This window comes from Lichenostomus cassidix, chromosome 2 (genome assembly GCF_008360975.1).
Source record: "Lichenostomus cassidix isolate B80296 chromosome 2, HeHo_3.0, whole genome shotgun sequence".
Lineage (NCBI taxonomy): Eukaryota > Metazoa > Chordata > Aves > Passeriformes > Meliphagidae > Lichenostomus > Lichenostomus cassidix.
Window position 1 is genome coordinate 102,232,676 of NC_139482.1, and position 72,089 is coordinate 102,304,764.

The window sequence follows — 72,089 nt, forward strand, 5'->3', positions numbered from 1 at the left end:
GCTCGGGGCCGAGCCCGCGCCGCGCTCGCCGCCGTGCGCCGCCTGCCGGGGGGAGACGGTGCCCGCGCCCCGGGCTCGCACACGCGGCGGGCGCAGGCGCGGGAACGGCTGCGGCCCGCGCGCCCCCGCCCGAGGTGGGGGAGATAGGGGGACGCGCCGCGCGTCCCCCGAAGCGGGGGAAGGGCGATGGGGGCAGGCGCGCCGCGGGCTCCGCTCCCCCCTCCTCGCCGCCCCAGCCTCCTCCTCCTCCTCCTCCGCGCTCCCCGGGCACAGGCGCGCCCTCTGCTCGCACCGCGCATGCACGCACCCCCGCCCCCCCCCGAGCGCGCGCGCGCGCGCACTGGAGTGCTCGTGCAGGAGGCGGCGGTGACGGCCGGAGAGACGCGCGCAAGGCCCCCCCCTAGACCCCCTCCCCAAATTCCCCCCCCATTCCCTCCCTCCCTCCTTCCCTTCCCTTTCCCCCGTCCCCCTCCCGCGCGGCGGCAGTGGCAGCGGCAGCCCCCCCGCGCTCCCCCGGGAAGCGCGGCTCCGCGCGCGCGGGCGGGCGGCAGGTAAGCGCGAGCCCTTTCCCCTGCCTCCCCCACCCCTCCCGCGCCGCGGCCCGGCCGCCCTTGCGCTGCGCGCGCGCGCTCTCCTTCGCACGCCCCCTCCCTCCTCCTCCTCCTCCTCTCCCTCCCTCTCCCTCCCTCCTCCTCCTCCTCTCCCTCCCTCTCCCTCCCTCCCCCGCTCGCCGCCGCCGTTGCAGCCCCGGCAGCGCGCGCTGGGTGAGATGGCGCTGCCGCGGGCGCGCCCGCCGCCAGCAGCCCCGGCGCCGCCGCGCGCCTGCCTCCCGCGGGCGAGGGGAGGGCCGGCGGGAGGGGGAGGAGGAGGAGGAGGAGGAGGAGGAGGAAGAGGACGCGTCCGGCGGCGGATGCGCACGCTGGGGCGCGCGGGTCCCGCACGGCGGTGGCCGCTGCAACAAAGGGGCGCGCGGCCGCGTCCAGGCGGCAGGAGCCGCGCGGGGAGCGTTGGAGCGGGGGAGGGATGGGAGGAGGGAAGGACGGACGGAAGGAGGGAGCGGGCGCCGTCCCCGCGCAGCCCCGTGAGGCGGCACGGCGGGAGCGCCGGGCTCGCTCCGGAGAGCGGCCGCCTGGAGCTCGCGGGCGCCCCCGACGCCGGGCCGGGAGCGCGGGCGGCGCGGCAGGGGCTGGGCTGGTCCCCGCCGGGAACCCGCCTGCGCCGCGCCCGCGGGTGCGTGGAGCGGGCGTGCGCCTCCGCGGTCACGGGCACGGCGGCCGCGAGAGCCGGCGTGGAGAGGCACCGAGCGCGTCCCGAGCAGTCACAGTCCCGGACGCGCTTCTCCGCGGCCCTGCGGGGGTAGCGGCCGTGAAAAAGTGTGTAGGAATAAATCAGAATTGCCCAGTGGAATAAGTAACCGCAGCTTTCTTATATCAGACCTTGAAACGCTCTGGGCAAGTGCTTGCCCTGATCCATTCGCATAGCACTAACTTTGTTCTTTGCCAGTCACACCCCTGGTGTACTCCGCAGCCCTGTTTTCACCCAATTACATCTATAATTAGTTACCTCTTAGTGTGGACAGAGTTGCGGGACAATTGCATATTGTTTAACAGGACGGTGCAAGTGCTGCTAGATTATTAGCAGTGACATTTTGCTGCTTGCTTAAAAAGAAAGCATTTTTTCCCATCTTGCAAAGAATTCTCAAAAGATCCCGTTGAAGTAGTTGTTTGTCCTATCATCTTCGATGCTGAACTGATACATTTTCCTGGCCAGCTGACCCAGACAGCCCAGAAATACATACCTTTTTTTTTTGTTTGTTTTTGTTTTCTTTTGTAAATTTCAAGTATTTACACACTTACTATCTGTATAGTTTAAAATTCGATTATTTAGGACTAAGAAAAGAATTTTGGCTGTCTTTTTTTAATTTGTAGCCAGGATATATAGTGGAGATACCAGACCTGCAGAGGTATTTGTAGGGAGCCAGGTATTCCCATACCATGTGAAACGCACAGTGCCACGAGTGATAGTTGCAAACCTGTCATCATACCTGTCATCTGCTTCTGTTTCATATATGGTTAAGGATAAATTAGAATTTAGAGAAGAAATTCCCAGCAGCTCTGTGCCAGGTGGCACAGGATTTTTTCCAAACCAAGTATTAAATTTCCCTCCTCTCCGCTGTGTTTCCCTCTTCTGCACAATTAGATGTCTGTTGGGATTGAATAATTTGAATTATGTGTCTTGCATTATCCTTCTGTTTCCTGGTATCTCCATAGTTTGAAAATTTGGTACACTTCTTGTACTCTTTCCCTGGTCCTGGATGCACATCTGTCCCAATCCCTGGTCTGCTGTCCTTCGGGATGCTTGGTCTGCTTGCCAGACCCTCTGCTAGGCTTGCTCAGCTCTCTGGTTCAGCAGAAGACTGATCACCTTCTTGATGGGTTGTTTTCTGCATTAACTGTGGTGATTCCTTAGGGAGATTTTTCAGACCTTTAGACTTAGTGCAAAGTTAAGTAGCAGGAAAATGGAACCAGGGAAATGCAGTAGCCAGAGGAAAGTAAACACCTGGTTTATTTGGTTGTCTGTAGTACTGCTGAAAAAATAACTGGGTATTTTAACAGTGTGTTTTATCTAACCTTAAATAATTGAAAATGCTGTGTTTTAGCACACAAATGTAAAAGAAATTTTGGAATAGATCTTATAATTTTTTGAAATGTTATTGTCTTTGTGTTTTTCAGGCTGAAGGTGGCCCATTCTAAGGCTTAATTTAATATTCATTTGCTCAGAAAACTTCCTGCATTGTTCATGGTAAGGCTTATATTTGATATTTCAAATTTAGTTCTTTGTGATGATGCATTTAGAGTATTTTTTACACATTTTTAATATTAACATTTCCTTTAGTTGTAATAATGACTTATGAATTGGATCATTCATTTACTGAGAATTGCAGTTTCACGGAGAAGGTTTTCAATTTTGTATAACTGAATCAATAAAGGTTTGAATAACTTTGTTGTTATTCAATAAAGTTGTATAACCTAGGGAAAGACCTTTATGTATTCAAAATTTCAAAGTCAGTTTCAGAATAATGTTTTTATTTTTTTCCTGGTCATTAAAAAAAAAATTGGTCATCTTTTTAGTATGTAAATGACTTTATCCATTGGGATTTTGTGATTTAGACTGCTTTATAAAAATTACAAAACTTTCCCATTAATTTACAGGAGTTTTTCATCAGTATGTCTGAAACCATTAAATACAATGACGACGATCACAAAACTGTGTTCCTGAAAACGTTGAATGAACAACGTTTGGAAGGAGAATTTTGTGACATCGCTATTGTGGTTGAAGATGTTAAGTTCAGAGCCCATAGGTGCGTGCTTGCTGCCTGCAGTACCTACTTCAAAAAGCTTTTCAAAAAACTTGAAGTTGATAGTTCATCAGTAATAGAAATAGATTTTCTACGTTCTGATATTTTTGAGGAAGTTCTCAATTACATGTATACTGCAAAGATTTCTGTTAAGAAAGAGGATGTAAACTTGATGATGTCTTCAGGCCAGATCCTCGGTATTCGGTTCCTTGACAAACTCTGCTCTCAAAAACGTGATGTATCTAGTCCTGAAGAAAACACGCAGTCCAAGAGCAAGTACTGTCTAAAAATGAATCGTTCTATGGGGGAACCCAATGATACCCAAGATGATGAGGTGGAAGAGATTGGAGATCACGATGACAGTCCATCAGATGTGACAGTGGAAGGCACTCCCCCAAGTCAGGAAGATGGTAAGTCACCAACCACTACCCTGAGAGTGCAAGAGGCAATTCTGAAAGAGTTGGGAAGTGAAGAAGTTCGAAAAGTAAACTGCTATGGCCAAGAAGTAGAACCTATGGAAACAACGGAATCTAAAGACTTAGGATCTCAGACCCCTCAGGCACTCACATTCAATGATGGCATAAGTGAAGTGAAAGATGAACAGACACCAGGCTGGACCACAGCAGCTGGGGATATGAAGTTCGAGTACTTGCTTTACGGTCACAGGGAACACATTGTATGTCAGGCTTGTGGCAAGACCTTTTCTGATGAAGCACGTTTGAGAAAACATGAAAAACTACACACTGCAGACAGACCATTTGTTTGTGAAATGTGTACAAAGGGCTTTACCACGCAAGCTCATTTGAAAGAACACTTGAAAATACACACAGGTTACAAGCCTTACAGTTGCGAGGTGTGTGGGAAGTCTTTTATTCGTGCACCAGATCTAAAAAAGCATGAAAGAGTTCACAGTAATGAGAGGCCATTTGCATGCCATATGTGTGATAAAGCTTTCAAGCACAAGTCCCACCTCAAAGACCATGAAAGAAGGCACCGAGGAGAGAAACCTTTTGTCTGCAGTTCTTGCACTAAAGCATTTGCTAAGGCATCTGACCTAAAAAGGCATGAGAACAATATGCACAGTGAAAGAAAGCAAGTTACGGCAGCCAATTCCATCCAGAGTGAAACAGAACAGTTACAGGCAGCAGCCATGGCTGCTGAAGCAGAGCAGCAACTAGAAACTATAGCCTGTAGTTAAAAACTAAACCAGGAACTTTATCAGAAATAATATAAGAAATTAAATAGAACAAAATCTATTGTTGGTATACATTTAGAATGAGAATCTTTTCAAGAAAGCATATTTTTAGAGGATTTGAATGTTACATAGGAATACATAGCATTGCTTGGTTAGGTATTTTAAAACATTTCAGAGATGGGTATTCTTAGAATGTGAAACAGTTTGGTTGTTAGCAGTATAATGCACTAATAACTGCTTTAATTTGAGAATGTGATCAAGTTCTCTATAAAACAGGGATCATCACTGGGCGATACTTTGCTTCATCCAGTATGGAATGCTGAATACAATGTAAACATGGCAATCAGCGAGAATCAGTGAGTTATGTTTGAAAATGCTGAGATCTCAAAAATCACAAACGGGGAAAGAAAAGGTTTGGTTTTCATAATTCTGAGGTGTTTTACATGTATAATTTTTTGAGAAGCAGACATTGATTCCCTAAGCTTTTTAATTCCTCCTTTTTTCACCTAATGTAGGTTGGTACAACGGAGTGTAAAGGAGGATGGTGATCAAAATGAAATTGCTTCTCATCCCATTCCCTCAGATGTCCTCTTATTTTTATAAAGGTGGCAAGTTTTAATGAAATACTTGCTTTCTTGAAAAAAAACTGCATTATTCACAGTGATTCTGACTGGCAAAGCAGAAGTGTTGTGGCATTCACCAATCCCTTCTGTGGGCAGAAAAGGCTGCCTCGTTTGGTTTTGTGTTCACTTTCATGCAGGGCCTCAGAGATGGGACTGGGCCATAAAGGAAAAAGGGTGCAGCATGGAGAAGACATGCTCTTTACTCAAACCCAGTAGAAATCAGTAAAAGCTAATACAGCCGGAGACTGTTTTTTATTATGCAGCTTTCAGTTCACCTGACCTAGCACAGTGAAGGCAGAGGAATAGCTGCACCAGCAGGTGACCAGGTGTCACTGCCAGACTCCCGAAGCTGCAGCTGTGGGTGTCACATTCCTGCCCAGAGGGCTCAGCTGGGGTTTGTGTCATGGCTGGTCATACCAGCTCATAGGTCCTGTTCAAGTTTAGAAGCTTCCACCTTCTGACACACACCTCTCGTCAAGAGGGAGACTTCAGTGAGTGAATTCTGTCATAATTGATCCTGAGTGAGTGTTTGCTATTAGTCAGTTGCTTAGTCTATATTTTTTAAGACCAGCTGGGGTACGTGCTGATAATTTAATAGTTAACTCACAAAGTCAACAAAATAAGTGGTCTTTGGATTGCAGTCTGCTACGTGTAGTCATTGACAGAAGACCCAATAACAGTGGTAATGTAATGCAAAGGTATATTGAGCCTTTATTTTAAATTTGTAAATACTACAACTGTTGTGAAAACTTTGTTTGAAGTTGGAATGGGCAAAAAACCACTCTTGGGCACATGGTTGGTAACATTGGTCACTTGCGATAGCATATCAAAGTGTTAGACCAGTTTCTGGTAAGTTACTGTGTGGTAGATCACATCTTGCTTTTCTAAATAGAAGTTAAAAATAGTGGTTTTGGAACTGTTATATGGAACTTCAATTATTGAGGGGTTTTTATTTGGTTGAGGTTTTTTTTACAGCTTCATTTTATTCATGTATTCATCAGGTTAAGCAGTTATCTTAAAATGCCAGTAATTGTTCGAATGCTGGTCTGTAAATAAAACATGACCTTGATATTTTAGAAAATGTAAACTTTGGACCTTTACCAATATATTTTTTTAAAATGTTGCTTCATTTTACATTCAGTAATATTAGTTTGTAAACAAACTATACATTTTGTACCTGTGCAACATCAGAGGATGTGTATTCATTACATTTTATTGGTTCTCTTGAGGAACATGATAAATGACCATTGTTAAAATGTTTTACTGTATATGATCATAGATATAAAGATAGTAGGTCCAAAATAGGATCTACTTTTTTTTTTCTAAATATATTGGTCTTGCTATGTTTTCTTATCTGAAATTGTGTGCACTTCTTCCTAGGTAAATTGGGGTTGATAAGACTGTACAAAACAGATCTGTTTTGATAAGAGTTCAAAAGTATAAAACGTGAAGAAAGTAAATTTTCTCAACGTTTGCTATGAAGAGTGCAAGAAGCAATGAGCTCAAATTGCAGCAGTAAACATTTTTGTTAGTAAAAAAACTTTTAAAGGACTTAATAATGAATTACTAAAACAGAATGCCTGGGGAGGTACTGCAATCTCCACTAGTGGTGACATTCAGTAATGGGTTAGACAAACAGGAATGGTTTAAATATGTTTAACTCTGCTTTGAAATTGAGGGATAAGTTAAATAGCCTCTCAAGAAGAGCCTCATTGGGATTTTTTTTGGAAAGCAATAAATTAAAATGGAGCTCACTGGGACAGCAAACTCTTGAGTGGAAAGACAGAGCTCAAGTATTACAGTTAAAGACTATTGCCTCTACAGCAAAAGAGTATTGCCGCTGACTTTTGAGCACAAGCAGTCAGTATGTGAATTTGAAATTGTTATAGAAGGCAGGCTTGCATTAGAAGACTCACAGCTGAAAGTGTGATAACATTCTGTTTCATCAGAGTAAATTCTGCAATTGTTACATCTTATAGCTGTAAAAGTTACAAGTGTGGAGGCCTGGAGGCATCCTCAGCTGTATATACATTCTTGTTAATGTGCTCTGAATTAATCTGTATATTCTGAAGGACTGTTAGCCTATATATTGTGGGGGTGTACCTGTGAAGTTCAGGTAAATCTGTCTGCATCTTATGACACTACTGCTCCCATCTCTGTCCTGTGTGTGCCAAAAGACACGGCGCACAAAAGCAGGTGTGCATCAGCTCCAAGCCACTGAGGTTTTCCAGAGTGATAAACTGTAAACTGTGAGCTGTGTTGATTGAGGAATGTGCAAATTTTTATTTTTGCTTTGACAGGGATGGCAACTATTGGAGTTTGAAACAGTGGATGAGATTCTGTCCAGTTAATGGGAATTTTGCTTTTGACTCTACTGGGGCCAGACTAGTCTAACATTCCTTAGAAGGTTTTTTTGTTTGGATTTTTGTTTAAGAGGAAAAAGAACAAAAATAACACATTTTGAACTGTGGTATCTGCTTAATTTCTCATCCTAATTGTTTTAGCCATTGGTATGCTGCTGATTATTTGGCACAACCCAGTTTGGAAACTGGAAGTTCAGGAAGAATACCTTTCAGTCCTTCATTGCCCAGCCCTTCTTTTATATACTAATCTTGTCCGTATTTCAAAAAAATAATAGAAAATGAAGCAACTCACAATTGAGTGAGTACTTGTAGTTTTGTTTTTCTGCTTTAATCTTCTACAAAGGTTTACACCTGGCAGCCAGAGTTTTAAAGGTTGTTTTGTGAAAAGAAATTACTTATGCTCACATCAGTAGCAAAGGTTGAGGTCAGCTCTTTGGTCATGTAAGCTACAGAATGCTAAATATTCCTCAAAATCTTGCCATTTAGGTAGCCAAAGTAGAGTTCTTTTGAAGATCCAGCCTCAGTTTTCTAATATAGGGATGACTTTCATAATTCCATTAAGGAAGGATATTTAAAATAAATAGAGTTGTGTGAAATACAGAATAAAATATCAGATGATATCAGAAAGTCTACCCTAAGGTTAGAGTATATTTTTAGGGGCAGATTATCTTTTATTAAGTATTTTAATAATATAGACATCCCTAGTGTTAGAGAAGAGACAAAGCATTTATGAAAGAGATTACATGTACTGCTTGCAACAGATGGCTTTTCTGAATGTAAACATTTACAGATAGGTACAGAACAGGATAATTCTGGCTGGAAGGTAAAGACAGATCTAAGGAATTTTCATCTTTTTCAGTTAGTCCTTAGATCACAGTAGTGTGCCCAGCCAGAAATGTGCACATTTCATTAAAAATTCCATTACAGCAGTTGATCTGTCATTTGTCTTCATATAGATCTAAAACAATTATAGTAACATTCTTACTTATTTCAGAACAGATGGAGGATTTCCATGAATAGATTTGTTAAATATGTGTCATAAGAGTTGAGACACCTATTCTCAGGAAGTATTTTTAAATGTAATGCAAGAAACCTGAAATAACGGAATAGCTAAAACTAGTGATTTATATGGTATTGATATGTTTTCCAATGTTTTTCTCTCCACTATCTTTCTATATTATTTTTATTTACATGCCCTGCTCATTTAGGTATTTATAGAACTCTGAAACTTGGTGAACTTAAGTGGTTCCAATAAAAACACTGAAATAACATTTTTGAATCCGGTTAATACATATTTTTGAATTTACTGGTATTTTTACTATTCAGTAGCTAAGCATCTAATTTTTTATAGGTAAACCTGAAAAATATGTGGACCATATGAATAAAGATGTACTGCATCTGACCTGTTTGGTATATGGGGCATATGGGTATATCAAAAACCATGGCCAAAGAACTTCTGGATACCTGTATCTCAGATTCGTTCCATGGTTTGGTTTTTTTTTTTTTTGGTAAGGCTATAGTTTGAGAGCACAAGTTTGTAAAGTGAATGGTACTAACAAGAAATGAGAATTCTTACTGAATTGAAATTCCAAACATATTTTCTTTTTGATAATACTGAGCCATTTTGAAGAAGTATAGAAGACAGGAACTACATGCTATATATTAGGCAAATAGGTTTTTGGCATAAATAGGTTTAAAGTTGTATCTTCAGAAGTAAAATAAATTAATAGATAATTATGCATTGAATATAGATCATCTTTATGAAACCATTAAATCATGAGAGATCTTTGTAGCTTTACCCACCAAAGCGTGAAAGTTTTTCTTATGTTTGGAAAAATGTATTTTCTGATGTAAATCCATTCTGTTAAAAACAATAGCCAAAACCACCCAAACCCTACAGTTCTTACATTTGCCTTCTGACCTTCTCCCAGTGGCCTGCCTATACACTTAAGTAATCTGTATATGTGTGAGCAACTTAGAGTATTTTTGTCTTTTAAAATGTTCTAAAGACCAAGCTTCCCTGCCTCTAAGTTTTCATTCTTTGCTAATAAAAATCCTCATTTTTTTGCAGGGAAGAGGGTACCACAAGCAGTGCTTACAGGAACAAAGCACTGTAGTGGCATTGCAAATTGTTCAGACAGGAGAATGGAGTATAGTGGAGCTCCACTAGCTCTGCTGGTGGAACTTCCACTGTGGTCAGTGGAAGAGCAGCTTCAATTTAGAGTGGATTAAGCTACTGTGGAGCTGCCTCCTGAGACAGCAGCTTTGTGTTTTGACTGCCAAAGTGAAACTGCAAATTGTTGCTGAAAGGGGAAAGGGGTAATCTTATTTTCTCCTTTCCTTTCTTGCTGTTACCTTTTACACCTGTTTCCTCCATCTTGTTTGCCTCAAATGTAGTGGCTTTTGTGGCTTTAGAATAAGCCAGTGGAGAGGTTTTATATAAGAAAGCAATGCAGTGCTCAAGTGAGATAGTTTTAAACTGACCTACCTTGTCAAACCAATTGATTAAGCTTGATCCAAAGGAAGTGGCAGGAACACATTGCTGGAGTTAGGAGAAGGAAGTGAGCATGTGAAGCAACTTGCCCGGCTTTGGCAACACATTAAATACAAGATGATGAAACACAGCTTGTTGCACAGTGTTTGTGAGAAGCAGCCAGGCAACAGAAGGGATCAGACATCATTTCTTTGCAACATCCACTGCTGGCAGACTTGTGGGATTTTGAAGAGGGAGATGTGTGTCATTTGTGCTTTTTCAGGAGAATGGAATTTGGGGGTTGACATTGTGGGGGCTCTTTTTATTTTTATTTTTTTTATTGTTTAAATTAATCCAACCCTGTTTGCCTCTTATCCAATAGTACTATGCAGCCTCGAGTGATGACAAATTGCTCAAGTTACGGAGAAAAGAGTTTTTAGTAAAAGACAATAGGTATTTAATTCACTGAAGGACAAAACTGGAATCCAAAAAGGATGAAAAAATACATTTTTTTCAACATAAATTAATCTTTGCAAGTATTAGAAGTAAACAAAATTCACTTCATAGTTATTTACATCTATTTTAGATCTGGTTTAGATCACATGCTGGGTAAAAAAAATCACTTTAGTTAATGGAAATAATATAAATCCAAAGTATAGGAATAGATTTTATATTACTTTAGGTGATGTGAGCTAGACAGATTTTACCAGAACAATTGATCTTTCTATCTTTTAAGTTTAGGGTTCTGCGGAAAAACTAAAGTTTTCAAATTACTGATTTTGATTTATTTCCATGTATAAATATGAATCCCTTTGAAGGCCTGAATATCAAAAATGTAGGTTTTCTTACATTTTGACTTGGTACGTGACAGTAATGAGTTTTAAATTTAATTCTTGAGTTGTGTAGCTGAGGCTCCAGAAGGCATTAAGAGTTGCCTTCTTTCACTGTAAAGTTTTTCCCTGGAAATGAATTCTGTTCTCTGATGTTTCTTGTGGTTTTCTACGTTTTTACAAGAATTTTTTCCCCATTTGAAGTAACTGCATTTGCATATTTTCTCTTTACAATGTGCCTTATTTTATATTACAGCTATTATTGGTTTTGATATTTTATTAATTCATCCAAATTCTCCAGTAAGACTTATAACAACCATGGCTACTATATTCTTGCTCTTAAACTATGAAATAGAACATACACCTGCATTTGGAGACATAAACTTTGTCATGGTAAGGTTTGAATCTTTAACTTTTCAGCACTGTTCAGGAAATCTTATACCCTTGAAAAGCAGCAAGATCTCTTTGACTGCTTGTATTGGAAAGAGTTGATTTTTAAAAATGAATGTATATGTGTATTCTGTTTCTGGATTTCTTTATCTTAGATCAAATAAGGGGAAAAAGTTCAACTGTCTGTTTGGGAAATAGGAAGGAGCAGCTCTACCCTTTTGTATTTCAGAGGCGTTTAAAGGTCTGAACATATCTGGGCTTGGTTGCTAGACTAACAGTTATCTACATAGAGTAACAATTAAAACTTACAGTCTTTAAAGAGCCTGACAGGTTTGCTTATGCTAGAGTTTTGCAATTCAGTCTGCACCAAAAAAACCAATCCTGAAATATATGAGAAATTCTTACTTGAAAATGTCATTGCTGCAGAGCTATGTTAGACACAAATGTTTTAATTGAACAACTACCCATTTTAAGAGTGTTAGTCAATGTTTTCACTATGAAGTATAGATTTCATTTTCCGCTGCAATAATTAACTTTTCTTTTAGCCAGTTGTGTGACTTACAGATCTCCCATTGTTCCAAGGACAGATTAAATGGAGTCAGACAGGAACCCTGATTTGATGGATGTGATAAATTCTACTAGAGTAGGGTTGTCCTATTATAGATACTTTCCAACTGGACATGGATTATGCTCTGAGAATCATGCTAACCTAATTTAAAGTTTTAATGCTCTTCTGTTTTAAATATTTTTTATCAAAGTTGACATTTTCAAACAATTTAAAATTCATATATTTATCTAATTTGTCCACGTTGTTTAATTTTTAGGTATGCATGATGAAATCCCCATTGTTTTGACTTTATAGGATGAGTTAGGAAGCTGCCTTGTGTATTTACCATTTGTATTTCATATTTCTATAATTCAGTATAATTTCCTATTCTCAGTTCTTGAACAATCTAAGTTATAACTTTGGTATTTACATTTTACATGCCTTTTTCCTTTTATTTGAGCATTAAATTAAGTATGGGGTTTAGTATTTAGGTTGTTTACATTTATCAAAATGTATAACTGATTGATTGAGGACTCTAATAGTATTTTTTTGCAAGTTTGGGGGTATCTTCATTCATTCTAAAGCTCACATTTCTTCTCCTTAGCTCATTGGCTACCTGTTTTGCAATGGGTCATAAGTTCTTAAGTTCTTTGAAAACTTGTGCAAATACCTAATTTTATGACTTGTGTGTCAAGTTACACACACCAATAAGCTGTGGCATGATCAGAGTCTTAAAACAGTTTTTATAGAAAGGAGAAAGACACATACAAAATAATTATTTTTAGTGTAACGAATATTGTGCTGATAGGAACAGAAAAAGTTTGAAGATGAGAATTTCACTTGAAGAATACTCCCAACCCATCCTATGCATTTTCAGTATGGTGCAGAATGCTATGGCCTGGTCCACGTCAGGAGGCAGTGGTTGTGTGTGAGGTTCTTTAAATCCTCTCCCTACATTTCAGAGTCTCTGCTAGGTCCAGAGTCATTAGCTAAGGACTTGACTGGACTGAATTCCTTGCTGTGTAAAAGAATTCTTGTGTGATGGAAAGACTCTAAATTTTGGACTCTGACTCATTCGTCTGTCTTGGTGAAGGGACTGACAACTGGGAGAGGTGTGGCAGGTGGGAGCAGCAATTACTTTGGCTCCACTGCTCAGTTGCATGTGTGCTACTGTTTAGGGTGGGTCATTCAATCTTTTATTTAAACCTCCTGAATTTATCTAGGTCTTTGTTTCTTGTTGATTGGCCTTTGCTTTGGGTTCAGCTTCTCTAATTTTGACTCCTATCTGTAACAGAAAGACACTAATTTACTTTTTATGGTACTGTTGGAAGATAATCACTAATGGGTGCAAGGCATTCAGATGTTGTGAGGATGGTTCTATAATCAGCTAGAAATATTTCCTAGGTGGAAGTTGGTCTTTTGGGATATCTTAACAAGCTGTGAGAAGTTCTGGGGTGGATCCATATTTGTGATACATTGAAGAACCCCAACAAACAAAACAAAAGACCACCCCAAAACTCTACAGCTATTTTTCCTACACTCTGTCTAAAATTTATTCATATTTGTAAATCTCAGCCCTGGACTACTATGTAGTTCATCAGATTAATCAGGAAAAATGAATAGACCAATGAACCAAAATACTAGTGGCCAACTTTAATGGTATTAATTTTTTCCTGTCTTGGGAAGTGTTGCATGTTCTTGCTTCTAGCATTCAAGATGTCATGTCTGGCTTCTGGAAATCTGTGGACCGCTGTTCTTCTGAAGCACTCATGGAAAGGTAAGTGGATTTTAATTTAATTTTGTTTTTCAGGAGAATGGCACTTGTGTCCATTTTTATTTTTCTTTTCTACCTTCTCTGTTTATTCTCTAAATCTGTCTGTTAGAGGTATATCAATCAGAGAGGTATTTAATGTTAGATTTTTATATCTAGGATCCTGACTATTATGATCCCTGCTGTACAGATTGCAGTTTGACATTTCAAATATTCCTCAAATGTTTAGATATTTCTTGCTGAGGCTCAGTCACAATTTACCCTCTACACAGTTTCCTTGCAGTTTCAGATATAATATATTGCACCTTGGCTAGTAAAGGCTTTTAATGTTAATGTTATGTTATCTCAATCATAAGATAGTCAGTGACTGTAATGACTTTTTGAAGACCATCATGATCATAGCCCTTTTAGCAATAGACATCAGATAGTTCAAGAAGTTTCTTAATCATATTAATTTTCCCTCCCCAAAAGCTAGATTTGATTCTTAATATGTAAGTGTGGGACGAAATAAAGAAAAAAAGGCTCAGAGATAAGTAGTTCACAAAGTTGGGAGAAGAAAATTACAAAATATAATACCAGCATTTGATATAAAATGTATGAAATCTTGATTATCTCTTCATATTAATTTTATTAGAAAATGTGTTCAGTTATATTTAGGTGATTCATTTTGAGTGATTCTTTCAGAAAAGAGTTTAAAATGTTATCTGTAAAATGTTAGCTGTACCTTCTTGTTAACAAAACATTGAAACCTCACATCATCCGGTACACATCATCAGGTAGAAAGGGCTCCTTCCTGAGTACATTTTTACTAAGCTTCTGAACCTGTGTGACCAAATAATTGTTCTCAGCTCCATTAGAATAAAGGGTTTTCTTCAGATCTAAACCCACAGAATTATGAGCAGCAACGGATGATTTAAGGTGACATCAGTCAACTTGATTTTTGTAAGTGTCTAAAAATGTTAGCTATCTGTTAAAAAAAGTGTTGAAGTTCTCACCAAAGTACTCTATAAGTAAGTCAAGACTTCTACAAAAAGATCTTTTAAGATACATACCAAAGAATTTTTATGTCCCTGATGTTATATGGAAATCAGTAATTCCTCACTTAAGCATTAAGAATTTGAATTATACACAAGGCAGGGACTGTGTAATTACTGATAAAAATAGATAGAGATGTTTTTGTAAGTGTTTTCATTCTTCCTATTTCATACAAGTTGATGGGACATCTTTAAATGTATTGTGTTTTAATGATAAAACCTTCTTTTTACAAATGTGCTTCATTCTCAAGGGATTTTTTTGTATGAGTGGACATAATTAGTGTTGTTTTCCACTTACCTGAAATGGAATGAAAAAAATTATTAGTACTCTCTTTGTTTTGGTGGTTGTACTGCATTAACTATGCATTTTTTCTTGAGGTGACAGTTCACTATAAACCTCTGTCCTGTGCAGCTATTTCGGTGATTTTTTTGGGTGCACTTGAACTTGTGACCCAATCTGAAATTTGGAAATTAATTATATGACAAAAAGAAGCTCAAAAAGCTTTTTGATAGCATTTTGTCCTCTAGCAGAAAACATTACTTGCTGGTGGCTTTTAATTTGAGCAAGAAATCTGAAAATATAGTGAAACTATAGTGAAACTGTAGAGAAACTCTAGAATAGTGAAACTCTATAACTCTAAGTATAGTGAAACTCTAGAATAAAATGTGACAAGTTTGAGTTATTTATCAGATTAAATACAGATAGCAGTTAAAGAAAGACATTCATTAACATGTTTGTTAATGAACTGTATTCTTTCATCAGAATGGTGTAGATTCTGTTACCAAGTTGCATATACCCACCTAGAATTTTACAGGTTACTTACAGACTTTCATATCACTGAATCGTATTTATTGTTTTGAAAATCTTTTAGCAAGTTCCTCCACCATCTCAAAACACAACCCCTTAGAAACATCCATATAACTTCTTTTGAGGATCTATGTAAATGAAATCCATTCAATAGTTGTTGGGGATTTTTGGTGGTTTTTTGGTTTTGGGGGTTTCTTTGGTTTTTTATTTGTTTGCTTGGTTGGTTTTTGGGGTTTTTTTGAGAAGTGGTTTAATATCTGTTTTTCATGACGGATAACTCTCCATTGAACACAGGCATCAAGCATTAGGGGCCACATAACAGATAACATCATCAAAATATCAGTGCAAGTTTCCTTACTGTCTTTCCAAATTATGGATCCATCCTGATTTTCTAAAGATTACAGGGTGTCCTTCACCTTTTTCTTCAGAATGCTGAATATTGCTGATTGCATTCTTTTCTGTATTTTATGTGGAATACTTTTACTAGAAATTCTTGTAATTGAGTTCTTAGGTACTCTGTTAGTTTTTGGATTTAAGGTGAATGAGAATAATGATAGGTGAAGAAATGTTAGAATAGAGATTTTTGAAGTCACATTCTTGAAGGGAACACCATTTCTGAGCAACCAGAGATGTGTTTATGTTCATTAATTCGGTTCATCTGAGAGAAATGAAACTGAATCCCTGAAATATAAGACAGAAAGGGAAACAAATGGCAATAAAGAAGCTGAAATTGCTAAGGAGAATGAAAAGGATATATATAAATTGGATACTAGAAATGTTAAGTGAAGATAAATCTGGAAGACATTCCCATGGAGAAATGATGTTACATGGTGTCAATAAAAAAGAAAAGAAAAAAAAACCTGTCGCCAGATGATTAGTTTGACTTTGACAGTGATGCAACTCTTTAGTTCAGGCAGAAGTATATAGGCAATATTATTTAAGGAGGTCAGTGCTTTCCTGTACCTGTAATTTAAGAATAAGGCCTTATTTTGAGACTTCACATATCCCAGGTTACTTGGAGGATTCTGTGTTTGTGAAATGCTTGACTAAAAAAAATGAAATGCGCTTGTGAGAATATCTTAGGTTATGAAACTGTGATTGGAAAATATATTGCAAATTGCAAAAATTTAAATGCAAACATTTATGCAATTTTTTTAAATGTATTTTCTCTAATTTGCGCTGATAAGGTTTTCAAAATCCCTCTTGCAAGTTAGGGTTTAAGAGGAGAGTTAGTTTTTCTAAATCTTGTCCTGTCTGGCTGTGTGTTTCTCACTTCTGTAGAAGTTCGGGGTCCGCAGGAAATCTGAGTATAGGTTCTATGAACAAAAGTAAGTTAAATCTGAAACAGAAAAGAAGGTGGTAAGTTTTAGATTGTCTTCGGCTGTTTGCCTTCATCTTCATTTTATTACCTATTCATTATTTTCTTTACTGTTTTGCCTTAATGTCATCTTTTATATGCCAAAACGTTCATAAAGTGCTCTTAAAGTGCTGCTGGTGGTGCAGTTGGGTTAATGGGCCTGTGAAATCAGAGTATAAATTCCTCAGTGTTTGAACTTTTAGAAGTGAAAATACTGTGACAAGCTACCATGTAGCTGGAGCCTATTATCAGGCTGCCAGCTTGCTGTGAAATCAGCGCACCCCAAAATGTCAGGCGGCGGGACTGTTTTCGAGAGCTAATTAGGAGCAATTAGCCAGTCTCCCTGCCGGGCAGATCGCTTTTGCCTTTCTCCCTTTTCGTCCTTCCCCCTGCTGCCAGTGAAGGGCAAGGAGTTACGGCGGTGATGGTTCCCTGGGAGAGAGAGTGTGTATGTGAGTGTGCGGTGTGTGTCCGTGCTGGCGCCCCGGCCCCCTCCCCGCCCCGCCGCATTGTGGAGGGAGGGACCGCGGCCGCCTCCGCCGCCGTGCGGGGCCGGGCGCTGTCCGTGGTGCTGATCCGGCGGGACGGCCGCTGGCCGAGGTGCTGATCCAGCGGGGCCGGGAGCTGTCCGAGGTGCTGAATCCCGCAGGGCCGAGCGCTGTCAGAGGTGCTGATCCGGCAGGGCCGGGAGCTGTCCGAGGTGCAGAGCCGTGCCGCTCGGGCGGCACCATGGTGTTCGCTCCAGGTAAGGGCAGCTGCATCCCGATCCCAGCCGGGTAGCCCAGCGGGAAGGCCCCGGCCGTGCCGGAGAGCTGCTGCGGGGAGGGGGTGATGGGTGAGCCAGAGCTGCCAGCGGGAAGAGGCAGGTAGGTTCGAAGAAGGAGGTTCAGCTTAGGATTTCTTTAGCTGTGGATCCAGAGGTTACGAGGGTCACCCTGTGGTTCTCATCAGGGACAGGAGCCTCCTATACAAGTGTGCAGGGGACTGTGCTTGTCAGTCTACACAAAAAGGGCACAAAGGGGGATGTGGCCTTGCGGTGACTGGAGAGTGAGTCCCCCTCTACATCCACACCCTTGGCTGCCAATAAGACCAACCCTGAAACTCATGGGGATACTTTACAAATTTCAATTCCTCTTTCCTCCCTACCCAAAACAAAATAAATATTTGAAAGGAAGAGAACAGAAAGTTTGTCCAGTCCAGTTTTTGCTGGAACAAAATTGAAGACTTCAGCACTTCATGTCTGATGTGAGATCTCAGTGTATGAGGGTGAAGAATCTCTAGTGCATAGTATACTTTTGTGGTTACCCATAAAAGAAACAAAACTACAGCAAATCTGTCTTGTATTTGTTACATTCTGTTTGGAAGTAGGCAGTTGGTTGTTCAGAAAGGCCTGAGAGGGATGAGAGGCCCAGTAGCTCCAGGACATAAATGTAAATCATGCATAATATATTCTGTAGTGAAATGATTTGAAAATAAATTTGTTAAAGATGTATAACACTCAGTAAAATAGTGGGTCAATAGAAAAGGGAAAGTAAATGCTGCAGCTTGACAATGAATAACTATTAATACCATTGTTTTGCAAAGCTATTGGAAGTTTTGTCTTCCTTGAAATTCTATATCCAATCTCTGAAAGGTTAAGACTCCAAAGCTTTACACTTTCATTAAAAAAAAATCTTGGGACTAACTTTGCTAACCAATACCATGTAATTTTTTTTAAGTAGTATTTCTTTTCAACAATCTTGTTAATATTTTCTATTTAACTGCTTGGTTGTTCTCTAATTTGATACATTCACTTACATTGTGTTCTGAAATTGGAACCAAGTTATTTATCTGAATAGAACCAGCCACTGCTCCTTGTAATACACTTCTCATTATTAGTGGCTCTTTTCTGAACTTTTGTCTGTCAGACTGTCACCATTAACTGCACAAGTTTTTGAAATGCTCTGTGGGACTGGAATACAGCAGGAAGAGATCACCTCTAAAATAATGAAAACATGCATGCTTTTTCTCCAAAGGCTGACAAAGAACAAACCCCAAATCTCATTAATAACTGCATGAATTGTTCTTTTCATGACTCTAATCCATAGAGGGGGAAAAATAAAATCCTCTGTCCAAAACGGTTTTGTGTAGTCTTTCTTCAGTTTTCATTTACTCAAAGAAAAGCCCATGGTTTGCTTGCAAATGTTTCCATAAAATACATAGGGCAACTAAATGAGAATTTGTAAAAGAGATGATAAAACAATCTATTGTATTGAGACAGAGCAAGCCTGAGTAGATTCCAATTTTTTATTGCTTTTCTTCCCTGCAAATCAGCTCTGCCCTGGCATTATCTCTTCTCCAGATATTAAAAAATAAAAAAAAAATGATAAGAGGTTTATACATCTTTGGCATCTTCATAATACTTAAGGACATATGATGTAAGAATACTATAAGTTTGCTGAGAAACTGAGTTTCATTTCTTGGGTCAACTTTCTGATTTTATCTCGTTGTGATGAATGACCTCAATTTTTGTTCCATTTATTTGTTGGAGTGTAAGGGGTGAGGAAGTAAAGGATTTATCTAACTGAAAATGGTTAGGGTCAGAATGATAAACATCCAGGATGGGGTGGAAAAAAGAAAACAAAGCAGCAATCAAGAGGAAATTCTCTTCCAAAACCAGAAAGTATGAAAGTTGTTTATATGACAGCAAAAATAAGATTTTGCAGATGGATAAGATGATGGTCTTTTTCTTTAAATCTTGGATATGTTATTTCAGGACTCTGAATTGATGGGCTATGTTTATTAACTCTTACATAGACGCAACTTATCAAGTTTAAACAGACTTTTAAAAAGGTGAAGCCTACTGACTGTTTACTGAGTAGATACTTTTGTGTTAATTTTCAATTCCCTAAATCTTTTATCTACTATTTTGAAAAAATAGTACAACAAACCAGCACAAAAACAATCAAACAACTCCAAAACAAGCCTGGATATTACTGAGATAGATAGATCAAAATTACTACAATATGGCCAGTGTTCCATGCCAAAATGGGACTTTCTGGCTCATTTTAGACAGCGTATTGCTATTTGTAGATATGCAAAAAGGTATTCTTCATATTCTTCATTTCTTCATTATCTTCTTTCCCATTTAAAATTAACATTGAGACTGTTCCAGAAAGAGGAACTGAGAACAGTACGTTTTCTCCTTACTTGGTTTAATTTGACTGGGGCTTCATTGCCCTGTCTCGTGCTGATTGATTAATGATATGCTGATGTATAGAAAATGCAGTCCAAACTCAATGAGATGTCTGGGCACTTATTTTTTCCTGGAGAATTCATGCATGTTCTGCCTTTACAGTGGGGGATGATACATGAAATTCATACAAGCTACACATTGCAAGGTTTAGCCTCTTTTCCTGAACCTAACTGCTTTAGGCAGTTTGAGAAGTAGATAAAAATGTGTTATTTTACATTGCATGTAAGGATGGATGTACATATGAGAATGCAGTATAGAAGCATGAAATGTCAAGGGTTAGGATTAAATAAAAAAGCAGAGTAGTCATCATTTTCGAATTGGCAGATTTTCTCACAAAGTTTTTCTTAGATTTTCTTTAGAAGATAGTGTATCCCAGAATTTTAAAAAATATAAATTCCAAATTAGCCTACAAAATGTTGATAATTATAAATAATTCCACAGATTAAATATGTGTCCTTGTGAGGTAGGAAATTAGGAGGTGTTAAAACATGTATTTGTTCTAACACATTAGAAAAACTACAGAATACAGTAAGTTTTTCTCTGATAGCATATCATTAGTTTACAAAGGTGTGATCACTGCGAATATCAGCATTTACCAGATTTAACAGTAACTTCAAATGTTATTAATCAAACTACTTTGCAGACTTTCGCTTACTTTTTCAGAAATTACCTTGGGCATATTCCATGCTTCTTTTCAACCCTAAAATATTTTTCTAGCGCAAAGGTAAAAATAATACTTTACTCATTATTTGTCTGAACAAGAACAATACAGAGGTGTTTTTCTTGCTTCAAGAACTTTTTCTGATGCTATTTTGCACAAATCACTCAAACACTTAGGCTTTTGCCCTTTCTTGTATGTACTGATATCGCACAGCCCTGGCTTGCCTTTTTAAAATTAGCTCAGGAATAAAGTTTGAAGCCTGTTAAGAATATCTGAGCTACCCAAAGGGTTTTCTAGGCAGATCTCACTAGACTACAATTTCAGTGATTGTTTTAGTATATTTTGAGAATTTTACCTTACTACTCTGTAAAACCATAAATAAGCAAATTCTAGTCTCATCATTACAGGCCTTCATTGTTTCATCCAGTACAAAGCAGTGTTTGAGTATGTTTGTGCCTTTTCTCTTTTTTAGTGTGTGTGGTTTATTTTAGAAAGGAATCCATTCTGAACTGAATACCTCAAGAAAGATTGGAACATTTACACTGACAGCTTATTTCAGGTCAAACACTCCCTTTCTTTAAGCTTGTGTCTGCTTTGAATTGTATGATTTCATCTTTCAGGTGAATCTTGTTATTTATCTGTGTAATTTGAAGAATTTCTTTTACCTGACAGTTTCTCCATAACTGGAAACTCAGATGCTTTACTCAACAACCTGTAGTCCTAAAAGAAGGAGGAGGATGTAGAATTAATTTTTGTATCAATATTTTTGTGTTAAAAAATGTGTGAACACAAAGTTTAAAGATAGACATTAGAGAAGTCAGAATATTCACTGTTCAGCGCCTTTTTTGTGCAATAGCAACACCAGTAGCTTTTCAAAGAGCTTTTCAGCAGTGCAGCTGTTCTTAAAATTTTTAAGCTGGGAGCAGCACAGCAGACTTGCATAATGACACTGAAGATCAGAAGCGCATCCTGTACCAAACATTTTAGGAATCTCATTACGCTGCAATTGAAGACATAGCAGCTGCACACTGAAACAGATGCGCTTACTGGTCTGAATAGTCCTGGTCTTTTCCAGTGGAAAAGCTGGGGTAGCAACAACCTGTTGTGTTGCAGAATGTGAAGGCATGAAATTTCTTGACAGAATTTTTCCTTTTTTGATTATAGTTTTACAGGTACTATTGCAGATCCCTGTCCACAATGCCCAGATCAAGACAGTATGGAAGGGCATGTTTATGAATACTCAAATTGCTACCAATAACTTCTTTGAGGGTAACCTGTTGTGGGATATCTACACTGTTTGCTGAGCGTGGTACTCTGACACTCAGTTTTGAAATGTCTTTCACCCATGAGAACAAGGCAGGACACAATCCTTGTCCTTATTAACTGCTGTGCTACATTCTGCTAATGCTCTGAGTTCTGCAGCCCCCAGAATCCCTCCTACAAGATGTAAAAATATATATGTGTAGATATCAGATTTTTATTTGATAGCTTAATGTTGACAAAGTCCACGTGAAGGACAGAATTTGAAAGTGAAAAACAAAACTATTTGCCAGCCTCACACAGTCTGATACAATGGGGGCTTTGTCCAGTATTTTTTATGGCTGGTAGCGAGTGTGAAGGCCAGTTGCCACCCAGAAGAGTCTGAATGTATTTAGAGCTCTCAACAATAGTTCAAAGTGTTTGCCACCTGGTAGGAGGAAATCTTTTAGGAGGAAATTCCTTATTCTTTTTTGCTGAGGAAAAAATATTTCTTGTGCTGACCTCTTTCCAGTGATGCATTGATCTTTCCCCTGCTGTGAAACTCCACTAGCAGATCTCATTAGAGAGGTGAAAGCAGGTTAGTTCATAGATTTTAGAAATGACATGAAACTAGCAAGCTTAAAAAATAATCAACAGTCCTAGGTGTAATCTTTCTTTAAAGAATGAATCAACATAGTGTAAAAAAAAAAAGCACAGAATTTATTTTTTCAAATTATTTTTAAAAGAACTGAAGGCTTGAATAAGTGAGGCTGGCACCTTTCACTTCCATGTCACTGGATTGAATCCTCTTCAGGTTAGGTGTGAGAATTCTGTTATCACAGTGGCTGTGTATGGCCTATATTGAAGGAGTTGTTCATAGTTTAGGGATAGTGGTAATAAGTGATACAGTCATTATTAACATCCTTACTGGAACTGTTTATTGAGCAGGAAAGTCAAATGGCAAATGTAGAAAAGGAATGAGTTACCCTGACCTCTAGAGTTTGTCCCTCTAAGTCATTATTCTTGTAAGTGAATTGTTCTCTTATACTTGTTATAGACATAAATAGTATCACTCCAATATTACAAGCTTTATTGTGCTGATGGAAATAAATGCCCTTACTGTAAAGTAAAGTGAAAGGTAGCTTTATTTCTATACTTCCAATCTTGTCTATTGAAGATTTTGTTAAGGACATAATACATCGTATTATGTTACAAATACTAGGTTAAGCAAAAATTATTTGCAAGCAATGTATTTATGATTTATTTATAGGCTTTGTGAAATTTTTTTTTGTGTTGCCCATCTGCATTGTGTTTTTTACATAGTAACTTGAAAGTTTCTACAGAACTTTAGTGGATGTCAATTGGAGCAGAGTCTTTACTGATGTTAGCAGAAATTAAAAGGTGACCTTAATAGCCATAAAATGCTTCTGACTCTTTTAGAATGCCTTGCCAGGGAAGTCAGGGCAGGTGAGCTCTGTGCTGCTGTCTGCCCTTGCAAATCCTGTGATCGTGTTATCAGAAGATGCTGTCTTCTTTCTTCATGAGTGGTTGAAATTTTCTGCCTGAAGAAGTAAATTGAGCCATATTCTACTCAGGTATTTCTCTAATGGTGAGGCAGATGTAATCTCCTGTGGATTACTTGCATTTGCTTCACTTTGTAGTATGCATATTTGATAGAATGACCCTGTATTTTCTGTCTTTGGGCAGTGAATCCACTCATGATTTATCAGTACAAGGGGTTGCATATCCATTACTGCTTCTGTTAAATACTTGCAGATTGACATTATATTTTGTCTTGAAGTAAGTTTTCTTAATAGAGCATAAAATATTTCTCTGGGAAGGCAGAGAATCAGTTCCAAGAGTGGAAAACAGCATGTGATTACATCCTGTTACAAAGAGAGATTCTGTCAAGATTGCAGGTATCAAATAAAAAAACAAAACAAAAAAAGGGTTTTGCCCTTTCAAGGTGCCTTTTAGGGTTATATTATTTATTTACTTTCTCTCATGATTTTGTATATATACATATATGTGTGTATACCTGAGGGAATGGCCTGAAGTTGTGTCAGGGGAGGTTTAGGCTGGATATTAGGAAAAGGTTCTTCATCCAGGGGGTGATCACGGCACTGGATCAGGTGCCCCAGGGAAGTGGTCATGGCACCAAGCCCAACAGAGTTCAAAAGTATTTGGACAACTCTCAGGCACATGGTGTGACTCTTCGGGATTGTCCTGAGCAGAGCAGGAGTTGGACCCAATGATCCTTGTGGCTCCCTTCCAACTCAGGATATTTTGGGATTCTACATATGTACGTATATACACATGTATATATAAAATCTCAGCCTCAGTTGCTAATAGCTGTATTTGCAGCTTTCATACTCCACTCACATTCTAAAATAAGCAGGAAAATTTTTTTGTACTGCAGTGTGTAAATAAGCAGGAAATTTTTTTTGTACTGCAGTGTGTGTGCAAATTTATAACTTTTGGGGAAGGTGGCTTTTTTCTGGACGTTTTTGTTGTGGGGTTTGGAGTTTATTTTAGAGCTAGAGAAGGGCTCTGCTTCACCTGACATTTGGCCAATTTCTGACTCTGAATAATCTGGTATAAATTAAAATATATCTAAAATGTAGCAGGATGTTTTCAACGGTTTGCTGGCTTTTTACAGGTTATGTAACCTCTTCCCTATTTTCCACATTTAAAGAAGAAATTCAGGTTCAGGTACTGTAAATTTTAATTAACGTGTACATAGTTCTTTAAGGCCAAAACCCACAAAAAATTGCAGAAATATAACTTGCCTTTTGCCTGTGCTATACAATGGTGGATACAGAAAACCTTCTAACACAAAAGCTGTGTTTCAATGGGAATCAAAATGAGCTTTTTGATTCAGATTCAGAAGTCCTGCATAAATGTTATCTAGATTTCTGTGCTTAATGTTTTCTTTTTGATAGGAGTCTCTGAGCACCTGAACTGTAGAAAATAGAAGGCAGAGGGGGTCAGGTGATGAGTGGTGTCCCTCAGGGCCTCATCCTGGGATCAGTGCTCTTTGATACCTTCATCAATGACGTGGAACAGTGTGTTGAAGTGATGTGGTGAAGTGACAGAAAACCTCAGCAGGTTTGCAGATGACATGAAGATGAGTGGTGCAGTTGGCACAGCAGAAGAATGGGATGCTTTCCAGAGGGATTTTGCAAACTTGAGAATTTCATGAAGTTACCAAAGTTCAAGTGGGTTGGAGCAATCCCAGACATGAGCACAGACTGGAAGAATAACGCATTGAACACAGCTCCAATGAGAAGGTCTTGGGGCTTCTGGTGGATGAAAAACTGGATGTGAGCCAGCAAGGTGCACTTACTGCCCAGACAGCCAACCATATTGTGGGCTACATCAAAAGCAGCATGGCCAGTGGGTCAAGGGAGGTGGTTCCCCCACTGCCCTCTGGTGAGATCCCACCTGGAGAGCTGCATCCACCTCTGGGGTCCTCAACACAAGAATATGGACCTGTTAGAGTGGGCTCAGAGAAGGGAAACAAAGATGACTGGGGGCTGGAGCACCTCTCCAGTGAAAGCAGTTTGAGAGAGTTGGGGTTGTTCAGCCTGGAGAAGGGAAGACTTTGGGGAGATTTTTGGGTAGCCTTTCAATGCATAAAAAGGGCTTAGAAAAAATAACAAGGATGACTCCTTACATGGGCAGATGGTGATAAAACAAGGGGAAATGGTTTTAAACTAAAAGAGGGAAGATTTAGATTAGATGTTGGGAAGAAATTCTTCACTGTGAGGATGGTGAGGTACTGGAACAGCTTGCCCAGAGAAATTGTGGATGCCCTGTGGCAGGGTGTTTGGAATTAGATGATCTTTATTCTTCCTTCTAACCCAAATCAATATATGATTCTGTGATATAGGTCAACTGTATCTGTGCCATTGGACCTCTCCCTCCTTGGAAGAATCACAGTTTTTGATGTAGAGAGGTTTCTTATTTTAGTATTCGAAATGTGTTCTCTGAAAGAAGTAGGAAAATTGTGCAGATGAAGAGAATATAAATTTTTCATTAACTTTGAAGCAGCTGGTCCCAGATGCTCTTTAGGGACTATCTTATTTTTAATACACTGAACTCCAGCCTAAGACTTAAAAACTCTGGTAAATTAATCTTAGTTTACAGTATTGAATCCAGAAATTTTCCTTTTGTGACCAAAATCTGAATGTTGCATTTATGGGTTTGGGTGTGGCAAATTGTCAGTGACTAATATTTTGAACTACATTCAGTCTTCAAAGCTGAAAAGACACAGTCCTTAAAGAGTGAATTTATTGCTCTATGTGAAAATACCTAGAAAGTATATAGATTGAAGTGTATAATCTGGTTTTAGTTAATATTATTGAACTATAGCAAGAAATCTTACTAAACCATTGAAAAGTGCTTAGGAATAGATAGGTCTCAGCAATCTCTCAATCTAAAGAATTCATTTTGAGTGGCATATTTCAAATAGTATGAAATAACTTGCTGGAGTCTTTAAAAAGATAGCTTTATATAGCAAAAAACCCCAGAGATTTCCAGATATTCTTATCTCTTAAGAAAGAGGAAAAACTCAGTGGAAAAAAGAATTATAAATCCTCAGCTGAGATATAGCTAATGTCTGGATAAAAAGGTACAGTGAAGTATTACTCTGGAGATATTAGTATGTCCTTTGATACAGCTTATCTGCATTTCTGCTCTTCTCTTTTGCCCTTACATTCCTCCCCCATTTGTGTTCAGAGTAGGATTATTTCAGCTTAATTCTTAAAATTTGTTTTGAAGAGCAAATAGTCTGTGCTGGCTCCCTTCATGATACAATTCCTCTTCCATGCTGGTTGAACAGCAGGAATTGGGGAGTGAAGTTAGCACAGAAAATAAAACTGAACTGAACCTTAACTTTTCTAGTGAAAGTGAACGTTACAATCCTCTGCACACAGCAGGTTAGGGAATTGGAAAAACACGATTCTGCATTAAAATACTTTTAGCATTTCTGATATGTTCAGTGTCCTCCCTTCTTCCTCAAGGAATTAGGGTGAATATTGTTGCCTCCTGATGCTTGACAGCTATTAGTCAGGACCTCACCAGGCTCCTTTTTAGGGCATGGGAAATTGTACTGGACAGAATTAACTCTAATGCAGTTAAGAATGTGCTTTACGTGCTTTTTTTTTTTCCTTTTCTTTTTTTAAAGATTAAATTTGCAGCTTCTTTGTAGGACTTTTTCACGAGGTCTCTGAGCTGCCATCATTACTGACATTGAGACAAATTGAGTCTCTAATCCTGTAAATAGCTTAATGACTCTCATGCATAAAGTTGGTTTGTGCACATGTGTTGGAAAGCCTTCAGCCCTGGCTGATTGCCGTGTTCATTCATTCTGGATGTAATTAACATGACTCATCAACATTTCCTGATTATGGATCTCTTCTTGAAATTAGGCTTCTTGTGCTGAAATCCCAGCACCAACCTCTAAAGCAAATCAAAGGAGGAGATTTTTTTTTAACCACTTCAATTCACAGGTTACAAAATATTCACCAGAGGATGCTCACCTGGAATTTCCATGCTGAGATGGCCAACAGGATGGAGAGATATGTCACTGCCTAATGCCAAAGGAAAGTTAAAGATCTGAACTTGGTTTCTTGTAGAAGAATGTCAATCTTGATACAAAGAATGTTACTGTTAGTTATTACAACATAAACACATATGTTATGTCATTACAAGCTTGTCAGGTTCTGTAAGTTTTTTAAATATCTACACTTTATAAACACAATTTAAGTAAGAATATGCAGCTTTTTTCTGTATATACAGCTCCCACTTATCCACACTGGATTTTCTGATGAAGTCTAGTCATCACGGTCTTCTCTGCTTATATTTGTATCCATTAAAAATTTTCATTTGTACTATCAGTTGGATTATAAAAATTACAGTAATAATTTTCAAGAGAATTGAAATAGATTTTCCAGAGATCAGTATTTTTGTTGAATTATAATCAATTTTTATTTAAAAAAATTAATTCTAATCTTGCAGTGATGCAGGAAATAGCAGAATCATTAACTATTGCAATCCAAAACAATATATTGATAAAACTAATGGTAAATTTTTAGTTAAAGACTATACCTGCTTAATCTTATGTAAATGTGAAGAAAAGGATATTTTCTTCTTGGCTTTTCAGCGTCAGAATTGTTGCATAAATTTAAATTGCAGCTAACAGGGGAATGCATTTTGGGTAATTCTCAGTTCAAAATTGATCAGAAGTTTGTTTAGGGGGATGTGATTTTTATTCTTAGTTTTAGATACGGTTAAGCTCAAAGCAGTTTACACAACCTACAGGAAGAATAAATGTCAAAAACTTTGATGAGTGATGAACTAAAAGGTCTTTAATTCCCCACAGTTTATTGACAGCATTAGTGGACCTGCATCTTTGCAAGATCATGCCTGTGGTAGTTTAGCTGCATGATAGTATTCCAAACAATCCTATGAAAAAGTACAGTAGAGAACTTAGGTGTTGATTCAAACAAATTACCCATTATTGAGTGTTACTTATTAGGAGTGTTTATAAGGTGTAATAAATTTAACTTGTAGCAAGCTGAAAGGAAAAAAGCCACAGGGGATATCAACAGAAAGTGCAGAAGACTACTTTGATTGCAGTCTGGAAAGGAAGTGACTCAGGATACTTTGAAGAAAGTGAAGTGTATAAATGAGAAAAGGCTCATGTGCAGTCAGAGTGAAGTTCTTAAACCTTTAATATGCTCCATGATTTTCCACTGTAGCTATTTTTTCCCAATGTATGCCTTTCTAGGTGTGTTCCATAATCTAGAAACATCTCAGGGGATGTAAAGTCTTCCACACAAGGTGCTCTTGGACTTAAAATAATATTAGTTCTATTAAATGAAATGAGTGCTTGGAATTTACTTCAAATATTTTTATTCTTTTTCCAAACTGCTGCCATATTTTCCTTCATGGGGAACATCCTCAAGCAAGCCAATTTCAAGACACTGATACATGGCACTAGTTTTAGGTTGAAGTGGAATATGTGACTAATTCCTGCAGCCAGTCAAAGATTTTGATGTTTTTTGGATCTCTCAAAGTGTACTTTGGATTGCAGAACCAGACCAGAGTTTGAAAGTTACTGAGCTGAGTTAGTTGGTATAAAATTTACCAACTAAAGTACAAGGCAATGAAAACACGCTAAAGAAACTTCATCATGTGTTGGTGATAAAATTGCTGCCTTGCCTTTAACATCACTTAACCCAAATATTTCAGTTCTCTATTAACAGAATTGGGGTGCTGGGTATGAGGGGTGAGCATCTAAAGATAGAAAACAAGTAGAGATTTTCTAACATCAGGAGAAAAAATGTATTCTTTAGGCAAGGATAACTAATAGACAGAATTTGTTTGTCATGTTGTTCAAATTTTTCCCAGAAATTATTTCAAGTGACCTATTTGCCATGGAATTTTAACTTAACTAGGTATACTTCAAATCTTAAAAAATGGTAGAAACAATTAATTTTTATCTTATCATGCTAATAACTCTTATTTTGATTAGCTAAACACCAAATACTTAGACATTTGGAGAAATGTCTTTTTTTCACCTGATTGAAAATATGCAGTTCTTAAAGTGCCTAATTAATTCTATAGGTGCTCAAATTTCTGCCTTGCTGTCCACAACAGTCTGTGTTTCAGCAAGGCGGGGATGGATATGTTCCAGCTCAGCCCCTTTGGGATTCTTGCATGAGTCATCTCTGCTTTCCTTAGTCAGTCCCTTTCTTCTTGCTCAGAGTAGGTCCAGCATATCAATAAATAAATGAGCTTCTCAGAAAACAACTAGCTAACTGCTCTCATTGAAATGAATAATTGGAAGAAGATGATGGAGTGGGGGTGCTTTTTGGGAGATTGCTGTTTATTCCCTCAGGAAAAAAAAAAAAAAAAAAAAAAGTTTTGGATTTATGGCAGCCTAACCAGCTAAAATCAAAGGAATGCAGAAGGTTTATGTTGGAAGGGACCTTTGTAGGTGAACTTGTCCAACTCCTGCTCAAGCAGGGTCATCTAGAACCATTTGCCTGGATCATGGCCTGTTGGGCCAGCTGTAATCAATATCTTACACCCAGGGGAGCTGGATGTTCGTGTTTGACTGCTTGACATCTCTGGCAGTCCAGCTCCTACAAAGAATGGTTCCAACACAGGCTCAGACCTGGGTCAAACACAGTGTCAGATATCACCCTCCAAAGTAACTATTATTTCACTTGCTTGCTAATTTAGATGGTCCATGTAAACTGCTAATGAGCTCATTGGTCGCACCAACCCAGGCCAACAGCTTTGTCTCTCTCTGAGTCTGAAGCGAATTAGCTGTTGTTATCTGGATTGCTATCGCCTTAACTATGTTACACAAATATAAAATAAGTTTATTTGAACTGCCTTATTTCTTTTCTGGGCACACCTAAACCTTCAGAGGCTGGGCAGAAGTAGTCCAGAGGTTTTGCGTTCTCTGTTCTTGATTATCTCAGCAAATAAAAGAATCGTCTAATGAGTTAGAGCTGGGCAGACGTAATCCATATCTCACATGTCTGTGTAGTGCTTTCAGACAGGCTTTGCTCCTAAATAAACAACTGGAAAATCCAGAGAGAAATTTACTAGGAAACTCAGGTTTTTTTTAACTGAGTGTTGTGATGGATGACCTTTCTAAAGTAAAAATATTTAAAAATCAAATTTTGTAGATTAATTGGCAAGGACCAAATAAATAATGAAGCATCCCTTAGGAGAGAAAACTGAGTAATTTTCAACAGCAATATACTTAATGGCAGTATGTTTTCAACAATAAATTCCAGGGTTTGTGGTTTTCGGGGATTAGCAAATTTTTCACATTTCACATAACCTCATTGTCTATTCCAACATACTCATTTGTGCTTAGAATTTTGAGTTTTCCATCCTTTTGTTAATACAATATCTTCTGAACATCAGCTGTGTTGACTGATCTTTTTCAGCCAAGCAAGAAGACTAATTCATTGTGTGATTAAAAGTGAGTTCATATTTGACTAGTAAAAATTATCTGTACAGTATGCATTAAGTAATGTTTAATCCTATCCAAAAAAACCCCTCTTTCAAGTGCTGAGGAGTGGAAAAAACTGAATCAGGGGAGCTGACTGTGCCAAGAATTCAAGTGATTCTTTTCAGTCAGCTTTCCCAGTTTAAAACATGTTTTCTAAGTTTTCATTGTTTTTAACCTCTTACTTGTAGACAAACTTTCTCATCTCAGTAGTTGCAGTGTTTTTTTTTTAAATGATTAATTTTCAAAAGCATTATTCCCAGTTCTATTTTGCTTTTAGCCAGAACGTATATTATATGAACAAAAACCAAAAAGCCCTCCAGTTTTTAGTCCCTTTTATATATTGAAAGGCCACAAAAAGATCTCTCCAGAACCTTGTCTTCTCCTGGCTGAACAACCCCAGCTCTCTCAGCCTGTCTTCACAGGAGAGTTTTGTGAGCCTCTGATCATCTTGGCCCTCCTCTGGCCATGCTCCAGTGGGTCCATGTCTTTACAGTGGTGAGGACCCTGTTGGACACAGTATTCCAGAGTCCAAAGGGAGCAGAGCAAGGGGTAGAATCACCTCCCTTGCCTCTTGGCCATGCTCTTTTTGTAAAGACCAGCATACAATTGGCTTTCTAGGCCACAAGCCATCTCTTTTCCACCTTTTTGTCTCCCAGCATCCCCAAGCACTTCCCCAAATTCTGCTCATAATAAGTTTACCACCCAGTCTGCATTGACATCAGGCATTGCCTTGACCCAGGTGCAGGACCTTGTCTCTTCCCTCAAGCATGTATCATCCTAGTAGCATATTCCCTTAGGAAACAAGTGATTATCCTTTTGTTTGTATCCTAAGTTTCCTTGAAAATAATTCTGAAAGAGCATTGGGAATTTATCACAATTTCAGATATGGACCTCTCATAAAAGCACCTGGCCTTTAATTTACTCTGTTTGATTTCTCTCAGGACACAATTCTTAATATACATCATTAAAACAGACAGTAAACTACAAATCCTATTTAATGAAATACTTAAGTGTAACAGTCAATTAAGAAAGAACTGAGATGAGTATCTTTAAAACCTTTAAAATCAAATCTAGTGATGTCAAAAAGCACCTAGGCTAAGCATTTCAATTAGCAACTGATTTCCTATATGCCAGTAGGTGTACGTCAGAATTATTTTTTTTAATCAGTATCAGCTTTGACTATTACAGAGCATTCTTTATTGTCCGAATTACCATTTATGTTAGGAGTCAAAATACTTCCAATGAGAAACCTCTTAACATAAACTACTCTTCTTCATTACCAGATGTCACACTACAGTACTTCATTGTTCTCCAGATTTTAACACTAGCAAAACAAGGAAGTTTCACATAAAAACGTATATTTGTTAGGTTGCTATAGAAAATGTTTTCTGTTCCACCTACAGCAATCTGAACCCTTTTTAATATTTTGCAGATATTTTTGAAAATCTTTCTAAGGGTTAATAAACTGCACTAAATAAAATTTTGTACCTTGAAGTCAATTGGAATTTGATGGATGAGGGCTTTCAGTCTGAAGTAAAAGTAAAAAGAAATGTTAATGAAGCAGTGTTTTTTTCTGTGTGGTGGTGAGGGAATACATGCCAGGCTTGCAAAATAAAGTCTTCCCTCTTGAGAAGCACAGCTCAAGTCAAAAAGGATGTGATTCACAGCTGGATGAGAAAACCTTCCTTTCCTATCTTACTGTGAAATGCATCTGTGCTTGTTTCAGCTGTGAAGTCACAGCTGTCCCCAGAGCTGGGGAGTGGGTAATAATTTGAGCTGCATGACTCAAAGTCTCCCCCTTCACTCAGTCCTGTGGCGCTGAGCATGCAGAGGCACTTTCCACCCTAATTCATCATCTTCTGTATTGGCAGATTTTCTATGTAATAAACTGTCCCCAAGCATGCTGTGATTTTGTTCCCTCTCTCATCCTCTTTTTCTGTCCTTTGTATTTTCACAGAGCAGCCCCAAGTTCTTAGTTCCCTTTCTTTCTTGTTTGGCTCTGGCAGGTGAGAAGCCAGGGACAGAGCAAGATGAAGTTAAGCTGCAGATCGCCAGCAAGCAGATTGTGCAGACTGCTATCCTCCGAGCAGTGCAGCAAGTTTCTCAGGAGAGCCAGCAAAAGGAGAAGCGAACAAACAGTGGTACAAGCCTCCAACTAGAAAGAGGAAAACTAACCAAGAAGCATGAAAAGAAGTAAAGGAGCAGATTGGGGTTTTTCGACTCCAGTCTGCAGTGTTTTCAGCCTTCTCTTCAGTATCAGCTGTATTGCTAGTGCAATGCTACTGCTGTAAAGCAAACCAAAGTATTATCACACCTAGACATAGGGTAAAACTGCAATAGTCCTCAGCTGAGAAATATTAAGTGCATTAGATGAATGACTCCATATTTATGCAGTGCCTCTTAACAGAAAAAATAACCATAGCTGTAAAAGTAGTTTCAAGCACAAGCTCTTATGATCTGAGCTTATTCTCAAAAGCTTGTTGCCAGTGCACTTTCATGCTAAGTTCTGCGTGCAACATTGACGTCAGTTCAGCTGGATGGACTCTCCTTTGCGTTACTGGGTTCACTGAAGCTGTCTTCGCTGAAGAAACTGTTTACTGTCGGGTGTAGCAGAATGCTTTCAGGTTCCCCTGAAAACATGGGTTTGTATTTTGCTTTGATTAGACATGAACCATGTGAAATGGCAGCATAAAATGGATTTGGTAAGTTCTGTGAACCAGTTTATTTTTTCATCTTGGGGGAAAAAAAAAGAAAAAAAAAGCCATCCAGTAAGACTGCAGTGACTGTGATCTATGACTATGATCATATACCTATGATCTATGTCTTTTTTTAGAAGTACTGAAGTTTTAGTCTACTTATTGAAGTACTTCTATACTTCTGCATAAAAATCACCTGTGCCTCAACTATTCCTATTAATTTTCTTGGTATTGAAAGAAAAGGAACTGATGTGATTATAAGGATTTCGCCAGTGTTTTCTTAAATTTTGCCACTTTGCTGTGTCTTGATTTATAGATAGTGAAGACTGAAGTGTCTTTAAAAAGGGGTTGAATTTATTAATATCTTTAAGGATAAAAATATGCTGTATCTGAATTCTGTCATGGTAGGTAATTCTCACCTGCTGGGTGTAAAGTAACTTTAGATATTTGCAGTTGTTATATAGATTCACTTTAAATAGCACTGCGTGAAGCTGGTAATACAGAGCTTATCCTTTTATTCTATATAGCTGAAGAAATCCATGATGTTTCTGAAAATACAAATTAAATAAATGTACCCTTTACTTTTATGCTCCCTTTATATAATGATGATTGCACTATTATACATCTGAAATGAATAACAGTATATTTAACTCTAGAAATGGCTTGTAGTTCTGCTTCAAATGAATTCCTGTATTAATACACCTGGAAAATACAGAGAAGAAGATGCACTGCAAAACTTTCTTAATTGCTTTTCTACTCAGCTAGATCATCCTCAAAGAGACTGTGGGTTAAATAATTGGCTATTACTTACTGTGTCCTGTTGCTTGTGTTAAATAATTTTGAAACTCCTTCTCCTGGACAGAGGCTTAGTCACAAATAACCACGTACTGTAATATTAAGTTTTTGTAATCTGCTTGGTTTCTTTCTTTTTTTTTTAACAGCACTGCCTCATACAAAATAATGATTTAACTCAATCTTCTTTCACTTAAAAATGCAAAGAAAAATTCAACATGATTAAAAGTGGTCCAATTCATTTAGTAATGAAAATTGACTTGGATTGCAAATTTACAGGTGTTTCACTTCTACAGACACTGGGTGAAATTTTCCAGTCAAGCAGACTTTGAAAGGTGGAAGTAGTTGGGTCTTGAGGTGTGTTGTAATAGTATTTTTTTCAGTTCCCCTTTGTTTGGGAAATAACACTTTTCTAAGCACTCTTTGCATCTTTGCGCTCTGAGAGCCTAAGAGAACTGATCATGAATAAAGGCTCAGTTCTAAGGCTGATGAGCAGGCAAGTCTGGTGGATGAGAGGGAGCAAACCTGTTGAAGAAAAGGTAATGCAAAATGGTGCTTGCCAGGGATTCACCTACAATGTTGCAGGTAGGAGAGATACAGTACATTTCCATTTTTTGGAAATTATTTTATTTTTTAATGCTTTTTGTCCCCAAGCATTTGAAATATGTTTGGGTTTGGAGGTTTTGGGTTTTGTTTTTTTTTAATGTTTCTGGTAATTATGTTAATAATCACTATGTAGTTTTGAAACTGTTTGTTTGTATGTCATATTTTTTTAAAATCATTTCAGAAAAAGAAGAATTTCAAAACCTAATGAATCTGGGCCTTTTCCACTTCTTCTTATGAGCTTAATCTACTCCTCTTCTCTCTATGTGCTTCTACAATATCCCTTTACTGGCCCTTTACTACTGTCCTAGTCCTATTAGGCACACCATTATGCAGCTGTTTAACAGTCATGTCCACCACTATCAGAATACCAATGCCATCAGAAATCTAATATCTTGGAAAATCAAAAATGGTAGGAAGTCCTGGCTTATTATGTGCTTACTAAATGATGAAAATGGGTATTTTTGGTATCTTCACTTATAGATTACATTTTCTGGACAAAATACAGACTATGGAAATTATAACAGATGTGATGCAGGTCTTAGTAAAAATAAAATAAGAGTTCTTAAAGAAACTCTTAATACCTTATATGTCTCTGATTTCTCTTGTCAGAAGAGGGAAAGCAACTTTCAGATTCACTAGACAAACCCATGAAGCAAAATGTGCTCATGAGATTTGTAGTAATGAATGCATTATTAATCACAAAAAAATAACATCTTAGAAGTACAAGACAATCAAAAATGTATCTATAGGAATTTAAAACAAACTCACCACTTATTAGCACTTATAGTGGTAAGTAAAAGGTTGTACAAATATGTGAAATTATATTTATCACAACTCTGAAAGAATAGAAGAACTGTGTGTCTTTGGCTATCCTTCACTATGCTTGCTATATTTTCATTCAGGTTATCACAATTTTATTGCCATACTTTCACTCTTCTTTGTAAGGTTAATAAAGCAGGAATGCCAAAATGGATGTTCACATGGTCACAGCAGAATGTTGTAACAGATTACTACATGCCACTGTACATCAAGTTTTTGTTCTGTGTGGTTACACTGGAAATCCCTGCTCTAAAATAAAGAAAACCAACAACTGTGACTTGGAAACAGCCATATTAATTTTATCATTTCAGAAAAATAAAAGCATTCTGTGATAATGTAATTATGAGTTGGAAATTCTTGGATGTTTATTCAATAGCAAACAACCACCTAAAAACCTTGCTGTCTCTACTCAAGTAATGTATGATAATTCTTTTTTCTGGTGACATTTTTTAAGTGTCTCAGATTGTAGCATGTCTAGAATAGTAAGTATATAAAATTGCTATGTAACTATTCTCATTATAACTACCATGAAAAATGCTGCAGTTGTTATTTAAGTGTGCGCCAAAATCTGTCATAATTGAAGGCTTTTCTTTAAAAAAATTTTAATCTCAATTAGTGGAAAATATAAGAGGAAATAGAATAAATTTTTGAATTTATCCATTCAGGTCTGAGAAGAAATTAAATGAATGAAAACCTGACTCTTGACATAACCTAATTTTTCTCAATGGGCTCCTGCAACACAGGGATCAAGTTGGCAAAAGGGTTTGTGGGACTGAGGGGGAGAACCTGAGCTATTGTAAACATCTTCTTCACCCCTTCATCAAGGAGAGAGCAGCAGCACTGATGGAGCCTGGTTTCTAATGAATGGGGTTTCTCTTTATTAGGTTTTGGTGCCTCATGGTAAGGTCTAGCAGAATTTTTTACCTATTTCGTGTTTTCCAGAACCAAGGGGGCCTCTGAGGCCTAATAGGTTTTTAATTTGTGGTGTATCCTGCTATTCAAAAGAGGTAGAAATAAGGTCTGTATTCTCTGCTTCCAGAACTTCATTCACGACACCGGGTGGACACACATGGACTTTTGTTTTTAAAAATTGTTTTCCCTGGGTTTAGTCAACATACCCAGTGATTTCTTTAATCCTTAAGACTGAATGGATGAGCACACATACTATCTGTGTGCTCAGGGAACACCAAGAAGTAGATACATATTTTAAATTCATTTGCTTCTAAGCTATTCTTGTCTGCCAGGCAGATTTTCCTTGTTTAATTAACATAAGCAGCTTTTCTTTTCTCAAAACTTTTCCTCCAGTGACTTGCTACTTGGATTTTGTTATATGAGCTTCCTAGTTTTAACACTAAAACAACAATAGGTTGCATTGCAGTTTGGGTTTGATTAGAACCCCTGTGGTGTTACATGTACCATTTTGGTGTGGTTTTTGTCTTTTTTTTGCTAAAGGGGAGTAACAGCAACAAATTATTTTCTAAGGAGAAGGAAATGTGGGGTGGGGGTTATCGTTGTGTTGGCATTTTTGTGGCTTAGTTTTTTTTCCCTCAGTTGCCTCTAGCAGAAGTCTACATGGGGCAAATCACCAAGAATCATTCACACACACTGTGACAGTAGCTCAATGTAGAACTTGTACAGCAAGAGAGAAAATTAACTCTTACGTAAGCTGGAAACTGAACCCAGCTATTCTAAGCTGAACTATGCTGATTCTAAAATGTTAGAGTAAGACACTCCTGATAGCTTCAAGGAAAACATTCCACGTGTGCTTTGAGAGTTGAACCCCATTTAGAAACTCCAGCTAGTGAAGACTGTAATTGCTTTCTCTGTGACACGAGGTGGAAAATGAGCACTACTGAATTGTTCTGAAGACTTAAGTGCTACCTCCTTTTGTCTGTGGAAGATTTTGAATTGTCTGTTGGCAAGGTGAGCCATTTGCTCCTGCCCTATGGAGCAAATAGCTGCTCTTCTATGTGCACTTGTATCACAGAAGGTTTAGGTCTCCAGTTGCTGCAGCAGATGCCCTTGCCCTGTATTGCTTAGCAAACACAACTCCTGCTAATGCTGTTCCCCCTCATTTCTTCCCTGTGAAGCAGCTCGTGTTGAAAATCCTTAGCTACGAGATGAGCTATAGAAGACAGCTGCTTCCAGAAAAGGGAAAGTAAATGTGATAAATCTTCTTTGCCTCATTGGTGGGATATTCACCCTGTCCCATAGCTCCCTGTATGTGTTTATTCCAAGGAGGAGAACTGTTAGCCAGTGCTTCCTTGCTATCTCTTGCTGAGGGTTTACCCATAAAGCAGTGATCACCAATATTTCTTTCCAAGGCAAAACTGCCCCAGAAACACAGTTTGCCCTGACTTGTCACAGTTTATTAGGCCCAGCTGACTTCAACTGATGACATACCTAATTTAGTTTTTTACCCATTATAGTACAAGAGCAGACTTACAGGTCTAATATCTGTATTGCTGAGGATCTAACAGTTTTCTTGGTTCTCCACCAGCTGAAGAAGTTTATATGTGTTCAGTACAGCAACCTTAAGCAAAATTTGTCAGATCTTGTAATTCCTCCTATTATAATTCCCAGAATTATAGATACTTTTATACAACCACGTAGATCATTATACTAGGTAAATCTACAGGCAGGAACAGGGAGTCTTCTTGTTCTGTATGTAGATCACTGAAACCTGCAGTGTCAGAGCTGCACTGATTGGGCAAATAGCCCTCTCAGTGCTGAGCTGCTTTTGTGGCTATTCTCTTGACCTCACGTTCCTTTATTTTCATGTATTCACTTCCAGAAATCAGTCAAATCAGGAGACCAACAAAACAGGGATATCTGAGATACCAGATGTGCAAGAACCCAGTGCATCCCTGCATCATCCTCAGATTTAGTTTTTCATGGTCAAGAAAAACTGAACGTGGCACTTGCTTAGACTAGTTGGCAAGGTGGTGATCAGTCAAAGGTTGAATTCGATAATCTCAAAGGTCTTTTCCAATCTAAAGGATTCTGTAATTCTGTGAAATCAGCCCCAGGTCATACTTCCTTCTGATAACTAGCTGAAGGAACACACGACTTGAATTCTCCATTTTTCCTCAGCACTTGCATGGGACCAAATGAAGAGTAGTTTCTGTTCAGGATGTATACGAACTCTTCCTTCTATTTGCTAAAGGTGGCTTCAAAGATCAGTGCCTGAGTCAGGTTACAGCTTGCTCATCACTGTGCTCAGAGGAGCAGTATGTATAAAAAAACGTCTCACACCAGGCTCTCAGGAATAACACTTTGCAGCAGACACTGGGTTTTTACATAATCGGGTTAGGAACACTCCTCCATGAGACAGAGAAGCTAAAAAAGACCCTACTTCTGTGTGACTGTGTTGGTCTTTTGTCTGTTTTTGTTTAATTTAGAAAATAAAAAGTTAGGACCTTGAGTGCCCCATGTTCACTACCAGACAGGAAAGCAAACACAGTGCTCTAGAATACAAGTTGGAAATTCAAGGCCACTCTTCAGGGTAACTTACCTCAGAAAAAAAATAATTTTCTTCAAGGCCAAAGTAGTAACTTGACTTGTGCATTCAGCCTTTTCCTCTCTTTCTGATAATGCAAGGAAGTACTGAATTCTGCAAGGTAAAATTAACCCCCACTGTTTGGTTATTTTGGTCCTTTTTCTCTGCGGTTTTGTGGGGATTTTTTGCCTGTTTTCTCCTTCAATTAGGCTGTATTTGTGTTTCTCAAGGTCACTTTTTATTTTCTCCTGAAAAAATGCTTGAAAACAAAAAATTTTGTTTAGTCTTGTAGTCCCTGTCTTAATCTCTGTGTTCCAGTATATTGGAGGCAACATATTTTTCCTTGATTTAAGTAAAACCCTCTGTTTTTACTACATCTTTCATTCTTTAACAATTTTTCCTGTACCTCTGTTGTGTGTAGAAGTAGGACTGTAGAAACTCCTGCCACATTAGAATTTTGAAACTGCAAAAACTGCTGTAATATCATATCTACTAAAACATTACTTCCTTGAAAAATCCCTTACTCTTGGAAATCAGATTATACAACTCCATCTGCCCTGGTAAGAATTAGGTTAGCATCTATTTTGCCTGCTGGCAGGCTAGAAGACTTTTTCTTTCTTTTTTCCATTTTTGTTCCCCCTTTCAAATATCTACATCTGAGGCTATTGGCCTGATTATTTGGAAAGCTAAACATCCAACTAGGGAGCACGGTGAGAGACTGGGGATTAGGATCCTAGCTGAGGTAAGGGGACTGCATGAAAGCTGACAACATATAACTCCAGGATCTGCGTGCCCTGCGACGTGGAGATACAATAATAAACAGCCCATAACAGATTATGATGTCCAGATAGCACAGCTTTCAGAGTGCAGATGGTGATGCTGTCAGGAAATATCAGCCCTCGCTCTCTAAATGTCTGTCACATTTCATTAGGGAGCCCAGATGACTGTTTCCTCCACTGCTGAGGCTCGACAACAGATAACAAATGAGTTCTGCTGGTAATTGCCCCGTTCCTTATTATTTTGTGATCACTTCATTTCACTCAAGCACACATATATACAGAGGCAAAAAAGTACTTCCACATAGGAATTTTCACGTTGTTGGTGACAACAAATATGTCATCACTCGGGGAGATGCAAAATGCTCCACAGAAGGCCAAAAGAAACCCATTTTCCACTCAGTATGCCTCCCTGGAGGAACAATACATCAGCCTAAGGTTTCAGTGCACATCTGCAGACACCTGTGGGAGACAGACAGCTCCACTTTGTTTTGTGACTGTCGCTTTGGGTTTTAGACTATTCCATGTCTCGCCTGTTGTCATTTTGCCTTCACCTTTGGCTGAGACTCCAACAGTGCAGACACCTGGAGAATAGCAGGGTTATAAAGGGACATGATGAAGCCCTACCTGCACAAGAGCAGAGCTAAAAACTGTTTTCTCCCTGATCTTTCTGGCATGCAGTAATGGAACAACAGGGCTGGGGGACTCAGACCTCCTCTGTTACATTACCTTCCTTATCAAAATATAGAAGGACACCACCAGACCACCAATACTGAAAGGAACAGAAAAAATCGGCCAAAAATGGGCACTGAAGACCCTTGAAAACATCAGTCCAAACTCTGAGGGGACACTAGATCTACAGGGGTGCTCTGAGGAAGCAATTTTTCTACAAATTTATCCTATAAATCTTTATTCCTTTAGAGCATAAAGGAATTTCGTTTTGGGGTAAATGAAACAGCAGTCTATTCTGAAAAAATAAATTACTTGCCAACAGAAACTTTCCCAGGGCAGATACTCACTGCTCTGTCTTTCTTGCCTGCTTTATGTTTGCTTTATGCATCACAAATAAAAGCCCCTAACCCCAAATACAGTAATTTTGTTGTGAACACTCTGTGATAAGTCAAATCTAGTGCCTGTGCATGACACCAGAAAGCCTGTGATATTATGTGACATGAAACCCATAACTAAACATATGTGTCAGACTTTCAGAATTGTTTTTGTAGCCAACTCCATCCCAAAACTCTTGCATGCTACTCACCATTGTTGGTGGTTTGCTGACTAGTTTTTTGCTTGTATTTTTGGGAGAGAGAAACAGGTTGGTACCAGTCTTTGTCTTTTTTTTTTTTTTTAATAAGTCTTTTTTTTTTTTTGCTGTTATGGGGAAACCATTAACTTTTTTGGAGACAAAAAAAAACTTGTTCTGGCTGCAGCTGAAAGAAATCAAGGGGTGAGAGAGCAGCTGCACTTTTGTGTTCATATTTGGTACGTAGATAGATTCAGAAGCCATTAGTAACTTCAAAACACAAAGATTTCTAAGGGTGTTTTCTGGAACATGTCAGAGCAGGAGTAGCTGATAAATATTTAGTAGGCTTTACTTTTGACAGGCAGCTTTCCTGGTACTATAAATGAACTTCTTAAGATCTTACTCTCTAACATCCATAGGGGTCCTAAAATCTCATATGAGTAGCTTCTTGGTTTTACATATATTCTCAAATGAACCTTCTAGAGGTAAATCAGTGACAAGGAGTATTTTTTTTCTCTAGAAAATGGGGTAAGGGATTTTATAAGTCATCTCTTTTCACACACTAGCTCTACCTGTCTCTCTGTAAAAAGGCAGCCTGCCAAGTTAGCCATTATGCATCACTCAGGGCAAATCAAGAAAAAAACCCAAAGTCTCCAGCTGAGGTTTAGAAATTGTATGTACATATGTTTTAATTGCATTAAAGGTACATGATGCTTTTGTAGGAACAGCACCTGGAGGGGCACTGACTCTAGTTCATTCCCATTTTGAAATCTGCAGTCTACCTGTTTTTAAAAGTACTGTTATTATTGTAGAAGAGTCATGTAAATAAATCAATACTTTGAATAAGCTATAGAATACTTTTCCTAGGAGCTGAGAAATATTAGTCACATTTGCCTTTCTTTCTGAACCCAGTTGCAGTTAATGAGCCCAAGCTCTTAAAAATCCTGGCAGGATTCTCACTGTCTTGAAAGAAACCTGGATTTTACCCAATTACACTTCCAACCCTGGCTTCAAAGCTGCAACTGCTGCTTTCACATTGTACAAATTGCAGTCCATGTCTTGGCAACAAACCATATGCAGCAATGCACAATGAGCTCAGCTGAACCCGAGTTACCCATCTATGTGATCATCTGGGGTCAGCGGTGAAGTTTTCTTTGCCTGACTTCGTAAGAAACTGAGGTTTACATGCTCACATTAGCTGTCAGGGCTTGTGCCTCCTGAAATCTTTTGTATCTGTTGGCCCATGCAACAAAACCTGACGGTTTTGGGTCTCAGGATGTGACACCCCTTCCTGCTCAAAGATGGAGCTTCCACGGAAAAATAGGGGACACTTTAAAGAAAAAACAGTTCTCCTGAGCATGCCAGAGCTACACACTCTACATATAACTCAATTAATCTAGGGCTTGTTTGTAACAGGTCTCACTTAATCTGAAGACATTTCAGTACAGCTGGGCTTTTGGAGATTGAGGTGTTTTTTTGATGGTTTTGTATTCTTTACGTAAATTACAGGAGCACTCTTTCTTTGAGAATAAAGCAATATTTGCTATCAAAGCAAATATTTACAAAAGACAAACCCTTTCTCCACAGGTACATTCACAAAGGAAAGGAAAAATCAAAATCCACACATTTTAGAAAAATGAGAGAGCAAAGAGTTACCAAAGTATGGGAATTCGTTCACTTCATACAATATTCTTCATATAAACATGGTATGCTCCACTTTTATCAGGTTTCAATAATGCTTAAAACTTAGTAAGACACACACACAAATTAGAAACAGTAGCTGGAATCCAACTTGTTTTTGTGTACCAAGATACAAAAGAAAATTACACTTCCTTCTTTTCCTTCTCCATTGCAACTATGAGTTTTACTCAAAGGATGCATTTACAACCAAAAAACTTGTTATTTAGTCTTTGTTGAAGCTTACTCTTCAAAGAAAGCGTAACATTATAAGCTGCAGCAAATACAGGCTGTGATTGCTCTTAACATCCAGAGTAACTTCTCATATTGTAAAAGAAATAGTAATATTATTTATTCACTGGAGACTGTTCTCAGTCCTTTTAATGCATAAATACAAATTGCAGCTATACATTTTTTTTACCTGATACACAGACAGAAATCCCAGGAACACAGAAAACTTCTTAGGATCCTTTAGCTACAAATGCAAAAGTAACCACCCAGTGAAGATATGCCTCAGGATTTCTGAACATTGAAGTGAAATACCACTTGCAGTCTGAAATAGTTGGAAAATGAATGAAAATTCAAATGACACCATATTTTCACATGATAATCCTTTCCATCCTTATTTGTCTCTGATGATAGATTTTCCAAAATTAAATTACTGTAGTCATTCTCCAAATTTGTAAATATTCCCAACTCTTATGAATATTTTAATAACTCCTAGGAATACTTTATATTTCTGTGAATGTGACATCAGAGGAAAATATCCCATTGTTAAAGAAGTCTTGAATTCCTTTCTACAAAAAGATGCCAGGAATATAAGAAGTTGGGTTTTTTTAACAGCATATACAGCTTGGTTTTGGTGGATGCTAGAAAATAAGGCTATTTCATCAGTGTTTGCAGTCAAGCAGTCCACAAAAGGTCAGTATCTCAGAGGGCTTTTTGGCAAATGTTTTCAATTTAGTTTTCAATTTAGTTTTCAATTTAAACATTGTTTTGACCTCAAAAGCACTTCACCTTTCGCTTGTCATTTTCATCACAGAGCCCTGCAGCTTCCTCATCCATGCAGGCATTGCTGCACTCTGCTGTGCCATGCTGTAGCACACTGCAGAACCCCCTTGAGATTGTCTCATGCATTTTTGCATGACTGGTAGCTCTGCATGGGAATTGTAGGGAGCTCTTGTGGCAGTGCCATCCTAGAAACAGCTGCTCCTGTCCTCAGAATGGTTTAGAAACCTTCCCAGCAATCTTTCAGACTCTTTTAAATTTTTTTTTATTCTTTTATTCTGTGATTATTTAATGTTGTTGCATACATTTCACTGTGAAGGTCACCAGGCACTGGCACAGGTTGCCCAGGGAGATGGTGAAGTCACCATCCCAGGAGATATTCAAAAGCCATCTGGACACAGTCCTGGGCAACTGGCTGACCACAGATTTCCCCATGCACGATCCAGGGGAGGACCAGCCAAGTCCTCTCCCTGCCCCAGGAAAGCAAAGGCCAGCTCGTGGCCCAGGGAGGACCTTGGGTGCCAGGACAGATGCTCAGGCAAGAGACTCAGGAGACCCATTGTAGCTGGTGGCAGCAGATAAAGAGTACATGGAAGCCCTGGGACTGCCCCAATTTTATCATAAGCACCCATCTGCAAGGAGTCAGTCTCACATAGCCAGGGATTCTCTACTCCACAATTTCAATTATAAGTAACTGTTCAAGTCTTTTTTAAGTAGATGACGTGACAGGTCAGTTACTGCAGTTGTTAATATTTAGTGCTCTTATTTCAAAATCAGGTTGTCTGCCACAATGGGTCTGTATTATTCCACTTTGGTGATATAGAGCAGATGCCTTTTAAATCAATCAGTTATAAAAAGAATATTTTCCTGTTCCCTGTACTAAAGGAAATGTATTCTAACTCAATGCAAATGGGATAAAACTATTAAAAAGAGATTTCCTAGACCAGACAAGGCTCTTGGGTTTCATTCAGTCTTACATTACAGTATTTTATGCTGAAGTATAAACTTTGATCCAGGAAATTAGTAAATTCACAATGACAGAGTCCAGAAGTGGAACTAAACAAGGAGTAGAACTCATTATGGTGTGTGTCCTCAACTATACTGACCGAACTGCTTCGTTTGCTAAAGCTGTGTTTGCAGTCCCAAAGTGCAGAGTGACAGGCAGCTGCTGTGTGAAACACAGCATTGCATGATGCACTGGGAAATCACTGACGGGGAATTGTCAGTGTTTATCCATAGTGAAAAATCATACTCCCAGCAAGACTCCAATCCACAGGAGACAAGTAATCCATGGGAATTGCAGAGGGAAGAGCAGAAGAGCTGAGTTCAGCCAAACAGAGTCACAACTCACCTTCCAGGCCACCTCCAAAACATGGAATGAAAACATTCCTGTAGATGTGCACCACCAACAGCCCAAAGATGACATAAAAGAATGGCAGAGCCAGGGTAGCCTCTCCCTCAGCATCAAGCCCTCTGCCTTTGAAAAGGAATAGCCACAAACAAATGGGGTGCAATGGAAGGCTGGTGTTGGAAAGCTGCTATTACAAGGACTGAAATAAATTTTTTAATTATTTAAATTTAAATTATTTCTAGGTAGGAAGAATGGAATGTTATTCAGTGTAATTTTCATCAAAATATAGGAAAAATATTAAAATGTACAGTTTATGCTGAACGTGTTTAATAAAAAAAAGTGACTCAGCTTTCTGGAGGAAAAGTCTTTATATGTATCACTGATATTTCCTGCAGGAGGAAAAAACCCTCAAACAGACAGCAGTTACAAGACAGAATTAAAGGTCTATGAAATGGGTTAACCCTCTTAACATTTTTTTCTGGCCACCAAGAGCTGAGCCATGTGCAAGGTCTTCAAAAGTATTTGCCTATCATGAATATTAGGAGAGAGCAGGGAATGGTAATCTTTTCATAGTGAGGTTTTTTTCCAAACTTATCACAAGCTAATACTAGAAATAACAATTCTGGGATTATTTGAATTACAGAGTTAATAAAGATACTTTTGAGATATTAGTTGGTAATGATGTAAAAATCAAAAGAGTCATCTTTTCAACTGTGAAATTACTCCAAAAAACTGCAAAATTCATGCTCAATGGGTGGGCTGAAAATAATCAAGAACTAAACCTAAAATGGTCCAGCATCTACAGATGCATTTGTGTGAATCATACAATGTGCTTAATTTCACAATGGCGTAAAAATTTTACTCCCATGTAAAATACATAGTTTGTGTTAATGAAACTCATTTTAACACTATAGTGGAAGTGAGTTACCTGTGTGATAATATAACCTGGTTTTCCTGCTGGTTATAATTTTCTGTGTATCACTCCCTCCTTCCCGACAGGATGATATATCTCAATTTCACTGTCATCCTCTTAATGAAGTTAGCCAAGATCCTCAGTATTAAATTACAGAGAGCACACAGGTTGATGTTTTGGAGGTCTAAGCTTTTAAAACTGCATGTCCCTTCTTGGGGCAAATCTTTTTATTAAAGATTTATTTTGTCTGGCCTTTGAAACTAGTGAATTACCATCAATTTGAAAGGTCTTCTAAGGTTATTCCCTGACAAAAGAGGGGAAGTAGAATCAATCTCTGCTCCTGCAGAACTGTTTTTTGTGATATTGGTATCAGGCAACCTATAAAGAAATTAGATTGTACTCAGGTTTCAGACATAACCATGTTATATTTTTTTTCAATGTGACTGCAGTCTGGTTTATTTTAGAGCTGTTCAAAATGGCACAATTAGTGCAGCAGTTATAAGGATGGTGAAAGGCTGCTGCTGTCTGTTGCAGAGCAAGCTGCATCTGGGCGTGAAGGAAGAATATTCCCATGGAGCAGGGAATGACAGCATCTGGTTGGGTTTGCCCCCGTGGTTGATGCAGCTCTACCTGAGCTCCTGCTCTTCAGCCTTGGTTGTCTTCACAGGCTTGGCATTTTCTGAACCTTTTTCCAGGATAAGAACAAACCTACAAATACAGATGAACACCACAAAATAAAATGAAATTATTTTGATGTTTAAGAACTATGTTAAATTACTTTTTAGGGTGACTGCTTTGGAGGTGAAATAATGAATTTGACATTTAGGGATGCTGATGGCAATTACTGTGCTCAGGTACCGAAACTGAGAAGGTACTTGCTTTTTTGACAGAGGAATAACAGCTTTATTAATATTCATTCCAAGTCAGAGGCAAGTGTCCTGTTGGTAAGTAGCTCAATAACACCAATCACAATTTATAATAAGAAACTGTTGATCATACATGACACTCCCTGATGTAGAACTGAGGATTTATAGCGCAGAAAATACATGAGGATATTAAAGCCTTGCACAGTGAGCTGAGGAGGAGGCAGACAGAGGATACTTACTCAAATGTTAATTAAGAATTTTCCACATCAACACACCTATTCCACTTCTTGCCACTGCATATTGAAATACCTTAGGATACTTCAAATAATCATTTTAATTTTGTATATTTAGCACAAGTCTGAGTATTTTTTAATGTCCTGTATATATAAAAGGTCATAAATCTTCCAGCTTAAAATGCCTTCAAACAGAACAATAAAGTATTTTTATTATTTTGACATCACCAGGTGAACTCTTTTGAATAATCCTTCTTTTTTCTAATTTTGATATATGACTCACATAGAGGATGAGGGAAAGAGAGGGTTTTTTCTTCTTCTTGGAAACACAAGAAGATGGGTTGGTGGGAAGAGGGGACAGGGCCTTCCATGATAAGGATGAAGGAGACCACCCTGCAGTTAGTGAGAATGGTGTACCCAAGTGAGGGGTACCTATCATGACAGGAAAGGGTTACCCTCAGTAACCCTCAAAAAGTTTTCAAGTACCCTCAAAAAGTTTTCAAGGGTGTAGTGAATAAAGAGAACAATGTACTTGAACTATTTCTAGTAGAAGATGAGTCTTGTCAGAAATAACAACAGAGACATTTAAGCAGTCATTTCATTTATGTACTGGATTTTGTACAGCTGGAACCTGCATTTCTGTGACTTTCACAGCATGCCAACAAAGTCACTGCATTACCCTGAAAAGTAAAATAACATCCTCTAAAATGCCAGCCAGCAGAAGGACTTCTCAGAAACTACCTAGGAGAAAAAATCTGGAGCAATGAACTATTGTAAAGCCAGAAAGATAAAGTTGTTCTGAAAGAGCAATGCTAATGGGAAGTGGCTTCTGAGTTGGATTCTTATGGCTGATGTATCAAAAAACAGACAAAAAAATTCCTTAAAAATGACATCTGGACAAATCTCTCTTAAGTGGATTCTCCAGTATCTACTAACATAGCAGGTCCCTCTGCAGACTCCCCCTGAGTGGTCTGTGCAGTCAGCTCTTTTCACAGGCTTTGCAAGACCCTAATTTCTTTGTTTGCTAGACCTTTGTCAAACTTAAATGACAAAAGACAGCAAACTTCACCTTCCCATTTCTTTTGATCTGAAAGCTCTTTGACCATGTATTAAGTAAAGCCTTACTTTGAACATTTCTTTTAATGGAACACAGTAATGATGTTTTCTGGTAATAAAATTTCTTCATCTCACTTATGAGTTTGCTAGTGATTCCATTCATCATTGGCATTTTGAGAGCCTGTATGTTGTCTAACTTGTGACATTTTGATGTGGCCTGAGAATAACAAAATTTTGGCCACACATACTAGGAAAATCAGAGCCTGAGAGAGATGGCAAATCAAACACTAAGAATCAGTCAACAGCTTTTAAATCTTGGCTTATGTTCATATTAAAATTAAATTAAAAAAAAAAAAAAAAGAGGAAAATCGTGAAGCCTGGGAGTTAGGAAAAATACCTGTGAGTAAGGATGGTAGGATTTAGCTTGCAGTAGTTGCCATCAGGCACAACACCTATGAAGACTTTTTGGAAGGCTCTACATCACAGCCTAAGAATGGATGGGCTCCAGCTGAGAGTTTTTTTGAGATAATATTTGTCTACAGCACCTCCAAGAAAAAGGTTTGTTTCTGGGTGCTTTGTATCCAGACCAGCGTTTACTACACATGTCCAATATTAGGCATGGAAGGGATTGAGAAAAGTTCTGTTTCCAGCTCAGTTGTTTCAAAAAACAAAAAAAAGTACAGGACACTTTCCAATTCTTGATTTTTTGAGGCATCTCTCACCCCAATAGCATATGGGTAAATATTACTCATGAAAAAAGATTAGGGTACAGTTAAATATTAACAACCATCTGTACTCTATTGCTTTTAGGTCAAAACAACAAAAGCACAGTTTTATTCCTTGGCTTCAATAATAAAGGACAGTGTTGAAACTCCTTATACATGGTTAATATGGGGAATTCATGAGAAGAATTAGGTTAAAAAGTGTGAAACCTTATGCAAAGCCCTTCTGAATGGCCAAGGCATAGCAAGCGGACAGTGCAGTTTTCAGCAGCATAAACCCATGTCTGTATCTTTGGTGCCCCAGACCCTACAGGCTTGTGATGGCATGAGTGCCTCAGACAGAAATACAGGGCAGAGTTCACAGGGCATTGCTCAGCACAGGGGAAATAATGTGTGCTACCAATGCTTCCACAAGATTCTTAGCAATATTTCACCAAGTTACCTTTGGAGAAGGCTGCAGGCTGGTGTGTCAGGCCGAGTAATTCTGCAATGTCATCTTAAGGTGGTGTTTTACTCCTGAGTAGGAGCTGCAAGAGGCAGGGGCAGGGCTTGTGTTGTGCCGTGTTTGTCACCCCACACCAAAGCTCCTGCTCACACTGCACTCATGCTGATGGCCAGAGAGTCACAAGGCTTTAAAATGATGGTCCAGGGGAAAAACCACAGCAGCCTGGCTGATAGAGAGACACAATTCTTTAACTAAACAGCTCAAAAAACAGCCTCAGGTGATTCTCTGGTAACCATCACCAAATTATGTAGACTGAAAAGGATTTATGTTCTTTTTGTCCCAGTGAACTATTAACCTTATTCATGTAACTGGCCATCACTTAAGGGTTACCTTAGAAAAAAAAGGTTCAGTGTACAATAACTTTTTTTTTTGTTTTGAGCTGATGTCATTTGGAGTCAGAGAGAACAAAATGAAAAGGGTACAGTTATTTTTTATAGCTGGAAATACGGTGGGATTTTGGTTTAAATTAGGTGAAGAAATTGAGGCAATACTTAGAGAGATGGAAGAATAAAGGCTAAGAAAGGACAGAGACAAAGGAGCTATCAGGCCTAATGTTCAGAGAAATAGTTATATCTGTAATACTGCGTAATTATTAAAAATGTATTGCCCCATAATGTTGCCAGAAGGACTTGGCATTATCTGCTCTTTAGCATTTGCGACAAAACAGTGAAAGCTGCTCATATTTTTCTCAAAGTATGATATGACTGAAAATGGTCCAGTAAAAATTAATTTCATTAACCCTTGAGGAATAATGTGGCACCAGACACTGGTGGCTTCCTCCAGAGAACAGAGACAGGTTTTGGGGGACTACGACAGGGAAATTTCATTGAAATCTTGACCAGAACTGCAAAAGAATAACGTGAGTTAGTTTATTATAGTAATGAAACTGCTATTTTCCCATAAAACAGCACAATGGCAACTTTCCTTTGTTTTCCCAAAGGGAAGTTGCTGTGCCCCTGAGAAGGAGAAAAGAACATCTCTCTAAGTAACTTCAGTCAAATCCAGTAGCAAATAAATTTGCAAGCAGTGACGTGTGACATGAAGTTTTCACACAGTATTTAATTAGAAACTAAATTTATGGTCTAGCTGTTACACAGAAATAACATCCTAATTCATTTAAAAGCCTAATTGAAAGTCACTTCAAAGGATTCCGACATTCCTTTCTCAAAATATTTTAAGAGACTGTGTCATTAGGCATCTTAAAAAATGTTTTAAATCTTTTTTCATAATCCCATGTGTCCCAAGCCTGATTGTAGTTTTACTACTAAATCATTAAGGACAGAAATGAGTCTCTGGGATAAAAATTCCCCTTAAGGTTTTATGGGTTACTGATTATACACTTACCAAGACCATTCTACTATGTGTTTAAAAGAAAGAATAAATCTTTGCTGATCTCTGTAGAAGCTAGTGAGCACATTTAACTTTCCTTAAGGAGAGGTATATTGTGCAAGCAAGGCTGGCACTGGTTATTTAATGCTTCATAAACATATGAAGCTGGGTCAATTCACTTTCCTTTCAAACTCAGTTTTGGTGTTTGGACCTTTTTGCTTTGCTTTGCCCTTTCCCATTGAGGTGTCAGGGTGTGGCCCACACAGTGAGTCTCTTTGGGCTGGAACAGACACCCCAGCTGTCCTCTCCAGGCATTTTTGGACAGCCCAGCTGAGAAGGGTCTGTGGCTGCTTGAGGGCTCCTGAAAAGACTGATATTTTTAACACCATTTCTGGGAAGTAACTCTCCAAGACTTGCTTAGCTGTAGGGTTTTTAGACTCAGTCTGGGAAAGGGCAGCACTGAATGATTCAGGTCCCTTGAACTTTAACAGGCACAGAGAATGAGCAACACCTCCCTGAAGCAGCAGAACAGAGCGACAGGAAGGGCACAGCCAGCTAGGAATAGTTTAGTTGGAAGGGACCCTCTGGAAATCATCTAGTATTTGTTTGAACAAGGGGTTGCAGGATGACACTTCTTCTATGGCTGCTCTGGCATGGAAATCCTCACAATCTCCTGATGAAAAATTATTTCCACCACGACCCTGAGAAGCATTTCAGAAATCTTTCTGTTCAGGGAAAGAGTTGGGGCTAAGTGGCTTTAAGCAAACTAATTTCATAAAGCTGTTGAAAAAACATACTGAACTTACACAGGAAAGAACCTGACAGAGAATCTGTCAAAATATATCAACAGCTGTATACATTTTAATTACTGTTCTTTTTTCTTCTTTTTTTTTTTTTTTTTAATTTCTCTTGAATGCCTCTCAAAGTGTGGGAAGGCCAGATGAAATTCACAGAGCAGAAGCCCACTGAGCTCTGTGCACCTGGGTCTGCCCATGTTTCCTGTCACCCAACACTGCTGACCGAAGCACCCCGTCAAAATGTTTTGTAATCTGGCGGATTTTCCCCAAATTCAGAAACAGATCTTTTATAGCCACTTTGGAGACTGCACTAGAAAAGCAAGAACAACTTGCTTTCAGGGAGAAAGTAGTTATTTTGGACACTTCATTGATATTCACAGATTGAGGTGCTGGAGCATGTCCAGAAAAGGGCAGTGGAGCTGGTGAAGGGTCTGAAGCACAAGTGTTACAAGTGCAGCTGGCAGAGCTGGGGTTTTTTAGCCTGGAGAAAAAGAGGTTCAGGGGGACCTTATCATTCTCTACAACCACCTGAAAGGAGGCTGTAGTGAGCAGGATATGTGTCAGTCTCTTCTCAGGTAATAAGTGCCATGCAGCAGTGCAAAACCTGAGGGCAGCCCCCCCTGCTGCGGGGGAGGGCTGCCCTAGAACCGGAACACGCAGGATGGTCATTGCATGGCCACGAGCGGTGGGGCTGGTGAGACGCGGTTCTTGTAGAAGCGTTGCAGGTTTAGAAAGGCAGCTGTTTGGTTCCTGGTCTCCATGGTGTTTTTATTGAGGAAAACAGGGGAGGAGTGGGGAGACTGGGGAGGGGGAAGGGAGGGCAAGGGAGGGTACAGGTTCCATATGAGTCCAGAACCAAAGAGGACCATTCCAGATCTGGCTGGGGTTTTTATCTCTAGGGATGGGGGGCGGTCCTGACTCACATCCAGTCAGAAGGGGTCAGGGGGGCGGGGTCAGGGACAGGAAGGACACACGTTACAACAGTGCCAGAGTGAGAGGAAGTGGCCTCAAGTTGCACCAAGGGATGTTTAGGTCGGATATTAGGAAAAAAATGTTCATGGAGCGGGTTGCTGAGCACTGGAGCAGGCTGCCCAAGGAAGTGATAGAGTCATTATCTCTGGAGGTATTTAAAAGACTTGTAGGTGTGGCACTTGGGGACATGATTTAGTGGTGGACTTGGCAGTGCTGAGTTGAACGATTGGAACTGATGATCTGAAATGTCTTTTCCAATCTAAACGCTTCCATGATTTATGTGGATGCACTGAGATAAAAGTCACATGAAGCACTACAGACCAATGAATTGCTTTGAAAAGAGAGGGACAAACTGGGTTTGAACTTTTCAAAACAAACCTTTTGTGTCATGTACCCCACCTCTATTCCCAGAAGAAGAAAAATTTGACTTTATTTGAAAACCTGCCCACGCAACATAAACCCAGAACCAGTCCCCAGACAAGTATTTCTCCACAGAAATGATTGTGCTGCATCCCTCTGGTGATAAATATAAGAGACCCAGCCCAAGGGGGAAGCAGAGAAGACAAACAGCCTAATAAAGTACTCATCCTGAATAATTCATTGGATTAAAAATGGAAAGCAATGTATGCATTTAATAAATTGTGTTAGTATTAATTATGTGGAGAGAAATGAACAAGTCCTGCAGAGTCTCCCTGCAGCTGTTGGTCAGTGCTGGAGCAATGCAGGAGCAATGCCAGGGCAATGCTGTGCAGTGCTGGGGTTGTGCTGGGCCACTGCCCAGGGCAGTGCAGGCTTGGTACCAGGTGGTGCTGGGCAATGCTGGGCAATGCTGCAGTGATGCAGAGCGGTGCCAGAGTGGTGTCAGGGCAGTGCCAGGTGCTGCCAAGCCAGTGCCAGGGCAATGACCAGCAGTGCCAGGTGCTGAGCAGTTGGTGCCAAGGTGATGCCTGGCACTGCTGGGCATTGCAGTGGTGCTGGGCTGTGCCAGGGCAAACGTGGCTGTGGAGTAGCCACAAAATGGAGTGGCTATGCCACTCTGTGTAAGACAGGCTGGTGCCAGGGCAGTGTCAGAGCAATGCCAGCTCGCTGCCAGGGCGATGCCGGGGATGTCAGAGCAATGTCAGAGCACTGCCAGCCCGCTGCCATGGCCATGCTGGGGGTGCAAGGGCAAGGCCGGGCGGTGCCAGGGTGATGCCGGGAATGCCAGGGTACCCAGAGCGATGCCGGGAATGCCAGGATGATGCCAGGGCGATGCCGGGAATGCCAGGGTACCCAGGGCGATGCCGGGAATGCCAGGATGATGCCAGGGCGATGCCGGGAATGCCAGGGTACCCAGGGCGATGCCGGGAATGCCAGGGTACCCAGGGCGATGCCGGGAATGCCAGGATGATGCCAGGGCGATGCCGGGAATCTCGTCCCGGAGCGCTGGAGCCGCCGGCAGTGCGATAGCGCCACCTGGCGCCGCGCTGCCGCCACCGCAGGCGCGGTGTCCCCTTGCCCTCCCGCGGAAGCAGCGCGGCTCCCAGGCCGGGCGGCGCTGAGCAAAGGGCGAGCAGGGCAGCGCCAGCAGCACCTCTGAGCAGCGCCGGTACAGCGCGAAGGGAGTCACAGCAAGCCCGCCAGCTCTTGTGCTGTCAACGAAATTAGATTATTTATAGTGATAAAACAACTGTCCAATAAAAACGTGCAGCTCAGCAGCAAAATTTACTGTGTTTTCAAGCTTTGTTGTTCTGTTTCTTCGAAAGTTTATTCCTCACAGTCCCCCACTTCCAAACTTCCATCCTTACAAGTGCTGCACTTGTTTTGGTGTAAACAGCTCAGCTACACCATGGGAAAAACTTTTTGATTTTGTATAGCTATTTGTTTTTTTCATTTGGGCTTTTTTTGTTGTTTGTTGTTTTTTTTTTTCTTTTCTTTCCTTGGTTTGATTTTGGTTTTTGTTTTTGTTCGATTGTTCTTTAGCTTTATGAAATTAATTTCTGTCCAGAAATTAGACGTGCAGTGGTTGAAATACCGCGCTGCTGTGGTGGGGCTGCATTCCCTCAAGAGCTGGTGATGCTTCAGAGCTGTTGGCCTCTGGGTGCCCCCTCATTTTGGGAGGATGCTTGAACAAAGTGACTCACAGTCCTGTGGATGCTCACTGCAGCTTCTGCATTTTTTATAAGAGCAAATGCAGTTTATGGCATGCCCTTCATTTTTCCCATTATCACCTTTGTCCACTTGGAATTTATACTTGTTATATGCTCGGGGCAGAGCCATGGCTGTTAAAAATTACTGTCTCAATTTTCAGTTTTCAAAATTTGTTAAAGCATTTTATTCCCCAGCCTGTTGAGCCTTATTTCTCAAGGCAGCTATTGTGAGGCATCTTCAATCAGACCATGCAACCTACAGATGTGGAGGCTTCTCCTCCATGCACAGTGCACTTTATCCACCTGCCATGCTTCTCCTGCCTTGGCAGATCTCAGCCTATGGATTTGAGGACCACCTTGTCCCCCTAGTCACCTTTGCTGATGTTCCTCCACATTCCTAGAGGGAAGGTGGATTTTGAGACACAATTGTATTACGCAGAGCAAGGATTAAGCCTCCTGAACTACTGCAGATGCCAGCAAGGAAAACTGCAAACTCATGAGGCTCTTGTCTCACCCTGTGGTGGATGTGGTTACTGTAATTGTTGGGGGCGTTGTGAAGCTTTCAGGAGGAGAACATGGATCACAGCTGCTGTCACTCCTGTCTGTCTGGAGGATGAGTCAGCCTGCTGAAATGTGCAGCTGTGGCCAGTATATGGAGCTGGGTGGTCCTGTTCTCTAGGATCAGATGTAGATTTCAGATCTGTTATACGTCATGTGGGGTATTACTTTGTGTATTTTTTCCCCCTTTTTTGCCCTGTTAAAATTTATTTTATTTTATTTTATTTTATTTTATTTTATCTTATTTTATCTTATTTTATTTTATCTTATTTAACTGATTTTATTTTTTATCTGTTTTAACTTTAATTTAATTTAATTTAAATTACTTATTTTATATTATTTTAAAATTTAATTTCATTTAACTTTGTTTTTGTTTATTTTTATTTATTTTGTTTGATTTTTTTAATTTTATGTTAATGTTATTTATTTTTATTTTCTTTTTATTTTTTAATTTTATTTTTTGTTTTATTTCATTTTATTTTATTTAATATAAAATAAAATAAATTTAAATAATAAAAATAGAATAAAAAAATAGAAAATAAAATGAAACCAAAATAAAATAAAAATAAAATAAAAATAAACAAAATGAAATTAAGTAAAAAAGTAAAATAAAATAAGTAAAATAAAATAAAAGAAAAATTAGACATTTTAGAGGTGGAAAAAAATCCACAAATACCCCAAATGAGGTATAACATATTTGAAATCTCCCTCTGATGTTAGAGAACAAGACCACCTAGCTCCATATGATGAATTAAATGAGATGTCTGCTCATGATATTACATACTGACAGGGGGAATTGTGATGACCTGTAGTCTTTATATTTAATGTGGTTTAACTGGCAGGAGTACATGAAGTTTTAGGAATTGAACTATTAGTTGGGCTTGAGGGGAAGCAGGTCTGTAGGGAGTTACAGGGTGGTGCTGTATGACAAATTTGCTTTGCTTAATGGTATGTCTGGGATCAGTTTTTGTCCACATCTTTGGGAGAGTCCTGCAGGTCACCTCTCTGAGCCATAAATGGCCTCAGAGTGTCACAGCTGGAACCAGTGATCTTTCTGGGACATTTGTACCAGCTCCCATCAGCAGGAGATCCCTTTCAGAGCTAAATCTAGCCTGCAGGTAAGAGTTCTTTGACAATCTTGTGTTGCCAAAAGCTGTGGCACTGCATCTCCTTCCATTTATCCTTAGATTCCACTCCCACCCCCCCCCACCATGCAAATTGGTTTGAAATTCCCTTGTAATAGAGGATTATGAATAACCGTTGTCACATTTGGAAGTTGTAAGCCATTGAGGAATGATTTCAGCTCACTCCTTTACAGTCTGTCAACCTTTTGCCATTCAAGATTAGAAGGACTGGCTTCCTGCTCTAGAGCTGTTTCATCAAGTCTAACAAGAAAATTTCTTTGCCCTTCAACCTTGAGGATTTTGTGTTTACTGTGGGCTGAGAAAATGTGTGCCAAAGGCCAGAGCTGTGCAGCACGTTGGTGTCAGGAGCTGGAGGTTTCTCCATGTGTGTGTTCATGGATCTGGGTGTGATGATCTAGAATCAAGAAGTAGGTGCATATTACCTTGAGGAAAGAATCAAAAAATGGAGGACTCTTTTCAGCAGTCAGTTGTTTATAAGGAAAACAAACCAGGTGTGCCCCCCTCTCCCCCGAGCTCATTTCTAAGAACTCCAGGTGAGAGATGGAAGAGCAGCAGAGGAAAGAAAAAGACCGTTCCAACCAGATGAAGTCAGAGATGGGGCAAAATTGCAACCACAGAATGGCAGCATAGGCAGACCCCCAGCAACATATCATAGGGGCTAAAGGAGAGGGTGACAAGTTAGGCAATGTTCATAGTGTCGATCATCTGTTTGATGAAGACAATGCCACTGTGGAAGGTAACGATCTCCTGTTTGCATAGGTCTGGTCAGAAATTACACTGTCCTCAGAAAGCTGCCTGTTCTGTAAAACTCAACTCATGGGCAAACCTGGAGAACACAGGGCCACCAGGGAAGTGCTCAACATTGCCATGTGTTTACAGGACTGCTGTGAATTTCCTCAGGGTCCTGAAGGTGTCAAACCAGCTGATTTCTAGGGGCAATTTACAGTTTGGGACAGGAGTGCAGTAGTAATGTTCAGCCAGAGGCCATGGGACATGGTCACTAGAGGTTGTGTCCATCACCTCCTCCTCCCAGGCACTGGGCAGTACCTGATACAACCTTTCCCCAGAGACCTAGGAATGCCACTGTCCAGAAAGTCTTGTCCCTGAGTGCTCTCTAATGTCCCCACTGACCCCTATCACTATCTCGGAGCCCATCCCCAGCTAATCTCTCCTAACACCTTTTCTAATCTAATCTAAATAGCTGCTGGCAACCCCCCTGGTTCTGACTGTTAATTCTCCAGCCTCTCTGCTCGATCTGGCTCCTCACACAAGGCTGCCCCCTTTCTACTGGTGAAAGAGTCTTACTACCAGGGCAGAAGTCACACCTCCCTGGACATGGTGAGAATTAGTGGCTTTCCAGGTGATGGAGGTAGGACTTAGAGGGCACAGCATGGAAATAGTGAATCATCATTGTACCTGGACAAAAAGTACATGTTCTGCTATTGAGATAAAGCCTGTAAACGTGTTAAAGAAGATCACATGCATCCAAATCAAAATCTGTAGTGTGTTCAAACATTCAGTGCCCCTGCAAACCTTGACAGGATGGATAGGGAACTAGACTTTGCCACCAAAGGCTCATCTGTATTAGGAGACTATATCAGGGAAATTAAACAGTACAACAGTACAAATCCTTCCTTCCTTCCTTCCTTCCTTCCTTCCTTCCTTCCTTCCTTCCTTCCTTCCTTCCTTCCTTCCTTCCTTCCTTCCTTCCTTCCTTCCTTCCTTCCTTCCTTCCTTCCTTCCTTCCTTCCTTCCTTCCTTCCTTCCTTCCTTCCTTCCTTCCTTCCTTCCTTCCTTCCTTCCTTCCTTCCATTTTTTCCCATTTAGATATGTTTCAATATTTCTTCTATTATTGTTTCCTATACCATTAATATTCCTGGGTTCACACAGAGAGAAGAGTGGCTCAGCTCTGAAGTACAGGGCCCAGTGGGGCACAGCACCTCCTGCTGTATGTAGAAGTGATGAAATCTGATTTTCTGCACTTTTTTGTATATGTTTTTTTTTATTATGGGCTCTTTCAGTGAGTACATTGACAAAATTTCTGTCAGGCATCTTGCCCTATTCTTGGAGCATCAGCCGTGCACTCTACTAGCTGCCTCCTTGAAGCTGTCCAGCAGCATTCAAAGGCTGTGGAAGAAGAAGGGAAGTACAGCAGATATGCACATAGGTTGATAGCTGAAATATCACTTCATTTAATAAAGAAATTCTTCTCTTTATTCTTATTCCTCATGAAATTTATAAAAAGGTGCTAGGGTATTGATTTAGAATCCAACTGGGAAATTTTTACTGTTCACATTGGGGTTTTTTTTTAAATATTTTTTACCAATTTGTTATTGGAGTAAAAATACCAGAATGTTAAATTTGTTGTATTCATTGTGAAAATAGCTTTTATATTTTCATATAAACATAGTAGCATATTTTAATATATTCATATTCCTCATTCTAGAAAATTTAGTATTATTTTGGTGTAGAATATTTTAGATATTTTAGATAGAGTTGAGAAGTGGGTCCTTTTTTCCACACCCAAACTCTCAAAGAACAAAGCCTTTCATTATTGAATCTTTGCATGTCTAGTTTAGGTTTTAAGTCAATTCAATGTAAAACTGCTTCAGATATGTGAGTGGTAAAAATAGCAACAGCAACAACAAATCTCAGATATTCCCTTTGCCTGACTGGGTCAATTAGTTGAAAAACCTCTAATTAACACACAGTGTCTTCCCTCTCACTCCGGCTCCTGTCTTAAGTTCTCTAATTGCCTGTGAAAAAGTGTCTAAGCTGAGCAGCTTCGATGTGGAGGGGAGAAATCAGAAATGACACAAATTCAGCACTCCGCTACGGCAGGTAAACAGGAGGCCAACTCAGCATGCGACACTAATGAGTCCAATTATTGATTGAAGCACAACCACCTCGCGATGCTCCTTTTTGCAGTTTGCAGGGCGGTGGGGAAATATAACCCAGCTCAATTCAACAGGGACAAACTTTCCCCTGCTCCCAGCCCAATGCATCTAACGCTCCCCACGAGGCTGCCTTTGTCACCAATTAGGATGACACCTGACAAAGCAAACCCTTCTGGAAATGATCTGTTTTCCATTTACCATGCTACAATAGTTTGTAACAAAACTTACCCAAAGAGATGAACATTGATGTCAGGCTGCCATGGAAAACTTGTTGAATCATAATTAACATGTTAATACGGATTGCCCGAGTGATTTCTTGTAACAAACACTTCCATCTTTTGAAATATATGGGTGGGATCTTTCTCAATGGTGAAACAATATACTTATTTCTCCACTCCAAGGTGAAAATGTACCTTCAAAGGGAAAAACCCCACTGGTTACAGATGTTACCTTGAAAACAACTATTAAATATATACTATAGGAATTTCTGACTGTCTGCACGCTGCTATGGTCCTTCAGTAAACTAGATTTGAATGAGGCTCTTTAAGCTCAACAAAGTTGGAGTCAATTTCCTTCCCAAGGACTTCTTTTCCTTTGCACTTACCCCTGCCTTGGAAGGACTATAGCCTCAGTCCCACAGGCAACTTGGTCTGTGTTTGGTTTCAAAGATTTGCTAGACATTCACACAAGCATTTAAGCTTTCCAGTTCTCATTTTCACTGTCAATTTAAGCTTATGTGGGTCCATCGAACCACTAGAATCACTGTACTTTCAAAGAGCTTATCTTTCATGGGTGTAAATGTCTTAAAGCATCTGTTGCATAATCTGTCAATGGGGAGAAAATAAATGCAATAAATATTTGACAGAATATGCTAAGGACATTAACTCACTCTTCTGCAATAACTTCCAGTTAATTTCAGAGGATCCTGAACATTGGGGGAATGGATTAGCCTACTGGCAGGGGAAACAGTTTTTCAGGGGAACTGTTTCCCAGGAATAATTTCCATGGCAGGGGAAACAGTTCTTCAGGGGAACTGTTTCCCAGGAATAATTTCCAGACTTAGTTTTCTGGTTAAAAAATGCAACACAATGAACAAATACGCAGCTACCATGATACACTCAGCCCAGAGTGAATCATTTTTCACAGCAAGAAACTACTGAAATTTGAGAAGATTATGGATCACAAGAAAAGGGCATTTCTATAAATAATTATATTAAAACCGACGCATATGAAACTTATATTGAAAAATGTGACTGTTTATGAGATGTGAACTGTGGTTGCTGCTGAAAGAAATGTTCCAAGATTTCAAAAGCAATGTTCACTTTTCAACCTCCTTCTGCTGAGAGAAAAAGCCAAGGTTGTGGGTCAGAGCAGAAACCACTGTTAATGATGTAAATAGGCATTGTAGGGGACACAGCACCAAGTGGGCTTTATGCAGAGGACCCTGAGACAAAAATAGCCAGGGAAACTGCAATTTTTTTAGGCAACATCTGATGCTTCTGTTATAGTTACTAATGGCCAGACCCAGAGGCACAAACTGTGCAGTGCCACAGAGCAGCCCTGTGATCTCCTTAGCTCCCTCTGTAGCTCTGGTGTAATTTGGGCTGGACAGGGATGCTCCTCTGCCTGGCGAGAACACGGCCACAGGGGGAACCAGGGAGCCCCAAGACTGAGGATGTGCCTCAGATGGATCGCAGTGGGGCATCAGGATGCAGCATCCCTGCCTCCCTGCATGACACATGGGCAAGCAGGGCACTCTGCTCTGAGCTAAGCACGCCAGCTCTGCAGCACAGGCGTGGCCCAGCTGGCTCCAGGCTCAAAACATCAGCACTGCACAAAGGGGTGAATTGTAAGGATGAGCTCATCCATGCTAACACAGCATGTCCGCAAATCCAGCAGGCACAGGATACCTCTTTGGTCAGCGTTCAGGGCCAGGTACTTAGCTGGTTTAAATCAGCACATCTGTTCTGGCATTTGCAGAGTCATGCAGGTTTACAGCAGCTGAAGACACAGGCCAATTATCAGCAAGTAACCACATTCTGAGGTTGTAATTTCAGCTGGAGTAAAATATGAGTGGCTTATGTGACAATTAGAGTTTTCTTATTAGAGTGATGGCCACATGAAGCCTCATTTCCCTCTGATATAACCACATTACATTGCACCTGCCTACCAAACACATAGGTCTGCCCAAGCTGTCACTGCTGCCACTTTGTGTGCTTTTTGTCCCAGCTCTGACTCAGATTTTTCTCTCTCTTGCTTCCACTCTTGCTTTTCCGGGTGTGGCCGCAGTGCTGTGCTGTGCAGTGCTGCCCAACCTGCTTTCCATCCGAGACTCTGCCTGCTGCTTTGGGAGAGACCATCTGAGGTCCTAAAGCAGCATGCACAGGTATCCCTGGAGTATGAGTTAAATACAGGTGCAGGCACTCCACAGGAATGTGGCCCCTGGGAACTGAGGCAACCTGAAGACCTCATGCTACTTTACAGCTTGGCTGTACCCATGCTGAGAGATTTTAACTGCACCTTACCTGTAAGCTAAACATCAGGCCATGTTGCAGCCAGAGATTGAAGCACAACCTCTTTTTTATTGGAGCAGCAAATCTCAGCAAATTGCTTTCTGCTCCTCTCTGGAAAGTAAGACAATCACACTTCAGAGCTCAAGGCTCGTGCTTGTTTTCCCCACAGTGTTTTCAGCCTCATAATCTAGATATTACTGCATTGACTGTGTTTCCATCTCTCTATGCACATATGTGCCTACTCTTGCTCACCCATTTTGCACCATCTGGTAATCCCTGATACACTCCATCACTTTATCACCCAGGAAAGCAAAGAAGGAAAAGATAGGGAGCACAAAGGTGCTCTCCAAGTTTGTATTAATTAAGTGTAGCTTAATCACTTGCCTTCCTTGTTGCAGTGTTTCTATACTAAGTCTATACTGAATTATTCAGGAATATTTCCCTTAATAAGCACAATGAGCTCTATACCACCTGTGAAGGATAGACAAGCAGGTGTGCAGATCTACTTCAGGCAACAAGCTCCAGCTGGGACCACTCACCTCTCTACTACCCACAGCTTCAAGAGAGCAGGCTGTGTGCATGTTAAGAGGTTTAGGAGTCATTGTTTCTATCTTAACTGAAATAGTTCTCAAAGTTTAGGGGCAATCCAGGGAAAAGCTGCACCGTAATCATTGGGAAGCAGAGATTGAAAGGAAAAGGTACTGTGGCTGCTAGTAGTGTGCTCAGAGCACTTCTAGATGGGGGGCTGTTCTGCCATGTGGGGTTGGTTGGCTTTTTGAGAGGCACTTCTCCCTTCCTGAGTCTTGGCTGATTCCCCTCTTCTCCTAGTTGCTTTCCTTATTTTCCCAGCTTTTATTAAGCTTTATCTCTTCATTAAATGCTCCTTTCTAAAGTGAGTCCTGGAACAAAAGTTAAAAAAAAAATCTGACACTTCAGTGTCATAACTCTATTTTATTGGCTTCTATCCTTTTTTTTTTTTAACCTGCTTCATCTGCTGTTCTCATGCATTTGAATCCTAAAAGCCACTCAAGGATAAGGCCAAGTTCTTTGCGAGCTTCTAGAACAGTGACTTTGTATTAGAAGCCCTCAGGTATTGTTCTAATATGTACAAAAGGTGACAATGTTATTTTTGTGCACTTGGTGACTTATGCTTATCACTTGCACAACTAATGATTACTTGTCCTATGGTTAATTAAATAACATTCAAAGATATTTCCTCTTGTTGTGTTTGTAAAAGTCAGAAATATGAATTCATCTGAATGACTCCAAACCCTAGAATGCATAAATGAGGCTCATATCCATTTAAGCAAGAAGGAAATGTCTAAATAGGATTTATACATTAATCAAATTAAGAAAAAAATCCTATAAGGGGAAGTTGTTATTCAAATAATTGCTACTTATTCTGGAAATGCATAATTAGGGTATACAGCTAAGTGATTTATTGTGTCCTGTACCATAAGGTTTCAAAAGCTTGGTGGAAATCCTCCCATGAAACAGTGGTACATTCCAGAGAGCAGGATTTTTGTTTCTGTGTTACTTGCAACTTTAGAAAAATGTTACAATTGTGAAGCACACAATGTTTTTCAATGAAGCACCTATTTGACATATACAAGGTCACATATTCAAATAGAGGATTAGGAAGAAACAAAAGGGTTGCATTGTGGTGTGGGTTTTGTTATATGCTGAAAAGAACACAGGTAGCATTGAATCTGAGAACTGACACTGTCTCCAAGTTTTTCCTCTCTCTGCCTTAACAAATACATTATACTTGCTCTTTGAAAAGTAAAATTCAAAATCAAGAGCTATGAAGGATTTTGTTCCAAGGGCATTGTAGCTCTTTGTCACACATTTGCCTTTCAAGGTGTTTATGTAATGACTTGGAGGTAATACTGGTGGCAGAGTGGTGGAGCAGATCAGACCTACTGGGGCAGCTTCTGTGCCCTCATCTCATGTGGGTGAGTGAGGAGAAAAGACATCCCTGAGCAATGGGTGAGAAAGTAAGCACCCTCTTGCTACTGCCAACTGCTATGGTGGCAGGTGTCTTGCAAGATGTGTTGGATATTTAATTAGGATGAGAGTTCTTTATACTGCAAATTGTGAAAATATATGCATCCTTGTCATAAAGCACCTATTGATTTTGGGTAGGATTTGCTACTAACTTCTTGATACATCTGTGTACAAACCTTCCTGTCTTCTGACTTATATTGATACAACTGATTCTTGCCAATGATATATATCTCTGCTCCTGTACAAATAATATATTATTGGTGCCTTTTTCTGGAAGTTCTAATCAAATTTAATCATAGCAATCTCTGCATTGGAAATAAGAGTCACTGGAATTAAACAGAAGCAGAGGAAACCCTAGAAGTGGAACGCTTTCTTCCCTGTGTAAAGCAATGTTATAACAGACTGGGAGAGGGAATAATTGCCGTGGCAAAGAAAAAGAATCACTCCAACCAAAATAGCATTAGCTCTTTATTGTCTGTCAGTGTCTTCTCCCTCTGAAGCAGAGAAGAAGGCTTATTTCAAAAAAGAAATATCACAATATGTCCTTTGAAGCTCTTGGTGGCAGTGAAGTGTCACAAATATTTCAGTGCAGAAACTGCAATTGGATTCTGTACATCAGGTTGAGAGTGGAGTCTGTGGATACATAACTGGAATTGCCCTGCGCTGGCCAGAGGCTCCACTGTTATTCTTATGCATTATTTACACCAACTGCCTTTAAATATCACACTGGGGATTTGTCTGTGGATTGTCTGTTCAGTTTGTGTTTAGATAGATGGTTCAATAACTAAGGTAACCAAAAGCAAAGTATATGTTACACTGAAATCCCTCCAGCTTTTTGCTGTATACAGCCACTCACCTCTCTGTACATCTTTTCAAATTAGTGTGCAGGCTGTTGAAATGTACCTGATATAATTCACAGCATGATCCTTTGAGAGCAGAAATACTGCCTTTCCTCCCCTCTTTCTCACCAGGGATGTAAATGACTGAGTACCTCTGTTTTGCTAAGGAAAAGTTAATGCCATATAGGTCAGAGTACAGGAGTGCTGTGAGCAAATTTGTGCTGCTTAAGGAAGAACCAAGGTGCTTATCCAAGTGTTTCTTCAACAGTCTAGGAGGGGAAGGAGGAAAAGTGTGGAGCTTTGGCTGAAAACTGATCAGCAAGCAGTTATCTACCCTGCATTGCTGGCTGCAGCGTGGTAAATGTTCCCATTCCCATCTTCCTTGTCCTGATAGCTGCTGACAGATATTTAAAAGTAGGGAGCTGCTTGGTTTAACCCTGGCTGCAGGTGTTTTCATAGAGTGGAGTGGAAGAGTGGAAGTTCACCTGGGGAGATTAGAGAGGAGGAGATCTTTTATGAAGAAAGATGAATTCAAAAAGAAATGTGTTTACAGAAAGATTATAAAATGCTGCTTTCAAAACAGATAGCATTTTGACCTGACTATGATAAAGATTTCTAGTTCATCTTTATTAGAGAAGGAGGCTGCCCTCTCTTGCATATCCAAGAGAGAAGTTTCCTAGTGCTGCTGAGCAAGTTCAGTCAGTTGTGATTTATGTTTTGTATTTATCAGTTGGCAGACTTTGGTCAAAAATATAATTAATACTTAAATTACCCAAACCAGACAATTCAATTCTTCTGTTGGCTAGTAATGTGGGACTCTTGTCTTTTTAATGGGTTTCTGAGTCACTTCAGATGCTTCTATGCTTTTTTTATTTGTTACCTGTAACTCAGGTTGTGTGCTCCATGGCCTTTGGCAGTGCAGATGGTTTTCCTTATGCACATTACCATACTGTTGAACATACCTTACCTTTTGCTCTCTCTTGAGGGCTGGCATAAGGCAATAAATAATTACTGACTTAATCACCGTTCTTTGCTTACGTGGAAAAGCAAACTATTTTGAGGATGCTGTCAAAGTAGTCAGTGAGCCAATGTGAGCTAAAAGCTGCAGTGGTGAGGACTGTGGGCCTGGATCTTAATGCCTTTCTAGGCAGGCCTAAGGTGTCTGATTATAGACTCACTTGGGCTTGTTCATGTGTTATCCTGTTAGTTTGTTTCCAAAGGATCACTGCCTGGACCTACAGGCTCTTTTCTGCATCCAAGAACACTACTGCTTCTACTGGCAATAGACCAGGACAGCTGTAAACTTGTAAGGTACAGTAGAAGTATGAGTGATGAAACACAGGTACCCTTCCACTGACAAAACCACAGTTAATCTTTGTTTTTCATTTCCACTTATCTTTCCTCTTGCTTTTGCCACCTCCTGTCCAGAGGGAAAACAGCACTTTGTGTTTGTGTTCAGGTGAACACTTTCTTCACTAAATATTTCAGAGAAGCCTTCAAAGCTGCAGACTGCCAGCAGAGTTTACCCTCTTGGGGCAGCTGAAGTGCCTGTTTTTCATACACATCTGGTGGGCAGCAAAGCACAATCAAATCCTGGGTTACAGGGTGGCTTAGCAGAATCTCCCACCATCAGAAAGGTTTCTGGCTTGATCAGGCCTCTGCTAGACTGACCTGCTCAGCTGGAAATACCTCATACCTTTCCTGGAAAAGCCTTATTGTGAGAAAAGCTATGTGGCAATCAAGGTCTCAACATCCCACATCCCTTTTGTCTTCAGCAGAATACACAGCCTGGTTTCCTTTGTCACATTCTCCACATGGTAATCCTACTGCAGAAGGAAATACAGTCAGGCATGTACCAGAGGGCTGGAGAAAGTGCAGGGGTGACCAGAATGCCACAATAAGCACACATTCCTGCACCCTGTCCCAAGGGGTGCAGAAAGCCAAGGGACCTTTGCAGGAGATGGGCAGCACTGTCTGGTGTGGTGTGAGCTGTGGTGGGCAGCAGGGACAGGCAGGCTCTGCTGATGCACAGCTCCACAGGAGTGGGACCAGCTGCCTGACTGGCAGGCAAGATGCTGTCTCTGTTGTCAGCGTGGTGTTATCAAGGGAAATGAGTTCTTTTCTGTGTGGATGGGAGCAAACCGTGGTCGAGGACAGCGCTTGCGTGGCAGTGCCCCCGGCAGCAGGCTGTGTCACTGCCTGCTCCAGAGACTGCAGCGAGCCCAGAGCAAACTCCTCAGGGGCTGAGCCCAGAAAGTGAGTGCTGTCAAGTGTGGGTTTGCTTTGAGTACAGCTGTGATACAGCAGGGCAAAGATTCGTTCTGCGGTGAGTCCCCTCAATGCTCCCTCCCTCTCCCCTCCCAAGAGCAAAGGGAAGGGTTTGGCTTTGCAGGGATTTAGGGAACAAGATTTTCTGCATATTTATGCCATGTCTTCAAACAATTGAAATGTTAATGTTTAAAAAGATAACTTGGTGCATAAACTTATTAAATGTTAATTTTAATTCTGAAAAACAATCTGATTTGGCTGCATATTTGTTCCTTGTTTGGTCTAATTGGGACTGGATTTCTTTCTAACAAATACAACTAGTGGAGCTGGGGTGTGCTTGTAGGTGCCTATGTGTTTTGGTTTTTTTTTAATTACAAGCAGCTGGTATATTGACAACATTTCAATGATGTTCTGCTTGGAGTTTATTTTGAGGAATCACATCAATAGCACAGCACACTAACAGATATTGCCAAGCATGCTGGTGTTACAGCTTGTCTTAAGGTAAATGTTGGACCTGTATGTGGGGTCTATAAATAGCCTGGCATGGTAAAAGCAATGTTTGAGCCAAACAGTTATGTTTCAACATTTGGGGAATTTAACACTTCTCAACTGCCTCTCCCATCCTAAATAACTGTGTCCCTTGTAGTAATTGTTCCAATTGTGTTCTGTGAATTGTGACCATGTAGTTAATGAAAGTTGAAATGGGAGCTAGAGAATAGAGTTTTGAACACCTATAATAAGGTAAAATTAAATAGTGGGACCAGAAAGCGATATCCCTACTCACAATGAGTAGCATCCTCTTTCTGTGCTAGCCTCATTAGAGAAAAAGGGACTAGAGAGATTAAAGTTCCATTTAATATGAATTAATCTATCAACACTCTGGTCTAGGTTTAAAAGCAGAATTAAGTTTTAATGGAGCATAAACACTTTATGGGTTTTCCATTTATTCAAATTTGTTCCTTTCCTGAAGAAAAGGAGATAAGTGCTTAATGCAAATGTGGGACAGGGTAACACACAGTGTGAGTGAGGGGAAAATGATTTAGGGGAGCAAATGAATTTTCAAATAGAAGGAGTGAAGATGGATGACAAGAGAAGTTAAACAAATAGCACATAATTAATTCTCACAATTTTACCTAATGCTCTGTGACATGGTTGTCACTAACATTGTCAGAAGCTATAAGTGAAATAGGATTGAAAAAATTTCCAGGCAGCAGTAATCTCACTGTGTTGGAAAAATGTTTTTCTAAGATGCATATCCCTGGTTATATGCAGCTCAAATATACATGAAAGAGGAACTTAAAAAGCTTAAGTTGTTCTATATTGACTTTCATCTTAGATGGCTGCTCTCACTCCAACTAGCAATATATAACCCATATGATTTTAATAAAATGTATTTATTTTTATGTGACTGCCCTCCAGGGCACTGTCTGCAATTATACAAAGGCCATTGATGCCTTTTGATGCCAGTTTTATGATTCATTTATATCTATGTCATTGCAAATTTTTTTTTCCCTATTTGAAAGCATTTGTTTTCCCTGCTAATGAACCTGAGCCTGGCAGTGTCTACAGAGCAGAGATTGCCTTGTGGGCTGTTTTTTTTGGATTTCCCCCCAGCCCCACTATATTTAGGTAATGCTCAGCTGGGAAGAAGCTGCTAAAATCCAGCAGGTTGCAGAGGGGGTGTGAGCAGAGCTGAAGTGCAGTAAGGAGTGGAAAATAGCACAGAGCAGAAAGAAAGGACTGGGACTTGGTAAAGGGCCAGAAAGGGAGAAAACTGAGGCTTGAGTTTCTTCACAGAAGAATGGTTAATGAACTTCAGAAGGGAATTGATTGGTGATGAACCTTTCCCATCCTAGCATTAAGTAGGTTAGGCAAGGAGCAGGGAGTGTGGAGCAGTGGAGGGAGCTGTGCAGGGATTAGTGGCTGCTCACCCAGAGCAGGGTAAAGGCACAGAGGATGGTGTTGCAAATCAAACAGCAGCAGATTATTAGAAGATCTTGCCAATGGAAACAATGTATATGAAGTTCCAGTCAGAAAGGAGGGTCAGATCATCATTTCACAGGCCTTACAAGTTTTTCCAGCTGGACTTTTATTGAGGATTAATTAGTTCCCATGACTGCAAATGCAGTTGGACTGCTTTACATTGGACCTGCAGACTCTTTGTTAAATTTTCAAGCAAATAATATACTGTTATCAATTCCAGCTGGTCATGTTGAGTCCCTAGCTGGCTGTGTTGGCTGCGTCTTGCTAGTGGTTTACAGGAATTATATTTTTCTAGAGAAGATATGGCTCCTTTGGCATAAGCTAAAAGAATAATAATGTTAGGCTCTGGGCCCAGACCTGCTGAATGTCTGAATCTATTGGCAATTTGTTTGATAAATCAAGACTATTCAATCCCTCAACATGCAATGGCCTGGGTGGTTTAGTAGATGTGTTTTAGAAAGCAGTGTAAGAATTTGGTATTGGAGTAAATATGAAATGTTTTTAGCCTAGGCTTTCATTATTTTATTTCATTTGTAGAAGCCAATGAGTAGACCATGAATTGTGGGATCTGAATTTGAAGTAAGATATAACATTTATAGAAAAAGCTTTTTTGCAGATTCTTCATCAGCTAGTGCTAATTAAAAGATGGAGCAAACTTAAGAAATGTGTTTGCAAGTGGTGTCAACTGGCTTCATGTGCTAAATGAGAATAAGTATCACCAGACAACTTGGACTTATGATTAGAAAATATTTTGGCCACATCCACACTTACTGCTGGTTCAAGCACTTGAATCTAGAGATGTATTACAGAAAGCAGACTTTTCTGGACACAAGTTACATGAAATGAGTTACTGTGATTTAGTCTAGTGGGAAATAGCTGATTGTGGGTTTTGTTTCTCTTTTTAACTTTGCTAACTCGAATCACTATGTGAAAACTTGCATTGCAACTCTTAATTTTTCTTTCCCATGTTCTGGCTTAAATGACTTGTACAAGAGGTCTCCAGTTCACTTGCTTTAATCCTTGTTCAGTAAAGGCTGTCAGAAATTCTCACAAACTTGCAGAGCAGAAGCCTTCATCCAACAGAGAGATCAGTATCTGAAAGAGACAGCATAGTAAGAGGTGAAAATTCTGTCAGATGTGTTATTTTCAGGATGTTCAGCATCTCCTTTTAACAGACAAATATTCAGTAAACTGCAAATATTAGCAGGCTCACGTGACTGGGAGATTGGTGGTCAGCAACAGAAGAGTGTGTAACAAATAAGCACTTGCATGATAAGAGTGTTTCCTCTCTCTGCTTTTCCCTGCAAAGCGTCAGGGACACGTGTCCATCACAGCTATTGGCAGTGACACTGACGGCTTGACAAAGACAGTTTCTAACTTTTGAGGTCAACATCAAGGCTTGAAATTCTATATCTGTTCTAATCTTTGACCTAATACTTCCATTTTACTAAGTTTGAAATAAGTTGCGGAGTTTTAGTGGGGGTTACTCTGAGGAGACTACACAGGGTTGCCAAAGTGATGGCAGGGAGGGGACAAAAAGAAGAATCAAAACTCCTGACCAGGTCAAGACCGTTCAGGGAGCCAGGCTGTGACTATTCAAAAAATCACTAAAGGAATAATGAAAGGACCCCTTCCATAGACAGCAAGTGGGACAATTCTCAGTAGGAGCCCTTTTGAGGTTGGAAGAAAGATGCACCAAATGAGACAATCCTCTGACGAGGCACTAACATCATGTAACTGGTTACAGCAGTAAAAAGGATGAAACTGAAACTTTATCTAGATTCTGGGCCAGTTTCAGAGGTCATAAAAAGCAACCAAGCAAATAGCTAAATTGGAAGCCAAAGAGAACTTTTTAACTTGGCTTACACAGCACCAAGTTTTCAATAACCATAATCATTAAATAGAAATCCCTCTGGTTAAGGAAGGTGGGAAACTTTATTTCATAAAAATGAAAGACAGGCAAGAATTGTTTGATATTCCATGTTTTTTTTTTCAGTCACAGATCAATGCTGAGAGCTGTAAAATGGCTGAATATATTTCTTGGGGAAGCTACAGAAGTGTGCAACTTCTAGCTGCTGTGGGATGTTAGAAGGAAGTTAGTTAGAGGGAAGATGTATCCAAATTGCTGGTGACTCTATTCTTAGTCCACATATTCTTGGTAAAAACTGATTTGCAACTGTCTCCTGGGTATCACTTACCTAAAAACTTAAATTTAAGCTGCAGGAGGATAGAAGTGACTAAAACTTTCCCATATTCTTCATGCAAAGGGATATGAAGGGTTGGAGGAAGACACCATATGAACTAGTGGCCCTAATCTGCTGGAGCTGCCCCACTCTTGATGCATGTGTCAGCAAAATATGACTTACTGGTGCAGCACAGCACATCACTAATATCTGCCAGGTAACTTGATTTTTTTTTTTTTTCCCTGTTTCTTCCCATAAGAAGTTAAAGAAAATTTTTATTCTGTGGATGACCATTGTGCTTGTTGCTATTGAAGGGAAGACAAATGGGATTTTGCTTCTGTGGGGCTGGGGTGTGAGTATGTGGACTTGGAGTCAAGTCGACAACAGTGCTGAAAGTTTGGTGGTTCTTTTTTCTAAAGGTTATGGTAATCATTGAGCTTAATAATTGGATGTTTAAAAAAAAAAAATGTTGGGCAAAAGCATGTTATAGTTGTGCTGTGAAGAGCTGTCCATTCCTTGAAGGATAGGAGATCAGGTTTACTAATGCCTGGTCTTTTTAAATTTTGAATAAGAGGGCAGCAGCTTCCCAAAGAGAGAGTCTGCCTAGCACGACAAACAGCATCCTTCCTCCTCACCCCACATATTTAGTTGTTCTTGTCAGGGATCTCCTTTGTGGGCTTCTTGCTAAGGACTGTACCAAGAGCTGTGGCATGAGGCTGCTGAGGCTGGAATAGTGCCTTAAGGTGACTTGCACTGGACTTCATCCTGCTGTGGAAAGACAAG

At 39.6% G+C, this 72,089-nt stretch overlaps 2 protein-coding genes across 4 annotated transcripts; both read left to right on the plus strand.

Moving 5' to 3' along the window:
- The first annotated feature begins 391 nt into the window (after window positions 1-391).
- ZBTB14 (zinc finger and BTB domain containing 14) lies at window positions 392-6,497 on the plus strand. 3 transcript variants are annotated; one of them, XM_085052607.1, is made up of 3 exons: window positions 392-551; window positions 2,733-2,802; window positions 3,213-6,497. In XM_085052607.1, the coding sequence occupies exons 2-3, from the start codon at window positions 2,800-2,802 to the stop codon at window positions 4,554-4,556; spliced, it is 1,347 nt and encodes a 448-aa protein (XP_084908733.1). In that variant the 5' UTR covers window positions 392-551; window positions 2,733-2,799; the 3' UTR covers window positions 4,557-6,497. The 3 variants fall into 3 exon arrangements, with proteins under 3 accessions (XP_084908733.1, XP_084908735.1, XP_084908734.1); XM_085052609.1 differs by lacking the exon at window positions 392-551 and adding an exon at window positions 746-764; XM_085052608.1 differs by lacking the exon at window positions 392-551 and adding an exon at window positions 1,043-1,373.
- A 10,727-nt stretch (window positions 6,498-17,224) lies between these two features.
- Window positions 17,225-36,177, plus strand: AKAIN1 (A-kinase anchor inhibitor 1). Its single transcript, XM_085052610.1, has 2 exons — window positions 17,225-17,494; window positions 32,931-36,177. The coding sequence occupies exons 1-2, from the start codon at window positions 17,479-17,481 to the stop codon at window positions 33,119-33,121; spliced, it is 207 nt and encodes a 68-aa protein (XP_084908736.1). The 5' UTR covers window positions 17,225-17,478; the 3' UTR covers window positions 33,122-36,177.
- Window positions 36,178-72,089: the final 35,912 nt, after the last annotated feature.